Genomic DNA, 72,089 nt, shown 5'->3' with positions numbered 1-72,089 from the left:
AAAGTGGGAATAATTAATAAAATGGCTATAGCTATTTGAAAGGTTAAGTACACAGAATTAGTGGACATTGAAAAATTTTGGAGTGCCTTTAGTTTGGCCAGTAGATCCACAACAGTAATTCAGAATGTTCACTTTTGTTTGTGCCCTAATTTGAGCCAGTGAAGTGGGCTGTACATCTTCCATAAACGCCACCACAGCAGCCAGAAAGTCCTGGAGGCACAGCATCAGCTCACATTGCAGGTTGTTTCATGTGATGAATGCATAATCTCCATTTCCTCTCCTTTGTGAAGTCCTTAATCTTCTTCAGAGATGAGTTTTCATTAGCTACTGATCTTTTTCCACTTCAGTATTCCCGCAATTTTCACAGTGTGCTCTTTTTCCTTACAAGAATTTCTGATAGCCATGGCAGCCTACTTTTCTCCATACCAACCTGATCTCTTCTTTTTTCCCTGATACTAAATCCTATCATTGTTCTCTGATTCAGTCATTATTTCTGCTATCTCATTTGGAGCATCTACTAGGGAAAGATACTGAAGCATTATGTAGGCTTCACTGAACCAAGTCCTGCTCCTCCTTCACTACACATTGTTTCTAAGAAATTGTAAGAGAGAAGATCCACTATAGGAATTTCTCTTCTGGAATTTGATTCTGTTTTCAAGTCATACGTTTGCCTGACAGCATTAAATTATATTGTGAAATACCAGTTTTACTTCATTTGAAGGGGGATGGAATTCATCCTGCCCAGATATATGTCCCAGATGGCTTCCTCAGTGTGAGATCTTGCTTCCCTGTGACCCTTTTGAGTTGGTATGAATATGGTAATCATAGTTGTCCATTATTTAACTAGCTCTCTGATTATTTCTTTTTAGAAAATAACAGGACACAAATAGCAGAAATAATTATTTTTTTCTTGTTTGCATTAGGGAGCCTCTTACTAAAACCTACCTTTTTGTCAGCTGTTAATTGGAAAATGATAATTTTTCCAAACTAGAGACCACAGTTATATGGTCTGTGCAAGCAACTGTGATCAGCTCCTTCAGTGACCACCAGATTGGCAGAGAGCCCAGAGCTGCCTTGTGAAGGATCCCAAACAAGCTTTAACCTCCAGCAGAAATGCTCTGGTAACCATTTTGTCTCTTGAGTCCATGTCCCCTGACCACTGAGAGGAAGGGTGAGCTAGAGAGGACAAGATTCACTCCTAAACAGGCTTAATACTTCAGTCAAGGCATCACACATACAATTAGAACATGTAAGGGAATAAAAATGCAAATAAAAAATGGATGTACTGGGGCCTCGCTCATCTTTGTGCTACTCATGCCGAACTCATACCAAGGATCAGCCTTACATTTGGAGGAAGCAAAGTGTTCAGCCTTCAAAACTGAAAGCGAAAAGCCGGGACGGCTTTTGTTCCCGCGGCGTGAACGTGGAACTACAGCTAAAGATCCTTTCCCCTAGAGGGCAGTGCAACTTAAGAAATTGAAAACTCCCACTGGCAGCGTCCAAATAGAAATCGGCAATGTGGAAATTTGTTTTTTATCTCAACAATTTTAACAGAAAAATACTCTACAGAGGTGTATTTTCTGGAATGAATCTGTGTACACAATATGATTCTACATTTCACTCACTTTATGTTATTTTTAAGTGAAATCTACAAAAACCCACCTTGTTTTCCCCCTTGATCTTCTAAGTGAAAAATAATATTGAAATAGTATCTGCGACAACAGATTGTAATATCCAGGTTACAATGTCTATTGTGTGAGAGAAGTGGAACACAAATGAATAAAATTCTTATTTCTTATGGACTGTACAAGGACTTGTAATAGAGATATCAGAAATTCGATGGAATTCAGAGCCATATTATTCAAGGACTGACCTAGATGTAAATCTAATAGATTCAAATAGATAGGAGCATAGAATAAATGTTCCTCTTTATCTCCCTCTTACAATTTTGTGGGTTTTGTCATTTTTCTTCTAGCAATACCTGTTTATGTAGATGAAAATCAAACAATGCAATGGATTTAAATGGTATAGCATTATCATGTATGGTTCTAAAATGATGTTTTATCCTGAAAAATACATGACTGAGTAGAAATTGATTAACAACATTCTTTTTTTTTTTTTTTTTGTAAATGTGTATGGATTTAATCCTTCTTTAGAAAAGAGTGGATAATCTGAAACTGTTTTGTACAGCTACTGTCATGAAGCAAAGAACAAAATATCATCAGATTGTGCAAATTGCTGTCACTCCATTTATAGCAGCAGAAGATTAGATGCAGATTGGGTCAAGATTGTTGCTAACATTCCTATTAAGCCCCATCACAGTCATTGCAAGTAAGAGAGGAAAACTAATTTCTACTCTGTTACTGTTGTAACTGTATTGTGTGCCTGGAATAAATGCTCTCCAAGGGTAAATTAATGAGACAATTTCACATCACTACATATTGCTACATTCTTAATTGGAAAAGACAGAAATATTTGTTAAAAAATCAGCTCCCTTCAATTTGTATAGCATGGTATGTTTCAGTGTTTCTAAATAATTGGCATTTTGGAGACTGCTGCTAGCATTCTAACAGGGTGTGATAGATGCCTTTAAAACACGATACTGACAACTTTCAGTCTATTCCTATCTTCTCTACTGGTCCAGCCATGAGAAGCTTTGTGTTTGTATCACTTATCCTGGGCATAAGTCTAAAGAAACAAGTGGAATTCATCAAGGAATGATTTATTACCCTTATTTTTCATCAGTCAGGAAGAATTTAGAATCCATCTGTATTCTTCAAAATCACCCTGTCTTCTGTATTGGAAGGTTCACCCAGGTGAGATGCCTGAGAGTACCTGCGGACACATCACTGGCATTGCATTAGGCAGGTTCCAGTCTCCAGAGAGAACTCCTCACAGTGGCTTTGCTGAAGGCAGCTTTCAGCACAATTTTGGTTCATGAGCTGGGTCCTCCCAGCTCAGTACTGGGCCCAGTCCTGTTTACAGTAGTTTCACGAATACAAGCTGCATGGAGTATAAGCCGCACTTCCGGTGCCTCGACAATGTTGCTGTCTTTGTCAATAGATAAGCCGCACCCCGAATATTAGCCGCACTTTCGTTCTTAGCGAGAATCCATGCGCAGCTTTCACAAATTGGCCAATTAGTAAGAGGATCGCGGCATAGCGGGCTTTACTGGCTCGGGGCGGGGCCAGGAAGGCTCGGCCCGCTCATGGTTGCCGACGGGGCCGGCCGGGTGGTGCTGCAGCCGCCGCCGGGCTCACTGGCCCCCCTCTCCCGTCAGCACCGCCCCGCTGCCGCGTTTCCTCATCCTGCCGGCGGGCCAGCCGCCGCCGCCGCTGGCAGGCACACCGGTCGCCCCGCTGCTGCGTTTACTCGCCCTGCCGGCGGGCCAGCCGCCGCCGCCGCTGCCAGGCTCGCCGGCCGCCCCGCGCCATGTTTGCTCGCCTGGCTGGCAGGGCTGCCGCCACTGCCAGGCTCTGCCGGCAGGGCGGCCACCGCCGGGCTCGCCGGCCGCCCCCTCCCGTCTGCACCGCCGCCGCGTTTGCTCGCCCTGGCCGGCACTGCAGGCCCCCGCACCGCCGGGCTCCCCCACGCTGCTGGCCCCGATTCTGCTGGGCTTCCCCCGCTGCCAGGCAGCCCCACCCGCCGGGCTTCCTGCTTCTGCCATGCTCCCCTGCACTGCTAGCCCCAGTTCTCCCAGGTTCCCCGCCCTGCTGGCCCGGGCTCTGCCGCCCCCCCTGCCCCGCCCTGCTGGCCCAGGCTCTGCTGCCCGCCCCCCACACTGCTGGCCCCGCCTCTGCCAGGCTTTCCCACCTCTGCCGGGGCCGGCCGGGCTCCAGCTTGGCTTGGGGCTGCCGCGGGCTCTCACTTCCGTGTTGGCAGCTTTTAGAATATTGTTCATGTATTAGCCGCCCTCGAATATTAGCCGCACTTCCGGGTTTCCACCAAACTTTTGGTCAAATTGGTGCGGCTTGTATTCGTGAAATTACTGTAATATCTTTATCAACGATTTGGATGAGGGGATTGAGTTGTCCCTCACTCAGTTTGCAGATGACACAGCTGATTCACACCAGCTGTTAGTGGTCTGTTTTGTCAATGACCTTCCTTTCATTCTTAAAGGCAGTGAAGAAGTATTTCCCTCAATTAAGAGTTTCAGCTAAGAATAAAGTTTGCCAGTCAGGAGTGGCAATACAGTGGTTTTGATCTTCTTGAAAGGTAATCATGAAGAAGTAAAGATGTAGGATTTTAGTATTTGCTCCAGAAAAGCATTTCACTGGAACAAGAAAACAGGAACTTAGTGATAATTCTGCTGCTAGTACTGATGCTTTGAGCACTGTGGCTAATTTTGAAGACATTAATAACATTGGTGCAATCAGATGCAGCTTACCAGCTATTTTGAACAAATTGAAATGTGAACATGTTGAACCACTAGCTGTTACTTAACTGGCTGTAGGAATCGTCCTGGAAAATAGGGAGCAACAAATGTGGTGCCACAAAGGCTCTGGAGGCACCTGCACAGCTTCACCCCCTGGGAGCACACACTGCAGAAACCTAATAGTATTCTTTCAAAAAGTTAGGGAACGCATGAATAAGGGTGATTTGGCTTCTGCAGTTACCTAGATTTCTAAAAAAGCCTTACACAAGGTCCTCACTAAGAGCTTTCAAAGCAACTAATCAGTCACAAAATGACAAAAGAGGCTCCCTTTTCGATTAATAGCTACAAGCAAGATCCATCAAGGGCTATTAAGCATAATTGTCCAGCTCCAATCTCTATTCAGAAAATCCTTAAAATGGTAATTGCTGGAGCTGGAATGGCAAAGCTATCACCACCTGCTTGTCCTTCAGCTACACTCTTTCCTGAAGCATTTGCAATTGGTGTTGTTCAGGGACATAATGCTGGGCAAGAGGATACTTACCCTGACCTAGTGAAGCCTTCCTGATATTCTTAGCTAAGTGTCTTACTGTGCACTGAGTTGTAGCAACTATCTGTAGTTTTCTCTTTTTAATAATAAAAGTACTCTTCCTTTTGTAACTTAATAGTTTTAGGTAAAAATAGAGCAATAATTTTCACATACAGTCACAGAAAGGCTGGGGTTGGGAGGGACCTTAAAGATCTAGTTTCAAGCTCCCTGCCAAAGGCAGGGACACCTTTCACTAGACCAGATTGCTGAAAGCACCATCCAACCTGGCCTTGAACTTCCAGGGATGGGGCATCCACAGCTTCTCTGGACAGCCTGTTTAGGTGCTTCACCACCTTCTGAGTAAAAAATTTCTTCCTAACATCTAACCTAAAACAGCTGTCTTTCCATTTAAAACCATTACCCTTTGCCCTGTCACTATCTGCCAATATAAAAAGCCCCTTTCCCTTCTTTTTATAAGCTCCCTTTAAGTACTGAAAGACCTTGTTAGGTCTCCCTGGAGTCTTTTCTCCAGGCTAAATAACCTCAGCTCTCTCAGTCTTTATAGGAGAAGTGCTCCAGCCCTCTGAGCATATCTGTGGGAGGCAATGCTGAAATCTGTCATTGTTCTTTTGGAGAAAGGAACATGGTACCTGCAGTTTGCTAAGTTGTACCAAGATCCCTCCTCTGCAGAATCCTGAGAGACCATCAGAGGCACAAATTGACCATAATCCCTCAACCAAAGAGCTGCACTTGTGTGAGGAAGGCAAAGCTGGAATTTGTACATGTACAGCTCACTCAGCCACAAGCACTGGAAGACTGAATATTAAAAGTTTGGATTACCCTGAACTCTGCATCTGTGTAAACTCACTTAAGGGTGAGCAACACTATTCAAGTCAACATTTGTAAACCCAAGTGTGAATCCTCACTGCCACGTCTTTCCCAGAACAACCATACGTGTGTTGGTGGCAGGTTCAGGTGTAGGAGTGAGCAGTCCTGGCCCTTAAACAAAGCTGTTAGGTGTAAAGATTTATGTCTGTGTGTAGTAAATGGGCAAATTGCTCTCTCAATCTGTTAAACTGTTGGTGTGATCTCTTGGCAAGCTATAACAGTTTGCTGCTATTTTTTGGAGTGGAACAAATTGCCTGTGTGCAAATATAGCCTAATAGTAAAACACACCATGGATATACTGATCAAGGCATTCAAGGAAGTAAGTCAGAGTTTATTTGCAGAGTACTTTGACTTCATATGGAACCAGTTTTTAAACAGGGAGAAGAATCAATGTTTTCAGCAATGAATGCCTAAATTAATCTGTTAACAATTCATCTGCAGTCCTGTTAACTTCAGCTGAACTGCCTGGTACTCTGGACCTCCTGCTTAGCAGGCCACTCTGACCAATCATGCCTAATTTGAATTCCCTATTCCCACAAAAAAAAAAAAAAAAAAAAAACCCAAAAAAAAAAACCACCTTGATAGAATGTTTAGAGCCAAAATTCTCTTTCAACAGTTGCTTATTGGTGATGATGGACAACTTACTTATTTTGCAGAAACCAAAGTTAAACTGATTTGATACCATGAAAGAAAAAAATGCACACTGTTAAAAAAAAAAAATACTTCTGCCATTTTTCATCTCTGGCTTGACAGGTTGATTTCTGGAACAGTGTTTTTTAACTGCTAAATCTGAATTTCATAATTCATGGTGTTCTGCACTGCAATAATGGTATTGGAGCAGCTGCTTTGTAGCAATGATGGAAAAGCCATGGGCTAGAGGAACAATTCAGAAGCATTGGTATTTCAGTGACTGCTTTAGAATATGCTCAGCACTGATTTCCTCTCTGTGCTTCTGAGATTACTCAAGCACAGCAAGGTTTTGTTGCACACATCTGGTTCAGTACACTGCATGTGGAAGTTTGTTATGAGAAACACAGGACTACAGTAATTTTCTTTTTTTGTTTAATAGAGACTTTCTGCTAGTTTCTCTTTGCACTCTCTTTTGTCTTACCACAAGCAGCCATACTGTTTTCACACCTACCCTGAAATGAACCTTGCAAATGCTGAGCTACATTAACTCCTATTTTGACTCGGGCTTAAGCCAAGACAGAAATTGCCTGTCTCCTTGCAGCAAACCTATTTCAGATGGGAATGTAAGGTCTAGCAAAAAAGGCAATGAGGTTTTCTGCCAGCTCTGAGCCATGAACCAGAGCTCGAGGATAAAAATGTTCTTGTCTAACCACTTGAAATCGAGGTAAGAAGAGTCAGCTCCAAGCTACTCAACAACAGAGGCAGACTTCGATTTCAATACTCCAAGAAAAAGAATAAAATGGAATTTTTCTTCTTTCTGGAGTGGTAAAATCTGTGACAGCAGTGTGTCAAGTGAGGCAGATGATATAACAGGTCTGAAGAAGGTCAGGCACAGTTTTAGGACAGTGAGGATGGTGAAAGAGAACAGTGTACTGGTCCAGGTGGTGCTGGATTAAAGGTCACCATCCATTGTCCATCATTTTGGGTAAATGACAGGCCCAGGGATGCCCCCATCTATCTCTTGCAATGTACCAAATAGAAGGCAACTCTAAAGCTTTCCCAATGCTTTTTAAATGATGTGCCTGAGATAAATATCTGGTTCCCCAAGCTCCCCCACCCTACATGGTTAGTGAGCAGATGGTGGTTAACCCACTGATATTTTTCTTATTGATTTAAAGATGGAGACTTGGGGGAGACGGCTTGGGACTCTTGGTGACAGGACCCCAGGTTTCAGGAGGAATGTTTCAAGAGGCAGACAATCTCTTTCCTGCCTGTATATCCTAACACAGATGATGGAGAATAAAAATGGAGAGCTGCCTACAAGTGCACAATCAGTTGGAGTGAATCATGGAATGGTTTTGGTTGGAAGAGACCTTAACTATCGTCTAGTTCCAGCCTCCCTGCCATGGACAGGGATAGCTTTCAGTAGACCAGATTGCTCAGAGCTTCATCTAGCTTAGCCTTGAAAACTTCCAGGGATGGGGATGGGATGACTCTGGACTTGCACATCCAAGCACACACAGTCTGGTGTCCCAATATGTGTGTGATGTAGTTTGAGCCTATAAATATGCAGCATATATAGCATATAGCACCTTTGCATATAAAACACAGACGTTAGTGCAAAAGGAATACATTAAACCCATAATGAATATTTTCCATTATACCATGCCTGTAAATTGAATTTACAGTGTAATGTTTTTATCCTTGTCAGCTTTGCTAGCGACAGCTGCTGTCCTGAGCCCCAGGTAACCTTCCTAACATTCCATTTAGGTATAGCGGGTATTTTCATATGCAACAGTATAAATGCTGGAACTCATGTTTATACAAGTCTTTACGCATATTTCCTAAAGAGACCACAACAGATAGTTGAGCTGGGGAGGCTGGCACCATTTTGTGGATCAGTCTGTTATTCTCATGTCAAGACTCAAAATGCCACTAGCAGAAAAAGTGGGGCTTTTAAAGATGACTGCAGGAAAGGAAAAAGATCAGACCCAGAAACTTTCATGCTCCAGGGAATGAATAAAAGGGAGCAAATTATAGATCCATTGTACTCCTACACTGGCACATCTGTGACCATCTCATGGGGATTTTGTGGTAGGGAGTCTTAAGGCAGCAACACCTCCTCAATTTGCACTGTGTGATTTAGGAGAGAAAGAAAACCTAGATGAAATAGGAATATAATGAATTTGAACTGCCTACAACAAAAATGTACAACAAAAATGAACAACCAAGTCTAAGGTAGTTTCACCTTCAAACTGTTTATGTTTGGTACCATATATTTTACTTTTTGCTCCGATATCTGTCACATTACCTGGTTATTTGGTTAATGCATAAGACCAAAATTATTAGGCGATTAATTCACATTTAAGCATCCTTAGAAGCTCCTTAAAATGGAGAAAACCCCTATGGAAGTTATATCTTGACATCAGCATTTAGGTTTTTTGGAGTAAGATGCTGTCATACTTTTGCTTTGGATGTGGGGTTGTACTTTAATAGATGCTAATTAAGACTAAAGTTTGGGAAAATATTTTTTTCCACTGTGTTTCAGTGTTCCAATCAAAAGCATTTTTTTCCTTTTGTTCTTTTCACATCTGATTCCAGACATTATTCTCTCATGATCAAGTTGCATTGTTCTAAATTAACTAAACTAAAAAACCCCCCATGCACACACATAAAGTGGAAAAAAAAAAGTGTCAGGTTTTCTGATTGGGAAAAAGCTTTTTTATTGTATATTTCACATCTGTAGTGTGGCAGAGGAAATTCTATATTCTCTTGCATGAAACCAAAGCAGAAAACATATATAAGTCAATATTTAGCACTTTCCATGTAGCAAGAACCACATTGTCTGTCCTCTATGTGAAGACTTAATTATAGCAGCAGCTCTATTAAATTTAAAAGCACATTCAAGTGAGTAAACATTGCATAAACTCTAAACAATACAGCAAATGAATTTTTCAGTGACAGCCCCTCAAATAATATGGTTTCTTAGAATAGAAGACCAGCCATCTCTGCACATTGTAAACTGTCTCACAGTACGTCTACAAATCTGAACAGGAAATAATATTTTCTAGTGGACAATTAGAGGAAACGTGTCAGGGCTTATGAAAGTGGAAAAAACCAAAAAACCCTCAGGCTGTGTGTCACCTACATAGTGATGATTTGAAAATTTTGCATTCTACAGTAACCAAGCCCTTTATTGTTGCTAAATTATTGTGGCAGGAAGGAACTTCATTGTAAGTTTGCGTTACGGAAAGACCGCATGCACCATTTCTGTACTCATCAGACTTCTGTGTGAATCATTGCAACTGCTTTCACAGACATGGAGAGCTGTGAATGAAGGTGCTGCTCTGGCAGCCTAATTAATGTGTAAATAAATTGGACATAGGCCTGTTCAGTGGCTCTGGATAAGGACACCATTTGTTGTTGGCACCATCTCACCACATCCAACTTTTATTTTATTGATATTATTTCCTCTTTCAGCTATTTTGGTAGGTTTGGTTGGACAGTTCACATTTTAATTACCATCAGGGGACACATATTTCAGTTCTGCTTTCTAAAACTTCATCTCTCTCCCCAACCCTTCACTGATGGTTTTTCTGTTGGACAGATTTTTGCTCCATCTGCCTACCTTAGGACTGATCAAATCTCAGGTATTTCCATCCTTAATCTCTTCCCCTACAGTCTCATTACCTGGTATGATATTTTGGACCTCCAAATCCATCATTCTCTTGAAGATCTTAAAGATTTTCTGATTTATTAATTCCCTCATCTTACGAAAGCCTGGATAATCTTATACAAGGTTATTTAAGAGGGTCAGCCTGTATCTTCTAATCCATTGTCTATGACCTAGACATGTTCACTTCCTGAGATTAATAAACACAAAGTTAAGAACTTTGATATTCAAGGCTGCTTAAATTTGAGATTAATTTTGTGACTAGGCGATAATCTTTTTTTTAAGGGAAAATGTCTTTTTGAAACACAGACCATTTAATGAGGGAGCAAGAACTGGACTGTAGGTGATCAGTCAACAGCTTGACAACTGAATTATAAAGATTAATTCCCCAGTAATGCTGGTGAGGAACTTCTCAAGAAACTTCCTGAAAGAAAGTAATTCACTGAATGACTGAAGGCAAGGCTGGTGCCAAGCAGAAGGGAGCCATGTTGTGGTTGTCCTGTGTTTCCCTTGGCATGACTTTTGCAGTTTCAGTGTGCCTGGATATATTGGCTTTGTGGTTCTCTGAACCCTAAATCTAGGCATAACCCTGGCCCTAGGTGTAACGCTAACCCTGGGTGGAGCACTAAGAGTGGTGAATATACAGAAACAGTCTGTTTTATAAAGCTAACTTTATGCCTTCCAAAGAGCTGATTCATTCTGAGAGGTTCTTTCGTTAAACATCTTCTCTTGACCTTTTTTTTTATTCTCTTTTTTTTAAAGACAAAATGTCCTTTCACTATTTCCTTTTCCTATTTCTGCCTTGCACTATGCACATGCTCTCTCCCTGAAGACTTCTCTCAGCCAGCCATGAAATCAGTACCTCCCAGGAAGACACAATGCAAACTTATTACTTCTTACATCATTCTTGACATAATGATCCCTACATCTGAAGTGGGAACTCAGATTCAAGCCCATTCTATTATCTGATTTCTTTTAGTCCAAATTACTTTCATTTATTGTCTTCTATATCTGGAAATTTTAGTCCAGAATACTCAGATTCTAAATGTAAATGACAACGAACATCAAATTAACAGATAGTGATGTACTTGGATGCCTGTAATATCAGTTCTCCAATCACCTTGTGATGACAAGCATATTATTCTCCCCAATGCTGTTTCTTTTATCTTTTCTCTGTCTACTGGCTTGTGTTTCATTCATCACTGACACATCTCGGGGCTTGTTCGCTCTTTCAGCTGTTGCAGCCACTGAGACTCCTGCTTATGTCCTTTTGAAAGCTCCAGCTCCTTTACACGCTGCTTACTAAAACTGCTCCCTACTTAACAAAAGTCTGAGGAACAACGTGGCTTTTTCAAGATGATCAGGGTGAGCTGGGTACCTTAACATGCCACAAGTTTAGCAGGGACTGCCATCTGAAAAGAGCAGTTCTCCTAAGCCAATTCCCATAACTGAGAATTTATAGCTGAAAGAGAAGTTATTATTCGCTTTACTTAAAAATAAATAAAATAAGTAAAAATTGAGACAGTAATATTATAAAACATAGAAGTATCAAGTTCATTATAACTAACATAAGATAACATGTTGATGGTTGCAGTGGAGCAGAGCTTCACTGGAGATCATGCTTTCATGATAACCCTCTGGCAATATTCACTAGTGCCTGTGGCCTACCCTGTGCTCCATTTGCTGCTCCTGGATCCAGTATGAGCCCACAGCCATTGGCGGGAGATGATGCACCTTTTCATGGAGCTAAAGTGACCATCTGTGAAGTAGGCAGGAGAAATCCTTAACTCAGTGTTGTTGCCAGCACATTCATATAATGAAAGCACAGTCTCAGCTGCCTTTCTGTTATAACATCACAATAATATGTGTTAGGCCTGGAGGAACTTTTAAGCTCTGGAAAGGCTCATGAACATCTCCACTTTGGGTCTTCTGAGCCTCTGTGTGATGCTGCTTCTCTTCAGAAGCCCAGTCAGTCACATTTGACACCCTACCTTGCCTTTTTTGTCTTTTGGGGAATGCACTTACAGCTCTGTTGCTTTGGTTCATTACTTCAAACAAAATCTTTGTCTAATTATTGATCCAAAATGTTTCTTCCCCAGCTGGGTCAAAAAGAAATATAGACTGGGAATGACTGCAAGCACATTGCATTTCTCCTTATTTTTCCTTTTCTCATATTTTCACCCAAGTTAGCTGATGCTATGTAAATTAGGATTTCAGAGTCATTCCTTTACTTAGTGTGATGCTTTGTGAAATTGTCAGCTAAGCATTAATCATCATTTAGCCTGTCATTTTGTCTGTGTCTGACATATATTAAACTGTACCTCAGGATATACACATCTGGCTGTGATAGTCATTTGTTAATTGAATGTGACTTTTAATGAACTTTTCACCCAGCAGGCTCTTCCAGGGATTTATGAACAACTTTGTGAAGTGCTTCTGTAATTTTTGGAAGCGAACATCTAACAACAGTGTCGTGACTTCATGGTAGCTGCTGCAGCACACACAGAGCTGCATGTCTTGCCCATTAAACCCCACAGGCATCAGATTCACCAAAATTATGTCTGACTTTGTAAATGCAGATTCCTAGTGGCGATTTTATAGCCACTCTCAAATGTATCTCTTGAACACAGCCATGCATCTCACCAAGCCATCTCAGTGAGGAGCCAGGAGCTCAGTGGCAGTGTCACCAGCCAGACTGGGCTTCCTTCTTCTCCATCCTTTGAAGAGCAGACTGCTGTCAGTGGCACAGTGCCTGTGCTGTTGTGAGGCTGCCCACGTGCCTGTGTTCCCCATGGCAGTGACTTGGGAGCAGCTCACTTTCCCTTGGAAACCAGAAACAGCCTTCAAAGGGTAGCACAAGTTTTTCATACAAAAGAAGTGAGGATGACCAAAATGGTTGGACACCAATCCACTGTGTGTATATCTGGGATGCAAAAAAGCAACTTTACAGTGGGAAAAAAACCTTTCCTTATAATTTTGATTCTGTTTATAATAGGAATTTGTTTGTAACAACTAGTACAACAGATGCTTCTTTCTTTATCTCAATTTCTGATTGCCATTGTATATGTTTCTTTGGAAGAACTGGAGATCAAACAGAACAGAATGAGGGAAGCTTTGGAAATTAGATATGTATACAGAAACTTGGCAAAAACATTAACAGATGCAAAATAAAACTAAAAAAATAAAACATAAAGAAAATAATCTAAATGAAGTCAATACAGAATATGAATATGAAAAGAGAACAGTTTGGAAATGGAAATACAGCATACTTGGAATTAATGTAGACTCTTTCTAGGCCTGGCATGATTCATGCAGTGCCAACAGGCTGCAGAATTTGCATCAGTATCTATGTTTCAATACAGTTTTTTAACCAGGCTGTTTGAATCCTCTAAGGCTTTTATGAATTAATGTGCAAGCCTGGACATGAGGAGGGGCAGGAGGCAGGAACTGGATATCTGCAAGGCACATCTCACATGCAACCTATCAGAGCCAACTCTGGGCTGAAAATGCAGCATCTCTGTTCAAACCCTGGCTTTGTCATTCTGATACAAACACACATTTCAGCTGCAGATCCTCTGGGCAATGTAATCTCCTCCATTCTTCTTAGAGTGCATTAACTCATAGTGCATTTAGAGCTGTCAGTTCTGTTCGAGACCGCAGCAAGATGTGATGCTTGATGCTGTATCACAGCCCACAGGATGTCTGCACGTGGAAGATTCCATGTATTTGGATGCATGCATGTAATCAGTCTCATGAATCAGAAGTGTGATTTTTGCTTCATAGTTGCTTTCAACTTCTGTAGAGTTCACCCTTGTTTTGTGCTAATTGTTGCTGGAGGCCAGCATGTTGGAGGCCCTGTCCTGCTTCTGATCAATGTGAGGGTATGATGGTAACAAGAAAAAGATGCTGTCATTTAGAGTAATTGTGCTATGCAGACTAGGGAGGGCTCCATGCAGTGCTCATGCTGCAGGTATTTTAATGGAAATATTGCTAAAAAAGTAAATTAAAAAACTAGTATTCTGAGTGAACACCTTTCCCAACTAACATTCTCTCTTGAGAAGATTTCTGAATGTCTCCAGAGTCTGAGCTTTCCTCAAGAAGAGACCACAGGTATTAAAGCTTCAAGAAGCTGAGACACAGATGATGCACTTGCTTTTCTGTTTCTTTACCCTATTATAAACCTTGTTGTTTTGAGTCATCTATTAGAGGCCTTATATACAGTAATTTCACGATTATAAGCTGCACTGAGTATAAGCCGCACTTCCGGGTATCGGCAACTTTTCATTCCTTGTCCATATATAAGCCGCACCTGATTATAAACCGCACGTTACAATACATAGTGTGATAAAAGGTATCTATTCCATCACCATCTGTTGAGGGTTGGGGCAGTGATCCTTATCTCAACTGCAGATATTCTGCTAATGGGCCATCCATTGAAACCAGGCAGGGCATTGTTCTTTATCTTTTCACAACCCATCCTTCCTCCAGGGAGATATCTTCTGCTAATGGCCCATTGAGTCCCACTGTGTGACTGATAAAATTACTGCATCCCATTGGGAGTTGCTCCCAGGGGGAAGAGCCCAACATTTCTTACCAAGATAAAAACAGAGGTTTTGGGACACTAAGGGAGCCCCTTTCTCCACTGGACTCCAGAGGAAAACGGGATTTCTGCACATCACCACTGGACCTCCAGAGGGAAACTGCACCTTGTACAGGAGCACTGCTTCAACTGAATCACATCTGTCACTGCAGGAGGATGCAGCCACCATTTAATGGGACTGCTACCAACACCCTGCCTGACGGGGTGTCAGGTTGTACTCTGACTTTGTCAGGGTTTGGAGTTTGTTTCTTTGTAGTACTGTATTTCTATTTTAATTTCCCTAGTAAAGAACTGTTATTCCTAATTCCCATATTTTTGCCTGAAAGCCCCTTGATTTCAAAATTATAATAATTTGGAGAGAGGGGGTTTACATTCTCCATTTCAAAGAGAACTTCCTGCCTTTCTTAGCAGACACCTGTCCTCCAAACTAAAACAGCAACTTTTTGTTCTTTGTCCATATATAAGCCGCACCTGATTATAAGCTGCACTTTGGGTTCAGGCCAAAATTTTAGTCAAAACGGTGCGGCTTATAATCGTGAAATTACTGTATATATAAAGAACTGGGAATCTCAATTTTTGTGTTTAATTGCACCTGATAAACACTGGTTCCATAATTTGCACTCTTTTTACCCATTTATGATTTTTGTTTCTACTTATTCTCTAATCATGTAGGCAAAGTGTCATTTAATAATGTGTGGCATAGAACAAGTACTTCTTTCTATTTGTTTCAAACACACTGCTAAGGTTTTCATTGAGTGACTCTCTTCTTGTTATGTAAGACAGAAGTTGAATCTGAATTACTTTCTTTAATATTCTGTGATAGGCCTTTTAAGTAATTCTTAGACCTTTTAATCTCAAGGTAGCTGAGACTCCTTATAAAGGTCTTCACAGTTCTTTCCAGAAAGACCTAGACAGAAGTATTAATGAAATTTAAAAGTCTATATGAAGTGGATCATTTACATATGAAAGAGCTTGATGAAGCCTCCAGGAGATGGGAAGAGGCACAGCTTCCTCATAAGAATTATACAATGGAATCATACAATAGGATCACAGAATCATTTAGAATCATTGGAAAAGAGTTTTGAGATCATCGATTCACCCATTAACCCATCCCTACCAAGTCCACCACTAAACCATGTTCTTAAGTGCTACACCTCCACATCTTTGGAACACTTCCAAGGGATGAGGACACTTCCCTGGGCAGCTTCTTCCAATGTTGAATGACCCTTTTGGTGAAAGTTTTCCTGATAGCCAATCTAAATCTCCCTGGTGCAGCTTAAGACCATTTCCTCTCATCCTACTGCTTGTTACCTGCGAGGACAGATCAAACTCCACCTCCTTACAGCCTCCTTTCAGGCAGCTGTAGAGAGTGATGAGGCCCCCCTGAGCCTCCTTTTCTCCAGGCTAAACACCCCCAGCTCCCTCAGCCACTCCTCACAGAACTTGTGCTCCAGATCTTCACCAGCTCTATTGCCCTGCTCTGGACACACTCCAGCACCTCAGTGTCATTCTCGTAGTGAGGGTCCCAAAACTGAACACAGAATTTGAGGTATGGCCTCACCAGTGCTGAGTACAGGGAATAATCACTGCCTTGGTGCTGTCGGCCACACTATTGCTGGTACAAGATGGTATTAGTTCAGAGTTATTCGTATGCCAAGTAATTTCATTTTTAGGTTATTTTAAAGTGGATTGTCTCAAATACAAATACCCTCTGGAGCCCTTCTCAAGATTTTGTACCTGAATGTTTGACTGAGTTCAAAAGGAATTGGAATGGCAAATTTACCTCAAACTTAGTGGGACATTGTTCAATACCTCATCTCTCAAGATATTTCCAGGTGAATAGGACTCAGGCAAGCTGATTTTATTATCCATTTTCCTTATAAGAGTTTTTTTTTTCCTCCTTCCAACCATTCAATATAGGATAACTCTGCAGATCTGATTTTTGTAAAGAAAGTGGATGGATATTGATATCTCCAAGCTCTTTGGTAGAGAAACTGGAAATAAAAAATTGCCTTAGCACCCTTTCATGGCCTTTTTTGTGATCCTCTTACTCCTTGGTAATCCCTCAGCTCTGCAGAACTAGTTCTTGTGGTCTAAGGTTTTATGACTAGCTTTTATACTTGCCTTTAGCAAGTTGTTCTACAAACTCCATTTATATTTTTAAGCCAAATTTGTTTAGTTTTAGAATCTGTGTAAGCTCCCTTGTTTGCACATAACTTCTGCTTCTGGGAAAATGTATTCTACCTTCAGATAAAATCTCTTCTATTTAACTTTGTCATCTTATTTATCTAAGAATCATTTTTTTCCCCCAAGAAATATTCATTTATTTTGCACGTCTTAGGTTGATGCTTTTATAAGGAGTCCAAAATGTCAGCTTTCTAAAATCAGTGCTCTAGCAGAAGGGAGAGAGTTCAGAAGCCTTTACTGTGGTAAGATTCTGCCTCCAGCTTCAAAGGCAGCCTGAACCTCTGATACATTGCTACATCCAGTACCACAGCTGCTCAGATCCCATGAAAACCCAACTCAGCAAAGCTCAGTCCCCAGTGAAGGGCCACTGGCAGGATGTTTTCTACATGGCCCATGCAGTGAGGTGGCCTACAGAGAAGGATGGTGCTCCTGCAGCCCCCCACTGCTCCCCAAGCGTAATCCCCTTCCTCCCCTGGCTGTACTGCCAGTGCCCACTGCAGAGAGCAAAACAGTCATAAAATCTGAATTTTGTTTTTCTTTCATTTTTACTTTACTTATGTCCTGTTTACCTTTAAAATTTTAGATGCCAAGTGGAATATGGAACATGGTCACAGGACTAGCAAGGATCTGGGCCACTGACTTTGTTCCCTGTCTCCTAGGCACCACAGTAAACCACAATATTCTTCATAAATTTTGCAACTGGAATTCAAAAATAGGCATCTACAGTATTTTCCTCACTGGTTTGTTTCCTGTGAGAGCAACTGATTTCATTAGAAGCTTTTTTTCCCATTAGTCTTTGAGAATCTGAAACTCCCAACAGTATGTCCAGTATAATATAGAGAAAGACAGGTTTGGCATGAATACTATTAAACTACACTACGATTTTTTTCCTAATCCTCCAGATATTTAAGAATATAGAAACTGCACAGGGCTACAACATGAAAAGTTTCTCAGCAAGACTTAAAAATACAAAATCTCTTTCTCAAGTTACATTGATTTTGCTACAAGAAAGGAGAAAATAAAATAAAGAAATAGCAGTTTATCATAAAGAAATGAAAGAGAAACCTAGTTGTGGCTCTAAGTAGGGAAGCTCCCCATTTCTGTCAAGACATGCCCACAGCTGAAAATAAATTGATCCCAGCTGCTTCAAAGCAGCTTTCCACTACTGAACACCACTAAGGTAACTGATTCACTCCTTTGCAGGAAGGATTTTTCTCTCAGTGCCACACTAGGAACACACACATCCCTGAAGAACTCGTCATGGAGTAAATCATCTCACTCATAGCATCAGTGGCTCCTCCAGGCATTTGTGCTGGGTCTGATTCAGAGCAGGTGTCTGAAGTGCTCCCCTCCAAACCCCACACATGAAGTCCCACCTGCACACGGCATATGCCAGCTGCATCAGGAAAGGTGAGAAGCATCTCCTGCTGCCTCAGAACTCCTACCTGCCTCAGCCTGAAGGAATGCACAGGTTGGATTTTCCCCCAGAAGACATAGAGGTGGGCTAGAAGGATGTCAAGGCCTGCACATTGCCAAGCTAAGTGCAGGCCAGGACCTTGGCACTAATACCTGCGTATTCTCCTTAGCTCGTATGTTCTCACACAAACAAAGCCCTGAAGGTGACCAGCACACTGAATTTCACTTTCTGCTGGAAAGAGGAGCTTATGAATGTAAATGTAGTACAAATGCTAGCTTTGTGAGAGAATAACTACAGGATCATTCTTCTGAATAAACCTTCCTTGTAACCTGGAAAAGGGAAGACACCTAGCAGTTATTTTTGTCATTAAGCTAAAAATAGTAATCATAAGAGGATTTCTTGAGAAATCAAACCATCTGCCCAAATAATGAAATAAATGACAAAGCAACTAATCATTAAATGAGATGCAGCAAATTATATTCTAAGAAAAATATTTTAGAGGGAGTATTGGCAGGACTCCAAACTACAGCACTTGTACTTTAAGAGGACATTTGGAAAGATCTAATCAAAATGAAACCAATTCTAAGCCATCACCTGAGTTATTTGGTGTTTAAAGTTCCCATTGTAAATAGGATTACTTTAACAGCATGGCTTAAATACTGTTAAAAATAGATCCTAAGTATTCTAGGTCATGCCAGAAATATGTAAGAAGTAAAACCAAGGGATTTTAGGTTCATGAAAGGCAACCTCATTTTCAAAATGGAATACAATTCTAATCCTCTGTTTCTATTAATTTGTTATCATAAATAAATATGATTAAAAGCTTGACATGGTTTGTAGTGTAAACACTGAAAAAACACAGGTAAGATACCCACCTTTGTCTGCCTTTGTCCAGTTCTCAGAATATAAATGGAAAGTTTCTAGGTATAAATGGAAAACCTCTCTGCAGATTTTCATTTGGCTCTGACTGGATCTAGGGAAACGGCTGCATGAAGTCTCATATGTATATATATATATGTATATATATGTATACACATGTATATATATATATGTATATATATATCTATATGTATGTGTATATATATAGAGAGAGAGAATAGTGTGATTTTCAAAACAGTTTAATGTGATTGCAAAATAGGTAGTCTAGAGTCCTTTTGGTACAATTAAAGAAACAAAAAACTATCTGTAAATCCATGCTATGCTCAAAAGGTCTATATCTTTTAAAAAGCTTTCAAAGCCAGTTTGGTATAATGTGGTAGAATATGCCTGGAGATGTTAATTTTGTTTTCACTGAAACAGTCTTTAAGATAGAGAACTTGGAGATTTCTTCACAGGGTACCATTTTAAGTGGAAAACAGTGGAAAGACAGCTGATTTCAGGCCAAGGTTGGATTTTTCCAAACGCCTGCATGAAAGCGTGTCCCAGAGGCCAGCAGCCTTGACAGAGGCGTGCAGCTGCACCACGGCCTCTCCCTGTGCGACGTAACAAGGCTCGGAGCCAAAAAGGGTCACATATGGCTACATCCAGGTGCCAACTTTTTGTCACACGCCCGCTGCTTGCGTCGGGCAGGAGTGGGAGGATGTCCTGTGTCATTTTGCCGATGCAGTTTGAGGGACTGCGGCCAAAAAAAAGGGGAAGGACGAGGGAGCAAAGTCACCAAGGCTCCAGGTAAGAGCTGTTTTCCCTGTTGTTCTTAGGGCACCGGGACCTGCTCTTCCCCCCGGCATCAGTTTGCAGGGGGACAGCTCCGTGCGCGGTGAGGGACAGGGATCCTGGGCAGGTGCGTCCCTCCGCTCTGGCTGCAGGGGACGGGGGTGTCCCAGCCGGGTCCCCTCTCCCGGCGGCAGCGCCAGCCCGAGCTGTTTTGGGGAATGGTGCCCCACGCCCCCCGCGCTGCTCCCCGCCGGGACGGGCTGCGGGGACGGGCGGGCCGGCGGGGCGGGCACGGCATCCCGGGACGGCATCCCGGCACGGCACCCCGGGACGGCATCCCGGCAATGTGTCCCGGCACGATCCCCCGCCGCCTCCCGCAGCCCCCGGCACGGCCGCGGCTCCCGGCGCAGCGCGATCCGAGGGCAGGGAGCTCCAGCGCCGGGTGAGGGCGGCGGCGGCGGGCGGGGGAAGCCGGGGCCGGGCGGGGTTGGCTGCCGGGGCTGGATCGGCCAGGCTGCCGGCAGGGAACATCCCACAGGAGCGGTGGGGTGGCTCCTGCGCTCACAGAGCGTTCCCGGCGACGCGGAGTGCCCAGGTACCGTGCGCGTCCCTCCCGGCCCGGACACTCCGAGCACCCCGGTCCCCGCCTCGGGCACCGAAGGGAACGGGGAGAAGTTTGGAGCAGAGGGCGGGCGGCCCGGCAGCTCCGGGCGGGGAGCGGTGGAGCTGCTGGGGAGGGTGGTCCCACGAACGCGGTGTCCCGTGCGAGGCGTTCTTCGGGAAGGGTCACGGGTGATGTGCCGGTGCCTCCCTGTCCTGGACGCTTCCGGACTGACCAGGTTTAATGCTTCTTAGCGCCAGGTATTATTAACCTGTGGGGAAAGCGGCTAATCGGTGTCATACATAGGCTGCCTCTCATCGGGAAGGAAACTGAAATACTTTTTCTCCGGCAAAAAAAGCAATCAGAAGTGTGGCAGTTGCGATTTTTAAGGACGTCTCCTTCCTGAAATTATGTTTATGTGGTCAAATTAATCAGTGGTGACAACGCAAAGACTAGAGAGTAATTTACTGTTTAGGAATATTACAACACATGTTTGTAACATAGCCGTTGTGCATGAAGTCCATAATTTAAGCTGCACGGACAAGATGATGAGCAACTAACACGCAGTTTGTGGATACCAAAGATATTCCTAGAAAATCAGCTAAAATACATCATTGACTGTCAACTTTCTGTGTTTGTGAGGAATGTCCTTGTACTGAGATCACGCGCAAGGCAGGAGTTTTTTTTCCTTTCTGATTGCCACAGAATTTTGGCAGTAAGAGAATTGGTTCTTAATCCGGTTATAAATGATACTTCTCAGCATTTGTTGAAGTTATTTGTGGACTCTGCAGAGCAGGCAAGTGTTCTTAGCAGAGAGAAGTAAGAGTATTAAGAATTCCTGAAGCAATAGATAAAATTACTGTCCACCTTTGGGAGCATTGTGGTTAGGATTGGTTAATGTGGAAATACATAGGGCATATTGACTTACACAGTATAACTTCATCGTCTTCTATATCTAGGAACAAAGAATCTTTCTTGAAAAATTTGATCAAAACAGAGGCCTTAAAAACAGCTGAAGGAAAAACAATGACACTTTGTTTACCTTTTCTGACTGAAAAAGTCATGGGGATGAGAATGGTCTGAATTAGAGAGTTTTGTTGTTTTAACCTATAATATTCTCCTTGAAGTTTTGAACTTGAATGCTCATGACATGATGGTTTTGAAATACTACATTGTGGTTCATAGCCAATACTAACATATACAAGTAAGATAATTTGAAACTGTACTATAAATACCCACATAACTTCTAAAAGCACACACTTTAGTGTACTATTAGAGTGAAGGTTTAGTTCTGTACCTTGGTTTTGTAATACACCCTGTTGGAACAGAGACCAGTGTCTTTCTGTTTGTTTTTTTTTTTCTTAATTCGATGTGTCAGTTGAAAGTTGCAAATTAAGGCAAAATAGCATAACACATCAGTATGCTATGAAAATATACATGAACTTCAAAATCATGACAAATTTAAAAAATATTGATGCAAATCATGAAATGCAGAGAGATCGAAAGTCAGTCAGGTCATGTTGTTAATCTGTCTGAAAGCACAAAACTGTTCCTTTGTGTCCATTCACTGATAATCCTGTTAACAAATAATATTTTTCTGTTAGTGTACTGATTAGGGTTTTTAATTAGCCTTTCAGAATGTAACTGCTTCCTTCATTTTCTAAAACATTAAATGTAAAATATGTGAGGATTCATTTGTATAGTTATCTCCACCAGCTCAAGATCATGTGTTCCCCAAACTCCTGCTGGCCTTTTTGCTGTACTTCCTTGATTTCTCCTCCTGATGAAGATGCCTCAGGACCACACTGGATTCTTTGGGCATGGGTTCCTCTTCACTGTGTTTGGAGTGAAAGTGAGGGAAATTGGTGTGTTCTCTCCATTTCTTGATGTTCCAAGAGCCTCCAAGCACTGCAGCATCTCTGTAGAGTGCACCTCATTCTCTCAAAGAGTTTTGTGAGCAGTGGAAGAGTTCAGGATTTTGGATTATTTTTTGCACCTTGTGGCATCCAGACAGGCCACTCAGACCCATGGGATCACCCCCAGCACTGAAAGGGGAGAATTACAAAAGTAAATCCAAGTGATCTTGTCTGGTAGAAGTATTTAGACAGTCAAACATCTGTGTTAGAATAGATTAAGATTCTGGCATTTGCGTTTTTACAAGGGGATCATCCAGATTTTCATTGCAGCCTAAGAGTATGGCTTAGCAGAAATCCTAGAAAGTTAGAAATGGTGATCTGTTTGTGAAAAACTCCCAAATCTGTCTTTCCTCATGTGAAATAATGTCTTCTGTACTTGACTTAAAAATTCTGGTTTTAGAAGCTTTTCCCATTTAAGATTTATGCTTGTTATTTCTTCCCTTCTGCCCTGACTATATTAATTTCAGCCTGGTTTCCTAAGGAGATGAAGCTGAAACAATAATAATGCTGTCTGACTGATAGCTCCTCTCATTGCCTTGGTGTAATTTTTTTACCCTTGGGGATTAATTTCTGCCAATATAAACAGAAGAGCAGAGATTTCAAAGTGATGAAATCTTATAAACTTCAAGACTTCTGGTGACGGGGAGATGAGGGAGATGTGGTTGATGCCCTCACCGAAGGAAGAGCTGTAGCAGGTATTGAGCTTAACAGACATCAGAAAATTTGTGAGGGTGCTTCATAGGATGCTGAGCTTTATAGCTTCTGCTTCTCAAAGCTTGGTGATTGTATTTTTCAATTTCTTTGCTCCGTGGGAGTGCACAGTTGTGGACGCTTTGATCATGCCTTTTGTTCTCCATAGTCCTCTCAAAATAAGCTCAACAGGTCTGAGATGTTTCTGATAATGAGTCATGAATACAGACACACTCATTCCTCAACTTCATAAGCTGATGTGTTGCTTTCCTTGTCCATAATTTAATGCTTCTGATAGAGGGTTGATAGCCAGTGGTACAGTAATTTTCTTTGGTATCTTGACTCAGTGCAAACACTTGATTACTGTGGTCACAATAAAACCTAGCTTCTTCTACAATCAGTTTCTCTCAATTGCTTACAAGTTTTTGATTAGACTTAATTTGCTTCCTACTGCCACTGCTGTTTCTGAATGTCCTCTTCTGCTTTCTCTGCACAGCACGATGCTGTAACTCTCCCCATTTCATGAGAAGGATAATGGAGGAGAAATATGAAAGGTTTTGTGAGTTTATCTAGCAAGACCTTTATGAATATATGTGCTTTTATTGACTTTTAAGTGGTGGTTTTTATTCTGATTATTTGTTCTCTCACACAACTGAGGAGCTGTGTTTACGGGTAATTGCCCATTTTCTCCCTCCTTGTCTTGCCAACATTAATAGCCTCACAATACTTGTCTGTCTCTTCTCTTTCTTTATGTCTCTATAAAATTACTTTGGGTAGGTTTTTTTGAGGTGGTTTGGTTGTGGTTTTTTTGGGGTTTTTAAATTTTGTTTTTCTTTAGAAAGATTTAATAGTGTATTAAGTTGATTTACTAGCTTTTTTCCTATTGTAGAAATTGTATCAACTGGCCTTGCTCTCTGAGTGGACGAATATATGAATGTACATATATAAATGAAATTAAGGCACTCACTAGATAATGTTGATTTCTTTGAAAATATTTTTCTGCATCACTTTGCACAAAGCTCTCCTCTACACCTTTTACAATCATTTATATACATGAAAGCCTTCATTCCCCACTGAAGAAAGGGCACCACCATTCTTGCATAGCAATTACATTTGACTTTATTCTCTCATTTGATATTCACAAGTGGAAGGACGAGGTGCACAGTGATGTCTTTTTCTCTGGGAACAAGCACGAACACTTGTGTCTTGCCCTGCCTCATCCTCTTGCACTTGGACAGAGCCAAGCATCCTTCCCTGCTGCAAGGACCTGGCCTCCTGGCAGCCCCACACAGCTCTCCCTGTGCTCAGGTAGCTGCCACCCCACACCCTGGGCTAGGTGCCTCCCAGCTGGTGTCAGAGACAACTCCCACAGCAGTTTCTCACCACTGGTTGCATCGCTCCCAGAAACGTGGGATGCAGCATCATACGTAGGTGCTACCCAGTCTGCTTCAGTTCCAATCCATCCAAGGGATGGATCTTAAAACCCTGCCAGTGCAAGTGTTTAACTTGTGCTGTGGTGAAAGATTGGGTAGGATGTGCAAACTGGTGCCCTTACCTTGGCAGGGCAGAGAAGGGGAGTGACATCCTGCAGAGAGGGAGTGTGGCCTCTGCCCATAGACCAGGGTGTGGGCTGGGGTGGGCTGGGGGCAGGAGTCCTTCACATGGTTTAGCTGTGGCTGAGGCAGCTCGTGTGATGCAGCCAAAAAAGCCACTGTCAGCAAAGGGAGGTGATGATTTTACCAGGGACAGGTTTGCACTGCACATAGGGAGACAGACCCTGGGCAACCTTTGGCTGTGGAGCTCTGGCCAGATGCACCCAGGCTGAAGCATTTTGACAGGAGGATGTCAGCTGGCTTCCCAGAGCACGAAAAGCACTGAATATACACAGCAGAAGTTTTCTGCATGTCTTTTCTTTGTTATGTGGCACCCATCTTTCCGTGCTGAACCCAGAGGTAGGGACAGTTTCTGTGCTGGGTTGTGCTGCAAGAATGCAGCTCTGAATTAAAAATCTTCCATTTTCTGTGTCCCTAGGAAGACCTTTTTGCTTCTTCTTCTTTTAATCTACAGATTAAGCAGTATTAACTGCATGCATAATAATAGAAAAGCTATCTCTGTTGTCTTTCCCCATCCTGTCCACACATTCCATCCAGCAGAGGAATGGTGAACTGGATTTACAGCACACAGTGATGTTTATGCCTGCAGTTCTGAACACCTGCTGAGGCAGAACAGAAGGAATAATTTATACTGTTTTCCAGCCCCCATGGACAAATGAGTAGCCTTTTATTTTAGCCTTTTTCAATTACCTTTGCAGCCAATTCACAACGTTCTGTTGGAAATCCAGAAGTTTGTCCAAAACCTGGAACTGTGATTAGTAATGCAGTTTTGGAGTTGTTGAAATGCCCTTGGAAGATGTGCACCATTCAACACCACAGAGCTTGGTGTTCTGTCTGTATAAAGTACTGCCCTTTGCTCAGGCTCAATATCCCTTTTAAGTTTTGTTTTACCTACTTTGGAATCTTGTGTCATTTGTATCCTTTAGCTGAGCACCTGACCCACCGATATTTTATATCTTTGTCATTACAAGGTACCTTAGTCTTGCTCAGACAGATGCAGAAGCATTGGCAGCTCTTAAATATTTTATACTAACTGATGAAAGTGCTCTGTGGTATTTCACTGAGTGATGACAAAGAGATTGTCATTGGGGTGATTCTTTACCCTTCCCTGCCTCATCAAAAATAGCTTTAGTTCATGGGCAATACAAGGTATGCTTTGTTCATAAGCAATTTCTACCTACAAAGGTGGATTTTATAGTCCTCAATTAAGGGAGTTTCCATTAAATAGAGTTGCTAAGATTTGTCGTGGAAGTATACACATGGAGACCTTTGTATGTCTCTTCCATCTACTGTGGATGAGGTTCGGTTGGGTAAGAGGGCTAAAGGAAGCAGAAAATGGGAAGATGATGTCTAGAAATTCTGTCTCTAAGTGGACAAGCAGTTCTGAAAATAGTGTTTGAACTAGAATTTTCCCCATAGTATGAAGTAGAAGGATATGGTTTGCCTGAAGTGTGCATGTTTCTCAGGGCTTAGCCAGTTGTGAATAGCATTGTTTGCTTTGGCAGATAACACAAAAAGGTGTTAAGCACTTCATCTTGATTTAAGTCCACAATACAGTGGGAGTGCTGAAGTTTTTCTGCCATTTGTATGAATAGAAATTGTGAGGACTGGCTTTTTAAACTGCTCTGAAAAAAAGGGAAAGCCACTCTGGAATGGAGGAGCAGGGTAGAGGTGTGCAATTCTGATGCCACTTCTTCCTGAGAATGGATGGGATGCTCCTACAGAGACAACTTGTAGACACTGATTTAGCTGTAATCTTGCCTGTAGCAGAGCTGGGCTTGGACACAGGATTGTGGTTCCCTGGACACAGGGAATCAGATGAGGCTGTGGAGTGTGTCAGTGTAGTTCACCTTTCCTGTTTCCTTGCAAAACAGGATGCACTCTCCTCCAGGGACGGAACCATTTTCTAGAGTATCAAAAGCATGATGGTCATGGCTGTGCCAGTTGCTCCATGAGGAAAGGTTAAGGAATGGGCTGGCTCAGGCTGGAAGGAGATGGTTCTGGAGGTGTTGACAGCAGCCCCTGGTACCATGGTGGGGAGGTGGCCAAAAAGCAAGAGCCAAAGACACAGGGCATCAGCTGGACCAAGCCAGATGGTGCACAAGCAAAAGAACCCCAGGAGGCAGAGCTATGGGCAGCTCACAGTGGCTGTGGGCAGTTCCAGCCCCAGGGGAGCACAGCCATGATCAGCCTCTTCTGACCTTGGAGCTGGGCTGGAGCAGGGAATCCTGAGTCCTGTCCTGCCTGAGTCGTCCTGTGACCCTGTCATTCCAGCTCAAAGCTGAGCCTCTGAAAAGTTGCTGTGAAGCCTTTGTTAACCATCTATGCATGCAAAACATAACAGGGAAGAGGAACCTTATTTAAGAGACTGAAAGAAGGCCAGTTGACAGTACCTTTAGTAAGAAATAACAAACAGATGCTAACAACAGCATAGTGGTTTGCAGTCCCTGCCTAAAAATTTCTTGCTAATACAGTCTGCCTTAGATATGGTTAACTTCAGTGTTGTAAACCAATTTCTAAGTGTACTACATGTGATCTGTTTTAGGCTTCAAGTCTAATTCAGTCTGCTGCAGCTTTTGTTCACTTAAGAAGAGCTTTCTTCAAGGCACAATACAGTATAATAAAAATGCGAGGACTTCTGCAAACATCTTTTGCTAAAGCTTTAATGTGATAGTTATGTTCTGTGTTCAGAAATGAAACATTGAGCCTACTGCTTTCTTGGAAGTAGGCATCATCTGCAGTGGCGTGACTTTGATGTTTTAAAAAAAGGTCCCTAAGTGAGGATGGGGTTCTTCTAATGTGTCTCACTTGTTTTTCTTCTTGTAAAGGTCAGGTATTAGAAACACTGTTGTTACCACCTTTCTGATATTTTCTCTAAATTTCTTCTCAGATGAGCTGGATTGCAGTGAAACCTCTTGGTAACAAAGCCTCCAGAGAAGACAGCCACTGACTAGTCTATTATTAAGACTGTGAGTTGCTTCTGTTTAACAAAAAACAAAAAAAAAAAACCAAAGAAAAAAAACAACTAAAGAACCATGCCAAAAAGCAAACTACAAGCAATTGCTTCTGCAATAGATAGTTTCATTTAAGCAAACATTAAGCAAAAAGCTCCTCTCCATGTTGTCAAAGCTGTTTCATAAGCAGTGATTGAACATGTGTTCCCTGAGTAACATAAAAGAGTTGGCATTAAGAAGCCAGTGGTGCTTTCAACCACTTCCCTTCTCTTCCCCATCATTACTCAGAAACTGTCACTAAAAGTGCTTGCTGTTTACCTCGGAAAGCTTAAAAAAGATGAAAAAGATGAGTGTGTGAGGGTTGGAGGAATATTTGTTTTCTTTCCCCTTGAACTTGCATTTGTTTGCTGGAAGAGCTAGAATTGTGGAAGGAATTCAATTGAATAAAAATAACTCTCAGCCAATTTCTAATGGAAACAACCTATTATTGATGTGATTGGAAGGTCTCCACTTGAACATAGAAGGTGTTTATCATAAGGCATGATGCTTTTGGGAAAAAGCATCACTGAAAAGGCAATGCTGGCTTTTTCTGTTCTGAGTTGGTAGTTTTATTATTTACAGTTTGAAGAGAGAGTACATGCTGTCCACGCAGTTCCTTTTATCAAAGAGTAACTCACTTTTATGTTCCTTCTTTCCTTCTGGATTCTCATTAGTTTCAGGTAGCTGGAAGTAACACTCCAAAGTAAAACAGGATAAATTGGATGGTATGTTTCTCAAACAGATTTCCCAAGAGACTCAGTGTGTTCTGTTCCAGCAAGTTTTAAAGCTTAAAAAAAAAAAATTAAGATTATTGTGATACTAATATTATGATACTAATACATTTAGCTTTACTGAGTATTAAAATAATTCCAAATGGAAACTTACTTGCTGTAATCCCATGTAAGAAGTGACAATTTCTTGGTTTGAGTCAACTATAATAATTCACACATCTTAGCATGGAAATTGAATATTGTTACAGAAACTTAGCTGTCTTGAAGGGATGTAATGAGACATTCAGCTCTATATTCATTGTGTTAATTAAGTGACTGGTTAACAATCCAGCCTTTGAAGAGAGTTAAATTTTGGCGTGTTGGTAGTCTACAGAACACAGAAGAAAGCTGAACAAATTTATACAACTGATCAATTTTTGATCCTCATGGAGTGATATCTGCCTCATGATTCTGGCAACCAAAAAGTGAATTAAAACTTTGCACCTTAATGATTTTAAAAGTTGCATGTTCTTTAGATTTTTGTAAAACCTAGAACTTGAAGTTCTATTGCTTAAAGTTAAATAAATGCTCTGGAACAACAGGAAGATGAGATTTAGAGATGCACATTTTATTTTTTTAAATGAAGCTTTTTATGGCTTAATGGCTTTAGTCCTTACTATAAATATTTTAACAATGCGGTTTTTTCTAGGCATATATTTTGAGAGGGAATGGTTTTTGGTTTTTTTTGGTTTTTTTGGTTTTTTTTTTTAATCTGTATCTTGGCCTCATTTCTGTACCTTTTCAGAATCCAGGAAAAAGCATGTAAGATTAGAGGTGAATCAAAGCAAATTTTAAAAAGGACAATTTTAATTTGAATGGCTCAGTACCTCCCCACCCCCACTCTCACCTCCCCTCCCAGTGCTGTTCCATTTTATTAAAGCCACCAAAAAGCTGGGATGTCCAGCCAAGGCCTTTCTGAATGGGTGCCTTTCAGTGCAGGACTGAGTGCATTTGTTGCTGCTCTATTCCTGGATGAGAACTGGAGAGCAGAGATAAAAGCCGCAGTGCTGTCTCTGGGGCAAAGGATGTCTCCCGTAATCCCAGTTTCCTTGCTCAGACTTTCCAGCATCAGTATTTCATGGAGGAAGAGAAGCGAGGCTGACAGCCCAAGCTGCCATCTGACTGGAGTCACATTTGATGTAGGGATGGCAGCAGATCCCTTGGCTGTGTCTGTGACAGGGGAGGCGGTCCAGCCTTCAGGCTTGGAAAAGCAGGAGCCCCTCAAAGGTGAGACGTAATTACCGCTTGAAGTTAGGCTGCTCCCAAAGTGGGGGTATTTGTTCAGATGTCTTACCAGGAGCTGGCAGGGGGATCTGGCTCCACGCCTCCTGTGCCAGTCTGAACTGCTCCAGCAAGACAGCAGGCCCAGTCTATTTATACAGCTGAACAAAAGAGGTGCAGGATAAGACCTCGTTCTGATTTTGGGGTAAAGGCCTGGACAGCAGAACACATAGAGACATGTTCTTTTGTTAGAATGTGACTTTTTAAGGCTCCATCTCCTAAGAGAGAGTGTAGCATCCAAAGCATGAGGATAGATGGCTCATCACTAAATGGGATGTGATGAGGGGGAAGATGCTCAGCCTCAGGCAGCGTGGGAGCTAAAAACAGCTCGGTGGTGTTGTGAGCTGTGTCTGCACAGTGCCAGCACAGCCAGTGCTGAACCTGGGACAGGCTGGAGATGTTCTGGAAATGTTCAGAGGAGCGAAATCCTTGGGGGGAAAAGCCTTGAAACTGAGGAAGGAATATTATGGCATGTTCGTGTCTGGTATCAGTATGGGAGTTTCAAAGATTGCTAAGAAAATAAGCATATGGACTGTATAGAAGTCATGTAAGCTTATTTTGGGTGAGGAATAGACACGATGCTGTTCTCCTTTTCACATCTCTTCAGAAAGTATGTTGGCAAGTTTTCTGTAGATTTGTGTCTCTGAATTTGGAGGGGGAGGATGAAGAAAGCAGGGAAGCTGAGGTGAGGAGGAAGGGAAGCTGAGAAGAGAGCGCTGCTGGGATATGACAGTTTAGCACCAGTTTGTTTGCAAGTGGAAGATACAGAGGAGCTGCAGTGATGTGTTATATTGTTAATTATGTTTCAGTGTAGCTCTGGAGTTGTAGATCCTAGAGGTGCCAATCTGAACAAATATGGCGTTCAGAATTTGCTGGTGAGCTGTAACATCTGAAGTGATACTTCTCTAGATAAAAATAGAGCTTAACTGTGCTAAACATCAACAAACACTTATTACAACTCCAATTTGAATGCTTAAACTGTGAACAAAACACCAGGAAACATTCTCTAATAATTCTATGGCATCTGCTTTCTGGAGGAAATTGTGCCCTCACTTTCTAAATTAGAGGAACAAAAAAATCAGTTTGGTTTTTTTTTTCTCAGGTCATGTGGCACTTGGTAATAAGTCACTGTTAAAAAGCTTATGAACTGTCTGTTTCTCATCTTGGGTGTTGAGTTTATAGGATGTTTACTTGGAAGCCACCAGTGGGAGAGAAGGGCAGAGCTGAGGTGACAGAGCAAGGAGCGCTCATGGAACAAGGTCTGTGGCACATGCAAAGGGATTGAGAACCCCTGTCTGTACACAATGAGCATCAATATTACTGAGCAGAGGAGTGAGATAAAAGGTCAGGATGGTTTTGTTTTGTAACCAAAAGGGCAGGATGTCTATTGAGGAGAATGGTGACTGACTAAATTAATGTACTTTGGCAGCAGCAGTTGTGCCCAGGTATTGTCTCATCTTTTTGGGGCTGTGGCATGGTGTTCCAATGCAGGTTACTTTTCTTCTTCAAGGTAGAGGATACTTTAAATGCTATTTTAAATCTTGGGCAGCTCCATCCTCCATTAAAAAATAAATGGATTCTGTAAAAATAGCAAGGCTGGAATATCTCCTTTGGTCATAAATTTCCCATAGGAAAACTGATCTGTATTCAACAATTTAATGCTGAGGTTGGTACTGATGCTTGGGTTTAATAGGGTTTATTAAAGTATCTTCATTATTTGAAAGAATAAAATGGTTCTGGTTATTTTGCACCACATAAGCAACACTGTTGTGGTCTGGTAAAGACTGTCTTATCTTTATCTCCACAATTCAGGAAGAGCTGGGATGTTGCAGTGTACTGGTGGAACTGTACTGGTAATCGAACACAAATATCTGTAGGAAAGGTCATTTTAGTTATCAGATACTTATGCCTTTTTCCCATCCACCAGCTTGCTGTTTTAATGGCTCTGGGGTAGCACAGATTTGTGACTAATCCTTGCTTTGAATCAGCAGTGCCTACTGAGATAATGCAGGAATTGTTCAGAACTTTAGAGGGATGGATGGCTCAGAATTTAAAAACAAACAAGGATATAAACATCACTGGCTTTGGCCTCACATCTCCACTTGGCTTGGTGGATTTGTGGTCATTTGAGGCCACAATTTCTGCTCACTGTCAGCCTTTACTTCAGCCTGATGATGAGCCACATCTTGCCATCAGAGCTGTTTTGTGCCCCAGTCTGGGCTCTGGCACCTGAAAGATCCCCTCCACTGTTTGGTTTGGTGACATGGATGGTTGTGGGGCATTCTGCATTGGAAGTGTTCTTCTGTAGATGGAGGCCATCCTTCCTCTGGCCATCTTTGAGATAGGAGCAGGTTTTCTTATAAATCTCCAGCTTGTCCCTGCTAAAATGGGAAAACATTACCTTCTGAGCTGTAAGATGAAACCTTCAAAGCACAGAACTGACAGCAGTGTCACCGGGGAGGCTTCTTGAAAGACTGAGCAGCTCATGTCTTCTAGTGAGGCAAATGAGTGATGTGGCCTAGATTTAGCTCTGCCTACCATGTGATAATAGAAATTCATTGTGAAATGTTTATGATCACAGAAACATGTACTGACATGCTGCACAAAGCAAGGGTTCTGCCACTGCACAGACCGGGCAATGTTCTTTCACTCAATTTGTTTTTCCCTACAGCCCCTGACTCCAGGTCCATTCAACTATTTCAGGTCACTTTGTAAGCAATCTGAAACCACACTCTACTAAATATGGCTTTCCTGGGTATGTAGGTTCAGCACATTTGCTTGTAGCGTGAAATCTCAGAAAGGCTATTAGTAAATCCTGACTTTGATTTTTCTTTTTATAGTCGTTTGCAATTTCAGATAAAATTGCCACTTGCACTGGTAAAGGACTTAGTGTGAACTTGCAGCTCACTCTCTTTTGACTAGGTTATTTCATGTGTGCCAGTTCGTGGTATCTCATACCTGTTTTTCAGCTTCCAGCACTGTAGGTCAAAGATGAAAATTTCAGGAGAGTAGTTTATTTGTAGAAGTTGCTTCCTTTTTCTTCACGTAGATACAATTTTCATATAAATAGCAAATATTTTGACAGTCAGCTCCCAGATGTGATCCAAGCGCACATCTCTAAAGAGTCAAGTATTAGCTCATGAAACTCAGTGGCCATAAAACCTGAGATGATGGTGTAGGACTGGTTAACTGATAGATCCTAAGAGCATGTGGTAGGAAGAGGGTTAGGCACAAACCCCTGATTGATGGTGTTTGGGGCAGAGCAGCTTTTGTGCTACTAACAGACATGATAGTTCTGATAAATACCTGGTGTCTCCTCTCCTTTGTGCTACCCCGAGGGTTCTCTGGAGAAGCAAAACATTACTAAGGACAAAGAGAGAAAACTCAGAGCATTTTATGATAATTTGATTATAGAACCTAGACATCCTTCCGTGGGAATGGACATGCTTGAATTTCTATGCATTAATATTTTTATGATATTGAATAAAACTCTGAAAGGAACTTGGCTGAATTGCGGCCCCATGCCATGTGTGTCTTTCTTTCTGTGAGATGTATCCTGCCCTATTTCTCTTTCAAGTGGGTTCTATGCATTTGTTTGGAAGCAGTGTGTCCTTAGAAGAACTGTTTAACAGCTCTTGAAAGAACAATTTCCTGCCTCACAGGGTATTTTAGCCAGCTTAGACCCACAACCTGAGGAATGGACCACTCAGGACTTGAAGGATAGAGTTTTGTGTTGGTACCTCTCTGCCTTGTGGAAGTTGAAGGTAAATTAGGGTGAATTTGGCTTCCAGTATATATCAGAACATTTGTCACAAATCATGCCTGGCTACTGTAGCCTCTCAGATGGATCTCTGCAGCACAGTGGTACACTGGCCCTGCAATTTTTTTTTTTTTGATATGTACTCCACACATAACAAGGGCAAATAAAAAAATCTATAGATCTGCCTGCTTGTCACTGTGAAGCTGCATGGTTAATTGATATGTGGCCTGACCTTATGCTTATATAGAGCATTGACATGTGAACTGTTCAGAATAAGCCTAAGTGCATTCATTCTTTTCCTCAGTATAGGTGAAGGGAAGAATTCACTCCTGGAATGAACAGAGGGAGCATTGTTGCTGTGCATGCCTGACAGAGAGACAGACTAGGAAAAATACCTGGTGAATTAATATCAGAATTATGTTACTCCTTGGCTGCTAAAAGCTGCACAGGTCGTCTCACATCATTTCAGTGGTGTACATGTACAGAGAGAAGAGCAAGAACACCACCACATTGCCTGAGGTTTGGTGTCACAGCACACTTGAGTCTGGAGGTGCCCTTCAGTTCTCATCCACGTGATACCCCGTGTGCCAAGGCTTTTTTCCATTGTTTTATTTCAGGTTTGATCTCTGCGACACCAGACGTGGAATATCACATGGTCAGTCACAGCCTGTTAGGGCAAAAGAAGAATGGGCAAATGCAGTTACAGAGGCTGTCTGATGGATACCCTTGTGCTGACAGACACGGGTGCTCTTGTGCAGGACACTGCCTGGGGACAAGGCAGGAGAAGGTGCAGTGAAAATGTGACCTGAAATTAGAGAGGGCAGCAGTGTTTGAAGACATTTCTCTTGAGGCTTTTCATCCAAGCTTCAGGCTTATCATTCTGCCATTAATTTTTCAGTTATTCATCTTGCTGTTGTTATTTTCTACATGCAGATATAAATACCATGTTTTCGTGACGTATAAAATTGCATTCCCCTAGTGACAGCAGCAAGGAATCTTGCAGGGAGGATTGCAAAGCACTTGTAAAAATCCTGTTTATTGAATGAAGCTATAATGAAGTATGCAGAGGTTAGGGTTGGGGTTTAATGATTCCTGTTTTTCTTCTCCTGCTCTTTGCAGAGATGATGTTGTTCCAAGTGGGGCTGAAACGTGCAGTCCTAACCTTCATGGAACCCCTGGACTCCAGCTGTGTCTGGCCTGCACAGTGCAAGAATAAACACTGAAGAAAGCCCTTTTCCACTTCTGCTGCCCCTCTGCATCTCTTTAGGGATCAGATATGATTCATTGTCTTCCCTGGGACCACCGTCCCCTCACATCCAAATGACATTCAGCCCTTGGACAACCCTGCTGTGAGAGCAGATTGCTTTAGTTAAACATTGGCAAGTGACCACATCCTGCAGCTGGGGGTCTGTCTGGGCTTCTGACCCCTTTTCCTTCTTGTCAGAGGTTTTAAAGAGGGATTTAGTTTTGGAACTGCTGACTTCAGCTCTCACATCTATGCTGATGGCTTTATTAATGGCAGAGACATCACATAAACTGTCATCTCCTGCTCTTGACTGCCCAATGTCAGAGTTGTCTCTGGAGACATCTCTGTAGACAGGAAAACAGATGTTGATTCTTTGGGGCATTTGACTTTTAAATTTCCATATCATCACCTTACTTTTAAGGGCACTGTTACAGGGTTTGGTTACTTGTGTTGGTGCCCTTTCAGAAGGACACCCTGCAGCACTGCAGGGCTGCCTCTGCAGCCACCAGCCCAGAGTTGCTGGGCTTACAGGGTGGTCAGCATGGAAAAAACTGTGTGATCATCTCTTTGTGCACCATGAAACTTTCCATTTTACCATTCAAGCAGAGTTTAGCCCAAGTGCAAGGGTAACACAATCTTAGATTCTTTTCTGATTGAGCTCTTTCAGTCCTTAGAGTGCCTCTTCATTGTCTAATGCTTCTTTGAAATAAAGAAAAAAAAAAGCACCTAAACTGACTGAACAGTTAAGAAGATCCTTTCCCATTTCCATCAGAAAGCTGATGTTTTATTAGCACAGAATACCCTTGTAATTTTCCGATTTCAGATTCTGCTTTCTATCTCTCCAAAATCAGCAGACACAGTAGAGAGTAGAGTATTCTCTCCCTCTTGCCATAGGAGGGAATAGTCCTTCCCCTCTGCAGGAGATTGTTGTGGGGCTAGTTGGAGGTTATCTCACACACCAGCTTCTGGAAGTTGAAATCAAAACTGAAAATATTTTTTGTAGTTTTCTCTTTGTTAGAAACTAGATGTTCTGCCTTGTGACAGAAAGGAATGGGTTTTACTTAAACCAATATTTAAGAATGACTTGGACTTCTTTTTGGTATGGAAAGGAAGTTTTTCTTTTTCTTAGAACTGACATAATGGGGATTTCTTTTGGGGAGTTTGTTTTTCTTCCTATACTTTTGTCCAGAGCAGTTGGGAGCAGTTGAGGGGGTTGTTATCAAATCTAGTGTGTTGCTGAGAGAGGTCAAAAATAAGGGGAAAGACTATGAACACATGAAGGTGCTTCCCACTGTAAAGTCTCCTTGTGTCCTGTGCTTGGCAACTCATGGGTTACTTGAGTGAAACATAGTAGTTTTGTGTTTAATAGCTTTTGATAGATTTTGCTTCCATCAGTTTTTTTATGACATCCTCAACATTCTCTATTACCTCCTGAACCTCTCACTCAGGTCTTTATATTGAACAGTTTTCAAATCCAGGGTAGATTTGCCACAGACATCAAGAAATTGCTCCTTGAAACCACCTTCATGACATCAAGCAGATTCTGTCTTGGAAACAATTTATATTTGTTGCTTCTTAATTCTGTGAATATTTGAAATACTAAGCAAACCATAAATCTGTGGAGGTGTGTGAATTTGCAGAGTGTTGGTTTCTGACAGAGATCCTGGCCAAGTGACAGCACATCTGGAATGATAGCACAATCTTCCCAAAGCCAAGTCTCATTGCTGCCATATTTCACCTCTCTTTTGGATGTTACTGTTGTCTCACCGTCTGATGAGATTCTCTCCTTGTCCCTAGCACAGCTGCAGCCATTGCTTCCTTTCCCACTTCAGGTATGTAGAGATGTTGCCAGTGCATTGCAGGCTGAGCAGTTTTGAAGACAAAAACATTGCTCTTGTGCCTCTCAGCACACACAGAAATAGTGTGAGGTGAGAAGTGGTGTATGGGCAGTGAACACCCTTCAGATCATATATCTGTTGATTATACCAATGGTTTACATTGAGATGTCCCAGAAGGAAAGGATGAAACAGGAACTAGTTATAACTCTGGAAGAAACAGGAATTCTGCTCTGTTGAGGAGAGCAGAGCTACTTGCTGTTGTATTTGAAGATATGAAGAAAATGTATGTTAACAAAATATCTGAACTTGTAATACTTAAAGCCTAATTACAGCAGATGACTTTTACATTCTATCATTTAACTTAAATTCTTAGAGATTCCACATGAGAAGTGCAGATACTCATCAGTTCTGCAAATGAGTAAGTAATTCTGTTTGTACTTACAAGCCAGGACTGTTAAGGAAATGTTGCTTAATTAAGCCTCATTAATACCGACAGATTTGTTTATAAAAAAAACTTTTTCTGCTGCTCAAAACAATCTTCATTTATTGCTCATTCTTGAATGTTTAGAACAAACTTAGAGTTTTAAATGCTTATCAATAAATATTAATAACACTATGTATGGAAAGTTTTGGGGTTTTTTTGCTGCATCTGTGAAATTTCTTTTGAAAGTAGTAGGATGTCCTTATGCAAGTTGCTGGTAGAGGAAAGAACTGCAACTGTAAGCAGATTTGGCTTAAGCATAAGATAACCTAACAAGTAGCAATAGATTTTTTTTAACCTTGATAAGAGGACTCATGAAATGTCATTTTTTTACATATTTCACTGCAGAAGATGCTTATTCCATATGTTGTTTAGCTTAACAGTTACAACAATGGGTTTGGAAATTTAATTGACCTCCAGTATCTGTTCAGATGTAGATCCCACCTCTCTCTGTGTATGGGAATGGTAAAAATGTGCAAATTGTTAAGCTCCATCCATTTTCTAAAGATATACTCCTCAAATATGGGTTTACAATGTAGAAATCATGCCTGCCAATATCCTTCATGTTCAGCAGAGGCTGCATGAGGAGGATTAAGTTATTGTGCATCCTTTCAGGTTTCAAAGATGCTTCACAGAAGGCAGAATTACTTGCTGCTAATCCAAACCTGTACAAAATCCCCCTCTTTGACCCCTGTCCTGCATTTGAGATCCTGGAAATGTTCCCACTGACATAAGCAGGAGTTGGGTAAAGTATTCAATCCACCTTAACATCACATCCTTATTTCTTCAACATGCTGAAGTGGGGAAACAGTGCTCCAGATCAATACAATTACACAGTGCACAATCTAAATTGGTGCCATAGTTGAGTATTTCAGAAGAAAGAGCAAGTTTGCCTCTTCCAGCCTATTAGATGCTGCATTTGCAGTAATGGAAACAGGAAGCATAAAGGAGAAGGATTTGTGTGTCGGCTGAATTTTGGTCCCTTCCCTGCAATGGCTGAGTGCAGCCAGCAATCCTGTGCCTCTCAACAACTGGCATAAAATGTGTCTTAGCAGAGGTCAGCACTTAGGAGGCTGCTCCTAATACAGGTGGAAACTCAACTGAAGGCAGAACGAGGCAACGGTTACCATGATTTCTCTCTTAAGAGACTGTCACAGATGAGTGGTTTAGGTCACTTAAGGAATTGCTGCCAAAGGTAATAGCAGCAGCAGGTTTAATCTGAATTTGGGAAGGTGCATCTTGACAAAATTCAGTGGCAAGATGCATTCTATGACTGGCTACACAGACAAAGCTGCGCTTTGCTACAGAGCAAACTTGGATTAGAACCAAATTTTAAATTATTTACAGGAAGAACAAGGATGAAAAAGGATAGAGATCTAAAAGGTAAGGGAGATGACCCCAATGAGTCATGAGGCTCTAAGACGAACCCCTTGCTTTCTAAATTCCTATTGGAGTGTTGGTGCAGCTGAGTCCAGTCTTAGTCCCTGGCTTGGTCAGTGGTTTATTTCTAAAGGATTTCATAGGAAAATACAAGGAGTAAGGCAGAGCATCTGTCTCCAAAGGTTTTTGAGCCTTTTTAAGCAATTTCAGGCCATGCTGCCAGCAGCAAGGAAGTGAATTTGTGCCTTTCTTCCACACTGCTTCAGAGGGATGTTGGGTTGTGATGTTTTCGAGTGAAAATTCAGTAAAGCACATTAATCTCATTAATCACAGTGTGAAGAAAAACCCTGTCAGAGAACCCAGGCTTTATCTTTGCCTTTTGGTTTTTAAGACACTGAAAGGAGGAGAAAAAAAAAGACATCAGATGTGTCTGAGTGATAGCACTGAGACTCAGAAATTGTAACTGGACTAAGGGAAAAAGCCTTTACCATAAGTGCCAGGAATAGAAGTCTCAATCTGAAAGGGGAACTTGAAAGGCAGACTGTCTGGCTTGTTTTGCTGGAAAGGTCTGCTGTTCTGATCCTGTTTTCTCTTTATGGATCAAATTTTTATCAAGTTGTTTTTATTTCACTACTATCTTATACAAGTGCAAAAGGAAAATATATTATTAAATCTAGTGGGTTTGTGTTTGTACTTGTATACATAGTTTTTTAGAAAGCTATTTATTCGTTATTGCTACTGCACAGCATCAAGGGATAAAAAAGATTCCCAGTGTAAATGTGCCTACGCAGATTGTATTTGTAAGGGAGCAGTAAAAATGGACATCAGCCTAAGAGGCACATTCCATGTTCACTATATGGAATTTGGTATTTGAAGTTGTCTAGGTTTGAATTGCAACCTAAAACAGAAGTTCATACACATAAGGATATCAGCCTTATCAGAAAGCATCATTTTAGCGTATATTTCAAAACTTGCAGTAGCGACAGCTGCTACAGCACTGATGAATCTGCTGCATAGAGGTGAATTTTTCCTGTCAGCAGAAGCATATGTAGACCTGATAGAGAAGGTAATGAAAATATTCATGGCAGTTTTGACCCTCACTGCCATTTTTTGTGCTGACCCTTCATTTATAAATGGATATGGGAAACAAATTAATAATCATTTTGTGGTGACAGGTATAAAGTTCAGCTTCCAGGCTGCAGTGCATAGTTAATTAGTTATTTACAACAATGCTCTTTCAGAGTGAGGGTAGACTGCATTTGTGTATTTCACTGCATGGATTATGTTCTTGTCTTTAAACCAGGAATTTGAGAAGGGCAAGTTTGAGTACTGTTTTACAGGCTAATCAAGCACAGGAAGCCACAAGACCTTTCTCAAATCCTGCAGCAACTCTCTTGCAGTTGCCTGATATTCCCTTGCCACTTACAAAAGATATTGGACATAGCTGAAGTATGGTTTCTGATCCCAGTCAATCAACAGAATCAACTGATCTCTTCTGTCATTAAATATGTGCAGATTGAAAGCCATAATTGGGCCCTGCCACAGATTAAAACCACTGTTATGGACATCTTTATTTTGGAGGTTTATATTTAATCTGTTGCCCTGTTGAGCAATAATCCCATTTACTGCGAGACACACATCAGAACCACAGCTGAATAAATGCAACTTCCACACTATGAAAGCAGATTTAAAGCCGGACTTCCTCATAATAACAAGACTGCATGACAGCTAGTGCTGACTTGTAGCACATCACAGACAGTGTAAATACCCAGTACAGCTGCTGGGACTTATTTGCATAACATATTGAGGGCAGAGAACAGCTCCCATTAATTTTACATATCATCAATTCCCTTTATTTTTCTAGCTTCAAAACAACATGCCTTGCTTTTCTCCTGAAACACACCTGTAGGTAGAGGCCAATATTATACCAAAATGGGAGACAACTGGATTTTTTTTACCTGCCTGAGCTAAACAAGTGCAATTTGACATTTAAGTTGGATGCATGCACATGCAAAGTGACATATATATATTTATATATATATATATATCGTAACCACTCAGTTACTGCATTTTCTATCAGAAAAATCCTGATAGCACTCTTCTTGATCAGCAATAGTCTCATCTTTTTTCTAAGTAAGCGGCGATCTGATGAGTTAAGCAGTTGGTTCTGGATATAACCAGAACTCTGGAAATAAGTTTTGCAAGCATTTGCCTAATTAGTTTTTGTGTACAGTGTAGACATGAGCTGAAACAACCTGTGGCAGCAGTTCCCGTGCACATAATCTGTTGTGGTTGCTCAGCAGTGAGGAGGGCATGGCAGAGGAGGCCTGTTCTAGTGACTCCAGTGAGCCTATGAAAGAATGTCTCATTATCCCCATGGACTCATGCAGTGTCTACTGCTGCTGTTTTTCCACACATCTCTGGGATGCTGAAAGAATTTCTGTGCAGATTTGTTACCAGTTTTATGGCAGCTGGATATCCAACTTCTGTCAGTCAATGGTATTTGCAGATTCAGTGGCTCCCCTGTTCTGAAATCGCATTCTGTAAATGAGGGGCACAGTCAGAATAGATTATTATAGCTCTGAATTACTTGAAAAACTGAATGTAGAGGAAATGGAAGATGACAAAGATGGAAGCCATCTGAAAAGAAAGTATTTTTCAAAGGAAAATTAAGCAGCAGACTTTCAAATAATGAATTAGATAGAATTAAATAGGAAATAACAAGGCTATGTTGGAAATAATGCTGAGGCTGTTGAACTTTGAGCATGAGGTATTTTCTGGGATTACTTGCCCTTACTGGGATAAGGGAAGGCAGCAGACTGTTGAAAGAGGCAGAGGAGCAGCCATAGCACCGAGAACCCAAAGGCTGTTGAGGTGGAACAGAGCTGAAATAAAAACCAACCTGCCAAAAACCACAGATGTAGTTTAGCAGCTACATCTGCACTTTGGCTGCTGGATATGTCTGGAGGGCTGGTGGCAGAATGCACTTCAGAAACCCACAGTGCCAAGCTTGAGGGCAAACATCACTTCCTTACACGTATTTTTCTTCTTATACCTCCATGAAGGAATACAACTCTAATCAATGATATTGAATTGCAGATTTGGAAAGCAGAAAGGGAGAAAGAAGTTGATGACATTCCTGGGGTTTTTTTTAACATTTGAGGGAAATCTGTTGCACTGGGGAGGTGGGGGGCCACTACAGTAGGCATCTTTCCATTTTGTTTTAGCAACCAGATCATTACCATATTCTCAGAAGCCACAGTTCATGCTCTGGGGGAAAAATACAAGTATCATTTACATGCCAGCTGTACTACAATGTTTGTCACTCTTCTCAATACGGAACCATTACCCTTTTTTATTTGCTGTCACTTTTATAAACTGATACAGAATAGGATTTTATGGAGGGAGAGTCAGATGAAAATGTGGTAAGGTAAAACCTTAATTTTTGTTATAAGAGAGCATCTTCTTAGTTTCAGCAAGCAATCTCCATCTGCAATTTTCCTCCATTTGCAGGAGGCTGTTTCTTTAAAAAGATGTTTTCAAGATTGATTGGTATCAGGTGTTCACTGCCATGTGCTGCAGGTGTTACCATGGTGACCACTCCACTCCTTCAGGTAGGATGTCAGCAGCTATAATTGTGCTTTAAAAATCCTGAGCACAGTATGATAACCTGCACGGAAATAAGCTGCAGCCTTGCTCAGACACAGGTCTGTCTCTGAATTTGCTGATTTGTGACTGCAAGCCACAGAAGATTTTATGCTGATGTTTGGGGGAGATTTCTTTCCTCTCTCCTTTTCCATGTGACAAACAGGCACAATATGCTCTACAATATAATGGGAAAGATTAAGTTCTTTTAGCCACGCTTCCTCCCCAGCCCCATTTGAGTCTGTGGCTCTTTCTGGTCTCAGGCCAGGAGATAAAGCTGGTTGGATCTCTGCTGTGTCTGTGTGGCTCTGCTTGTGTCTGTCTTCTGCTAGAGCACGTGAAAAAAGGTGTTTTACTGACACACTGGCGTCTGTGTGGCTGTATTCCAGACAGTGGCAAGCCTGAAATGCTTTCTCTGCCTTTGGCAAATCTCTGACCAGAGATTAAAATTGCATTACCCTTCAAAACGTTGCTTGCTGACTCCTGTATTTCATGGGTTCTAATGCTGCAACCACACATTTGCCTTTTTACAGTGCAGCTGGCAGCAATGCTACACTTGTTCCTTAGCTTCTGCAGGGTTAGGGACACGGGTGCCCCTCTTTCTGCTGCGTCTGTGGAAAGGTAGTTTGCCATTTTGGCTGCCACAGTCTGTAGATGCCTGCATTTCTGCATCAAGTAGTAAGATTGCAATGCTTATTTATTACGTACTTTGAATTCTGCATCAGTAAGATGGAAGGTATAGAGAAAAGTTGGTCAAGAGTGAGGAAATGGTAAGGATGGATTGAAGGTCAAGAGGCAAAGGCTAAAAGAGCAGTAGAATCAGAGGCTACTGTGCATCCTGCCCCAAGTCCTCTATATCCCAGATACTGCTTTTCAGCAGCAACCAAAAGCCCCAGGCTCAGCTTCCTATGCCTTATGCAGGATGGTATCCTAGGAACCTTGTTTTTTATAACTGGCTGTATCTTTGCTTTGTTAATCTCCTCAGAGGGCCTGGGTTCAAGACTACAGCAGCAAAATAGCCCTACAAGAACGACCCAGTCTGTTGCAGGAGATCAGATGGCAGGGAAGTCTTACTGTTAGAAAAGTAAATTTCCCCAATTTAATAAACCTTTCTCATTAAGTCCTTCACATTTCTGTAATTTTAATAGGGCTCAATCCTTTAAGCTGCTAAATAGCTTTACCTCTCCCCAGCAGAGTTAGAGAATTGTGGACATCAGCAGTTGAGAACAGAAAGTTGACCATTTGGACCTTCTGTGTCCTGGTAGTATCTCTCAAGCCTCTAGCTGCTATTTCAAAAGATGAAATTAGAAAATAAGATGAAGTAAGTATTTATGGCCCCAGTTGTACAGAGTACTTAAGAATTTTTTTTTTTAAGGATGCAGCTATGAAAACTGGACATGCCATCAAGTGCTCATGTTTACTGGAGCTGTGTAGTACAATGGTGTGTAGTGCTACACTTGGATTTCAAATGACATTTGATTGTATAGTGTGCTTCATTTTATTGATTTTACATTATCCTTTATTGTATTTGAGTTGTCTTTTGCTAGATATTAAGTGGGCTCTAATACCATAAATAAATGGAACACCTACACATAGCTGAAGGTGAGTGTAGTAGCAGCTCTTAGGTCAACATTGTCATGTCCCCACTGTATTAAGTATGTGCCCTGCAGCTGTGCTGGGCATCTTTTAGAAGCCACAACTACTCTAGGGTTTAAATTATTGAACTGAAATTTCCCATTGGCTTTTAATTAGATTAATAAATGAATGTGCAATCAGTGAGCTGTAAGGAAAATTTCTGAATATGGAAAAAACTAAGCCAGATCCTAATGCAGTCATCGAGCAGTTTGAATAATTAAATATCAAAAGCAGATAAAGAACAAAAGAAGTCAGACTTTGTATAGTGCATAAACACTGGTACAAAGACTGACTGAAATCTGAAGGGATGGTAAACAAGAGCATCTGTCCTTTCAAACACCACATTTATTAATAAATAACAAGCATTTTAATGGGTTGCTTTGCATCTAACTGTATAAATAAGACTGGAAAATGCCAGCCAAAGCTACTGCAGAAAGCAGAATCAAACACTGAATTGTTTGGCATAAAAGTGAGAGCTTTCATGGGTGGCTCCTTAGTGGAGAAAAGTTATACAGAAAGTGATGTAACTTACTAATTATTGACTCATTCTTCATGTTTTTACTTCTATTTCCCTGATTCCTTCCTTCTTTGTGGGGAAGGGCTTCCCCTTCTGCTTTTACTGTGTTCCTCTAAGCAACAGAAACACACAACAGAAAACCATCTGGAAATTGGACTTGGTGCCAGCCCTATTGAGAATTAAAAAGCTGATTTTTGATGCCTGATTTGGAGTACCACATGCTCTGTTCTATATGTCTCACAGCCAAACTGGAAATCTGTCACCGTGCCCAGTTTCCAAAACATGGAAACTCTTAGAATATGGATTCCTGCTGTATCAGTGGATAGTTCCCCATTTTTCTCACACCTGTTGGGGTGAGCAGCTCAACCTGAAAACTCTCGGTAGCTGTAACCATCTTACACTGCTCTGTGCATTGCCCACAGAAAACTAAACTTTACTCATTAAGGAAGGCATAACAACATCCTGCGCAGCACTCATTAGACCAGGTGTGGAAGATTGTCCAGTTTTGCTTCTGCCTCACCAAAAGGATGTTGATAAACTGCAGCAGGAGTTGGTCAGGAAGGAACACTTGAGGAGATAATGAGGGTGTGGGACTTGTTCAGCTTGGAGAACACTTGGGGGAACCTATGACCAGCCTTCTTATGCTGCTGAGAAGGTGGAGCCAGGCTCTTTACAGAGTTGCACAGCAGGAGAGAAAGAGACTATGGTGATGAGAGACTGTGGTTATGAACTAGAAGAGGACAGATTCAGACCTGAGGTAAGGAAGAGCCTTTTCTTCATGATGACAGTGAAACCATGGCACAGAGAGGTTGTGGAATTTCTATCCTTGAAAATATTCAATAGCTGAAAGGACAAAATCCCTGAGAAGTGTGATCTGAATTAGTTATTGACTCTGCTTTGAGTAGGAGGTTGGAGTAGATGACCTCCTGAGGTAATTTCCAATCTGAATTATTCTATGATTTTACAACACTGAGTTTTCATCCTTGATTTGTCCTCTCCTTCTGGCTCTGTCCCAGTCACCTCCTCCTGTCGTGCTCTCAGAGACCTACAAGCAATGCAGGGTAACACTGCTGTACTCCACCAAGGGAACCTTGGTGACATGATGAAAAGTGTGCTGGTATTGAGATGTGAACAAACTCCCATTTTGACAAAACTCTACCTTGTCTTCATAAGAGAGTTGCTTAGCCACGTTTAGGCAGCTGTCCCAGCAAGAAAAGGTTTGCTTTCCTTTCATACTGCCATATATTTTATTTAGAATGATTCTTTGTTGTCTTTTACATTGCTGCTCATCTGAAAGCTGGTATTTGACTTTTCAAAATGGTGGTTGGCAAGAAGCCACAGCAGTAATTAGCAGGAAGGCAGAACAGAATTCCAACAAGCATTTAACTGAGGTATTTTAGTATCACAAAAATGAAGGGTATTTTCTGCTTCAGCAAGTGAAGAAATAGTGCTGTCTAGTGTTCCAGCCTCAAGCAAGTTCAAATAACTTGTATTCAGGGTCCAAAATAAAGTGGAGCAATTTCTGGGAGCAGAAGCAGGAAATGAGCCAATGACAGTGGATACATGTTCATTTAGGCAAAAAGACAGATGGAAAAAAAAATTTAAACCACATACAGCAAACCCAGGTGTCATTGGCAAGAGACTGAGTGACTTCTTGCATGAGAAAAGTGTAAAACATATTTCACACCCAGTCAACACCTTGACTGATTCTGTGCCAGAGTTCAAACCTGTGCCAGCCTCTCCCTGTGGCCTTGTGAATCTGCTTGGGGAAGACGATGGTTATGACCAATGCTGAAGTTTAAACTACTGATGTTTACCTGACTACCTCATCCATGTCCTCCCATCTGAACAGAAGAACTTTGTTTTGTTAACTTGTTTTCACCATGAAAGAGTTGATTATTTCAGTTTGGTTTTTTTGGTTTTTTTTGGTTTTTTTTCCCCCAGGATACAGACATTTTAGTGTATTCCTAATTATCACTGTTGAAATTCTGAAGCAAGCATCAGTGGATTGTGGCCTCTGAGAAGCCACCAGAGTCTGCTTCCTTCCAGACCTTTCTTCATGTCTCATGCACCCCATCTGTTCAGGAAGTACTCAGCAAAGTCAAGCAGGATTCCTTGCTTTGATTTAAATAGTGGGTTTTTTTAGCTGTCCCAGAAGCAGTGACCCTAATTCATTTCTTTATGCAGAACTCTTTTTTAGAAGACTAAACAGAATAAAGTTGAACTACTTTGTGCTCTTCCTAATTATATTACATGTTCCCTTCTCCTCCTCAGCTGATTTTGAGAAATGCTCAGAAAGCTCATGTTTTTCTTCAGCAGCAGAGTCAGAATTCATACAGAGTGGGCAGATACAAAGACATCATCCAAAGTGTGCCTATGAGTAGTCTGAAATAATGACTTAATAATTAATCTGAAATAATGTTAGGACAATTCCAGAATTTATTTTCTTTCCTAAAACTGAAGGAGCTGTAAAGTCAAATTTCTAATGTGGATTAATGAGTATAAAGTTTCTAAAATTGTGTTAAAGTATATAACAAGAGCACTTCTTTTTTTGGCCATTGTTGAATGCTTGGTATTACATTTTTTCCCCTAAAAATGTTGCTTTGATGAGGAAACTTGCTAGATTGGCTTGCAATAAGGAGAGCAAAAAGTCTCTCCCAGAAACACAGGGCCTTGGATTGACAGAGAGGTGGAATAATAAATTTGCTTATCAAAAGTCACTTCATCCAGTTATGCCACCTTGAGAACTGGTCTTCACTGTTTTGTAGCAGTTGCAAAATTCACTAACTTTAGATTAACTTGGGATGTGCCTGAGAACTCTCCAAAAAAAACATGTGAGCAAGGCTTTTCAGAACTTGGGCAAATCAGCTTTCTATTTCATGAGGGGAACAAAACAAGGGGCATTTTGTGATGTGTGATGAAAGTCATGTTGGTATCAGTTCAGGCTTCACTATGTGATGATCCAGCTCTTGAACGTGGTGCAGCTTGTCATTTTTTGGGGATTGAGGTGACAGTAGGAGACACACAACAAACACAAAAATTGATGCCCAGTGAGTGCAAAATAATTGCATAAATAATTTCTGTTTCTTTTGTTTGTGGTCTCTTTATCTCTAGAACTGTGTGTGTCTAACAGCTTACACTCACCTCCTTTAGTATTTTCAGAATTCTAGCTCCAGTATTCCTCAAACTAATGTATGCCATGCACTTAAACTTCACCAAAGACTGGCGAGAGGCATAAGATTTTTTTCCTGAGTAAACTTGTGTTAAAACTCTTTCAGTAACTCTTTCCAGTGTAAGTGATCACTGTTTGAGTTTGGTACATGCAAATAATGTAAACAATTGAAAACTGACCCTTCAGCTTTCTTTTAATGCTGTTGCTTTCTTTATAGGTGTGGTAACTCCTCATTGGCAGGGAGTAACCATTCCCCCAGGGAGATCAGAAAATCAAACTATTAGGTGTGGTAAGTCAACATAGCATGTAAAAGGAGAGACAATTGCAACTGTCCTGTCATCAGCTCAGCAGATCTGTGTTGTGATTGACCTCATTCACTTCCACTTGCAAGAATCATATAAATTTCATAAGATGCTTTGCCACTCTTGTCCCAAAGAGAACAGTGTCTCCTTGGGGTCCTTTTTAGTGCTTTGTTAGCATTTTGGTAATGTAATGTTGGCAATACAAGGAAAATAATTTCAGAGAAACATTCAGCAGTTCCTTGCAGCACAGTCAATGTTAGTAGTGCCAAGTCTTACTTTAATAAACATACATTTGTTTTGGGTTTGCTCATGCTTGGTTTAACCCTTTCTAAAAGCTTTGTGCTTCTGACAGGTTTTAGCTTCCAGTTTTTAGCTGGGAGCTAATTGGAGAAAAGGACAGGTAGGAATTTATGGCTTGTAGGGAAAAAACAAGCACAGTCATTACAGTACTCAGCTGGAAATGTGGAAGTTATGAATGTTGGTCTGATTCCAATGCCTCTTCTTGTATAAGAAATAGTCACCGCATAAATTGCAGAAACAGGTTTCTTTAGGTTACAAGAATAATATTTTTCCTTTGTATTTCAAGTGGTGGCCTGACAAATGCCAGTCCTGACCCCCAAATTTTGTGAAATGTTGGGTATTTTTTTTCACTCAGTGAAAGCGTTGCCTTAGATGTTAAAGTGTAAAGACTAGGGCAAAACTTGAGTAGACATCCAAAAACCAGAATTTCAGTTACAATGGTTCTGCACAGTGGAAAGTGCTATTATTCAACTGAATTTCTTCCCTGGGGATCAAAGCATTCACCTAGGAGACAGCAGCCCTAGGCAGTTTTTCTTCAAATCCAAAGGTATTCCTCTCTGCACATTTTCAAAAGGAAGAATGAAGTGTGCCTGGTGGTTTGAAGGAGTCATTGCAGAGGCGACGATTTCTTTATCTGCTGAAGTGAGCAGTAAATAGATGCAGGTGCTGTCTGGCAACCCAGAGCTGGGCAAAGTCTGTGGTGGGTGGGACCCTAGGCAGGGCCTTCTCCCAGGTGTTACCTGTTGGTTAGTTCCAGGTGGCTCTTCCTTCATATATGAAATCTGTAGGTTGAAGTAATTTTCTGAAGCATCCAGCTTGTGAGAAGAAACTTTGGCATCTAGTTCTGCAGTTTGGCTTCTTTGTACTTTGCAGATCTGCTACCTCAAGCAAAGGTGGCGCAGCACCTGTCATACATTGGCATGTTCTTGGCTGAAGAATGAAAAAAATCCACTCCCAGATGTTGTGAAGAATTGTGGTGTGTGAAACAAGAAAAAAAGGCACAATCATTTCCAGGGGCAGTCCATGAAAGGTTTTACTTTGCAAATGGCTGCTTGCACTGGGCTTAACTCCACTTTTATTCACTTTAGACAAAGGTGTGGGTTTAATAGTTTTAGGATAATCTCAAACAGTTTCATATCCAAAGAAATTCAGATAACTTATTTTCATCCCCAGTTATCTCACCTTAATGGCTGTGGCAAGAGCATTCAGAGATAAAAGAAATTGGATGACTTAACTCCTCAGATATCAGTGTAGGGAAATCCACACCTACTAATACAAAATATATGCATGTTACAAATAAGCTGAAATGCCTTTATATGTGTCTCATAAACCTAATAACATTCTGGACATCAATCCAATAATATATTCCATGGTCTAATTTTGATTTATTTAAAAATTTCATACACGATAGCTTGACTGGTCTTGAAGAAGACTTAGGTTGAGTTTCTTAAATGCACTAAATTCAAGTTCAGAATACTTTGTTCATATTTTAACAAATCAGTAAATAGAATTTCTTATTGTAGAAAAAGTCAGCAAGTAAGAGTCTCAAAAGTATTATCTGAAAAATAAATTTATTGAAATGCAGAAGTGATTTCATAAATGATGATGTGCCAGGGTGGACTTTACACAAGCCAGGTATATTGTTTGGGAGACTCTGAATGCACTCGTTGCTGAAACACCAACGAAGTTTGTCTGAGCTGACACCAAATAACCTGTCCTTGCATATGTTATGGGCAAGCTTTCATTAAAGCCTCCTGCTGTGTATTAGGAAGCTCTTAGATCATTATTTTATCTGGCACCAAGCCACTTACAAAACTTCTAAGTATGAAAGTTTGCTCTCTAAGTCACAGTTTTGGAAGCTGCAGTAACTGCTCAGAAAAATCTATCCTTTAGCTGGTAGAATCCCTGAAGAGCTGCAAAGATGTGTAATATATATGCTTTTGTTCTTCAAAATAGAATAGAGAGTAGCCATCAACAGACCTTTCATATGTGCATAGTGTTTTCTTCCTCTCCTCAGCACTTAGGTACCTAAAGCAGCTAAAATCAATACACAAAATGTCAGGTTTGAAAGGTCATGTGTGCAAAGAAAGCATTTTGGGCTAAGGATGTGGTTTAAAGCACTGACTGTACTAACAATTTATCCGGTAATGTAGTAAAAGCATGGGTTTTAGTCTTCAGGTGAGCAACAGGTTTGGAACAAGACAGCATTTTAACTTGAGATAACATTCACAATTTGATGCTTCCCTGCTGATATCAGACATGATTTAATGAAGGAGGGAATAATGGAAGGGAAGACAACAGCTTGGGAAAAGGGCTAATGGTGCTGTTGCCATTGTATTATCCCAGCTGGGCTGTGTGTGAGCATCAGCATGGCATCAACCACGTACCTCCTTTCTGAGACTGTAGAACAGGCAGTGTGACTCTGATAACATTTTCTGTCTCCCTGTATTCACATTACCCTCTTCACATCCTGGTTCTTAATTAGAAATCCATTCTTGCTTTGCCTTGCCAGCTGTACTAAAATAAATGAGGCATATTTTGTAACTAGTGGCCAAGGACAGGTACATCACTGAATTTTCTTCTGGATGGTGTTAATTGAGCAAAGCCAATAAAATAGGCATGGCTGATATGCACAAGAAGAAAACTAATTTTACAGAGTGCTAAAAGCTTCAGGCAAGATTGTGGTTTTCCTGTAAATTTATGCTCTCTTTTTTGTATTAGCTACTGTGGCAGAAATGTTGAGGTGGAAGCAGGAAAGTAGCACAACTTATTTTGAAGTTTTTTGAAATCCAGCAATCTCTCTGTAATGAACCTGTATCCACTTCAAAATGCTGGCCTTTGTTAATATTCTAATAAGTTTCTGGAGCAGCGTTTTTACAACTAGTAGCTGTGAAGCAGGCAGTTCTCTGAGACCTTCACAAAGTTTGTACCATGTTTCATTATGTCATTTCGTTATTTCTCAACATGAAAGTGCAGTGAAAAGAATATTCATCCAAGAGAGAATCTGGGGAAGAAAAGGTTATACTTGCCAAGAGCTGAATACATTGGTGTAGACTTTAGTGTAGTTTCATATTGCACCCAAATTATTACATAAGTTGCTTGAAGGCTAAATTAATGTTACCATTTAAGTAAATGTATTCCTTTTTTAACCTTCTTTTCCAGTCTACATTAAATATTTGAAATTGTGATGACACTGCACATAAAAGGAATATGTATGTTGGCAAATTATTTTCTGTTTCTGCTACCTAATTTATGTGCCCACTGACATCCACTGACCTGTCCTTTTTCACTCTGGTAAATAAGTAACCAGCTGATGTGAGCAGTTCGTGTTAAGACCCCAATCTCAGTTGCCACAGTGCATATCTAGAGAAACATAACTCCTTCATCTTGGATATTCTGTGTTGGAAGAAACCTATTCAGTGGTAAATAAACTCCCACCTCTCCTGCAGCCCCCCATTTGTAGGTGACTGACCCTTGAAAAATGTCAGATAGGGGCAACTTTCACTTGGTACAGAACACCGAATCATTTCCTCAATCAAGAAGTTAATTTTTCCTGATTGTTTCTTTCCCTTTTTTGCCCTGCTGCTGACATACGTGGCACACAAGATATGTGTGGCTTCAGATTGCTGCAGCCTTTCTGATTTTTACAAGCAGGGAGGCTTTTACAGTGGCAATTTGCTTCTTTGGTAGTTATGTGGAGACAGGGGAATCTGAAGCTACTGGCACAGCTTGAGCAGTGGCTTTCTTCTGTAGGTCATGCCAGCCCCTCTTGAAGCCAACTGTGGGGCTGAAGGCATATCTCAACCATGAACAATAGGGTACTTAGCATTTTGGGGGACAGAACTGTGCAGATTGCCAAGAAGCCATACTAAATGACCCTCCTCTTGTAGGCTGCTTGATTCTTCATGCGAATCAACTGATGGCTAATACAAAATTAGGCAGTGTGGTTGTTTCCAACCAGTTTTCTTGTCTGCTGTGAATCTGTGTTTAGATGCTGGAATATGAACTCTGTTTTAGATATTTGCTGAAAACATGTTGGCAAAGCAGCATTTAGCTTAGAGCAGTGTGAAAGCCGTTTTTATGCCACAGTTACGTGTTCTCTGTTTGGATAGCAGAGTGGAACAGCCACGGCTTGTTGCTTACACGGTGTCCAGGCAGCAGTTGCCACCTTTGGGGTGAATGTAACAGCACTGCTGGTGCACAGAGCTTTGCCTTCCGTTATGGGAGGATGTAGAATGCCTTTAATGGCACTGTTAAGGGTTTGTTTTTGTACCACAAGTGCCCTGAATTAAAAGTCCAGAAGTCTACCTGCATTTCATGCTTTCCTGTATGTGAATTTGTAATCTGTTCATTTATTTTAAATGCATGCAAGTTTATCTTCCTTCTTGGCAACAGTTCAGCTTTCCCTGGTGTTTTGCTGTAGTCAGCTGAGAAGACAGACATTGAGATCACTTTCCAGTTGTTTCTGGTTGTCTCTGGTATTCATCAGCCTCCTTTTGCTGTAAGTAGCTTTTTTCTTATGATCTTCTTTGCTGTATTGTGTTCTGTACCTCTTTGGAGCTGTTTTTAAAACATTTTAACAGAGTTTCATTAACATTTGCCATTCCTAAAGAACTTAAGTTAATGATCTGTGCTTGTTTTCTTACTGCCTTGAACAGACTAAGCAAACAGAGAAGTTCCCCTTTATTTAAATGTTCATAGCCTTGCCAGTGTTCTCTGCTGCTGGGTTTTAAACACCGTGGGGATCATCCTTGGCTTTCTAGGCTCTCCTTTGAAACACTAGAGATAGTTTGTTGTTCAGTATAATAAATGTGGTTAGATTAAAAGCCAATAACCCCTCCATATTATATGTTAAAATTATATTCTTTGGCTGCGACTATCAGTGTGTTAGGGAGTTCCCTGCTGAGAACTGTAGAAATGAGCTCAGTTTCTCTGTGGGTGCATCTTTTCCTCCTTCAGAGGGGAAGAGGCATTCATTGGGTGAAATAATTTATTTGACCCTTAAAATGCAGACTGTCAGGTCAGCCCCTGCAGAGATATCTGTATCAGAGCAAGGTTTTTGGAGCTGTTTGTGACCATGAGGAGTCTGAGATGGAGTACTGGACACAAACAGCTCAGAACTGAGCAGTAATAGCTGGTTTTGCTTGTCCGTGGCCTTCAGACAGTCATGACAAATGTGAGGGTAAGGGACTCTACAGCTGAGGGAGGAGTGCTGAAACTTCACTGGCAGGAACAAATTTTGCTCTTATTTTTTCTCCTCTATCAGCATACTTGAGCAACGATTTTGTGGAGGGGTATCTGCAGGGATTTATTTTCTCACAGTGCACTCCTAAACATCCATTTCCCTGAACAAAGCTGTAGTAGTTTGGTTGATGTCGTAAGGAACAGAATGTGGCCCATGGTTTTAAAATGAGACTAGCATACAGGTGAAAAGGTCATGCCTGTTCATCTGCAATCAAGAAAATGCAGAATTATTTCTGAACTTTTTTTAAAGAAAAGCACAAATTAGAAATAAAACAAACCTTTTAGCTGCTCGTTTTAAATTGAGCCATAAAGATGTAGCAGAGAAGACCAGAGAAAAATGTTATGCCTGTAATCTTTGGTAGCTCTTCAAGGACAAGAGATCATCTCTGCAGTTTTCCATCCAGATTGAAACAAGCCTCTAGAGAGGAGATGTAGGCTCTATTCACCTCCTGTGCTGAGTGAAGTTTAGAAAAAGAGAATCCACCATCTCTAAGGATATGCACTCATTGGGAGACCATGACAAGCACCCTCTTATTTTTGACCTTTTGAATATATAGGTCTTAATGCAGAACTAAATCCCAGTATGTAAACCAAGGAGTAAATATTTTGAGTACTAGAACATCAGCATAATCCCTCAATTATCTGCACTTGTCAGTATCCCTTCCAGGCTTTCTTTTGAAATGTTTAACTCATACTTCCAAAAAAACACAAAAACCCAAGAAACCCTCCTATGGAATTTCCATTAAGCAATGCTCTTAGGTCTATGCATTGTGGAAAAGACACATCTTCGCAGAACATGTCCTCTAAAATGGTCTTGGTGTTGGTTTCAATCTATCTAGAAACAGAAGTATCAGCTTGCAGAAAGATTCACTCAGTGATAATGCCTATCTGTTTTTTGCCTTTTCGCTCTTTCTGTGCTTAATAAGACAAAATGGGAAAAAAATAAAACCAAAAAAAACCAAAAACTTGTGAATAATTTGCACGTAAAATAAAAAAATTAAAGAAGACATTAATTTACACTGTCGGGTATCAGGCTGTAATATGATTATGCTGACAAAACTAAAAAAGGAAATGTTCAGAGCTCATAGGCATTTTAGGAGAGGTCATTAACTTAGCAGATGTGAAAAATGTCTCTGAGCATTCTGCAGTTCCTGAATTCACACGTTACACAGGTAGGTACACACTGGCCAAATGCCATCCAGGCTGCAAAACCTTAAGAGGAGCTTGCCAGAGAGCTGTTATTTCCAGTTAAACATAAAATCTGAAAGCTACAAAATGTCAGTGCTGAGCAGTAATCTTTATACAAAGGGAAATGGGCCCTTTTGGGTTCCTCATCCCCGTGCAGCAGAGTGCCTTCAGTGAGGGATAGAAATGGCAGGTGCGAGTAACTCCAAATGCCACGTGTGACTCCCCTTCTGCAGGTTGTGTTGCTCATTCTGTCTTTCTGTGGGGAGATTCACCTATTGTGTTTCCTGGGGAAGAGCCTCTGCAGGGGTGGTGCAGACTGTTGCTGTGGTCCTTCTGTGGGCAGCATGGGAGAGGCTAGCCCCTTCTGCATGGAGAGAGCATGTCTGTGACTGTGTGAATTTGCTGCTGTAGGACAAGCAAGAGGAGAAGGCATTTGCTGCCACGGAGGGTAGGAAGAGGGAAGGCAGGGCTGGTTCTGTCTCTTTCAGGGTAAGTTTCGTTATTCTGATCCTTTGAGCCTGTGGATTTAAACACCCTGCAGTCTCTGACCACGGTGCAGTCACAGATTTTCTGGTGCACAGGTAACCAGAGACTGTATCATCAGGTGTCCTATTCCCTGGAGATAACTCTTATCCTCAGATCTGAGTGGGACAAGTCTGGCTCAGTGATCTGCTCTTGAATGTCAAAGAGCTCATTCCTAGTACTGTGTCCTGGCTGTATTATCAAATTTCAGCGGAAGCAACACAAGCCTTACAATTAGATGAAGTATGTGGTGAACTGCAGGGTCAAATTGTAAACCTGTCCTATCAGGATGTGTCTCAGTGAATTGTAATTGATTGAATTTATTTTTTTACTTGCAGTTTAAAGTTGTAAATATAATTGAGAAAGTCTTGTGAATCAGGGTCATTATTTAACTTAAATTATAAGCCTAAAAGAAGACAGATTTCTCAAATCTCAGTCTATTTTCTTGGTGAGTCACCATGGAGGGGGGAAAATTTTCCTAGCTATAATTTTATTAAAATCAGTAAATAGGACTACTGCCAAGATTGAACAGGTAAACTGTGACCTGAGTGAAATTTTATTAGAGTAAGCACAATGTATGCTGGAGAATGAAATGAAAATGAAAAATTATTCATTGAATATTGAAGAAATACTGTTTCTGAGGCAAAAAAATATGCTAAAACATAAATATAGTATAAATGGAACACACCAAGCAAGGAACTAAGGGTCCTCATTTAAAATGCGATTGTTTTAGACAGGGCAGCAAAGTCATATAACTTCTCAAAATGTATCCATATGTCCTATTGATTTTTAATCTTTGTGAATGTTAAAGTCACTGACATGTCAAGGAAAGCAGTAGGAAACTTAAGTAACTCATTAAAGGCTGTTTTGGGGCACCAGGTTGACTTGCATTTGGAGGTTAGCTCCATTTTCCTTGTGTTAGACTTCACTTGCCCAATGGCTGTTTCCTGCCTGGGCTCACTTTAACAGTCACCAGATTAGTCTGAAAAACACACAGTTCTCTGTTGGTTCATCTTCCCTTGAGGGCAAACTGAACCAGAATGATTTTGCAGAATTTTCCAGCACCTGTGGTGGTCTAAGGACATGGTCAAGACAAAGTTTTTAGGGAAAGAAATTATATTTTATTAGTGAGAAAAATGTAATTGGAAGAACCTTTGGGCAGACCAGCAGAGAGAGCTTTATAGAATTATTCTGCAATAGTTACTTATACAAGCAAAATCAAAGACTTTTTACTGCCCTTGAACTGAGTTAATAAAATAACATTTTATTAACTATTTAAACATTTATTGAATCGAGCAAATATTATTTTCTTTCCACTATACTATTCTGTGAAGAATGCCAAATGAGGTATTTTTAATTGGATTTCCAGGAATATTCTTGGATGAGCCAGAAGAATAGTTCAACAAGCCCAGATCATTTGTGGAGTATGAGACACAACTGAGGTGAAAAATAGATTAATAATTATGGGGGAACTAGTTATGCAGAGCTTCATGAAAAAAAGCAAAGAGCTCTGAGACCCCAAGGACCGTGTTTGAGAGCAGTGTTGGGGTGATGTCTGCAACATATCTTAGGGGCTTAGACTGATGTTTGCTGAAGAGGGTGGTAGAGATGCTCCCATCAACAATAAGCACTCCCGAAATAGCTGAAGTATTCAACTGCTTTACCTGTCAGGCTGGTGCCTAAGCAAGCAAGCAGAATAATAAACTTGGAGTGTTAGATTTACAACAAAGAGAAAGACAAGCTGGCTTTCTTGCAGCTTTGCGTGGTAAAGAAAATAAAATTAGCCTTTATTAGTATGCTAGTACTTTTACTACTCAATAAAGAATAGATTTAAGCTTACATTGTTTTAAATGCTGTTTCCATTCCTCTGTGAGTAAGGAGTAATTTAATACTAAGTTTCACTTCATTTGTTCTTGTTTGGTTTGTGATGGGATTTTTTTTTTTTTTTTCAAATTAGAACAGACAGGTATGAGTAATTCTTGTTCTGGAAATTGTGACTCCTCCTTGTGTGTGTTTGCACTGTGAAACCAGAATGCAGAAATTAAAAGCTTAAATAGGAAAGTTTTAGTCAGGGAGAAGAATGGTGCTTGGATTTGGTTGGACTTTAGGTTTTCCAAAGTGTTCGTCAGACATATCTACATAATTAAAAGACAGAGAGTATCCCTTCCTGTGCTCAGGTGGAGAAATGCTGGAGGATGTGACTGAAAAACTGGCTAAACCCAAGTATTTCCACATCAGTCAGGTGAAACTGATATGAGCAGGGAAGAAGTCCTTGATGAGGATCGGGTGGTCTCCTGGTCTGATCCAGGCTACAGAAATACAGTTTGTATGTTTGAAGAAAGAAGAATCATACAACTAAATTAAAATTAATCTGGGTGTATATATATGATTATAGGATGTTACCTGGCTGTGACAAAGATAAAATAAAATGCCAGCTTTTATTTCCGTAGCTAAGTCAATAAAGTACTTCTAAGAGCTTATCTTTGCTTTTTAATGGAAATGGTTTCAGTCCCGTGCTTTGAAGGCTTAGGAACCTAGCAAGGTGCCTGCAGCTATTCACACTGCAATTCCTGCTTGCTACCAGACTGTTATGACCTACCTGCTGAATGGAAAGAAGCATAAGCTTCTGTCCCTCACCAGTTTCATAATGGAAAAGTAACCCCTTCACCAAATCCACTTTTACCTCCAAGGGACACTCTGGAGGTCTTAATATGAAATAAACAGGAACTTTTCTCCCTGGAAGGGTGCTGCCTGCAGGGCAAAGAAAATGCACTTCTGTGCAGAAGCTCTTATTGGACCTGCTTGTTCTTTTGAGGGCTCCAAACAATCTCAGTCTGTAAAGGTTGTCACAAATACTACATATTTGATGGCCAAGGTGTTGTAGCACATCATACTAACACAATAATTTATCCCCCTCAAAAAAACCCTGAGAAGAAAGATCCTTGGTGTAGTAAATATATTTTTAAGTTAAAAAAACAAACAAATCTGTATTACTGTTACCTAGCTAGTTTGCTGCTAAGCATAGGGTCTCCACTGTGCCCATCTCTCTGCTCATCCTACACCAGAGTTGGTCTCCTGCAGTGTTTCTCAGAAGGGAACAAGCCTCTTCCTCCCCTCTTACTTGCCTTCCAAAGAAACTCCTCACTACTGATTTTGTTCCTCTTCCTCAGTAAGGTTCCAGAGCTCTGCTTTCTTCCTGTGTCCCTTTAGCTTCCCATGCAATTTCTTTGTCTCACACAGACCCTCAGGTAATCTCTCTTCTCTGCATAGAAGCACAGTTACAGCTACCCGTGGTTTTACTTCTCTATCAGCCTTGTACTCCCAGCTTTCAGTCCTTTGTGCCCACATGTTGCTACCAGGAAATTCCTCTTGCTCTGCAACTCCTCTTCTGTAAGCACTTCTACAAGGACTTCCCTTCCTGGGAACATACTATACATACAGGTACACTCAGATTCACTCTGAGCCAGATGGAAACATTCCTCATTCACGTCAGTAAGCTCTCAAGGAGCTTTGGGTCTTCCCTAGTAAGAGACTTTGGGTACACAGCCATGTTGGTTACATGCATGGGATTGTTCCATTCTCATATATCTGCAAAATTGTAAATTCATCTTCTCACAAAAGCATTTTACATTTCACAGGGCCTGATTATATTTCACTGATTCCTTTACTGGAGTGCATTATATAAGTGGGCTCCAGGATGCTTCAAGCCCTTTTCTTACCTCAGCTTTCCCAGTGGTTTTGCCAGAATAGTTTTCTTCCACAGAGCTGGCAAGTAAAGAACCAAATCTCTCATTGCTTCTAACGAAGAATACAGATTGATGTACATATGCTGGCTTATGTAGATGACTTGTCTTTGCTACAGGAAGTGTTTGTGGGGTGTGGGGGCAGCAGATATCAAAGCAGAGGGAAAAAAGTCTTTGATGCTTTCCTAAGGAATGCCCAGTTGAACGGCTTAGGAGGAGATGGGAGAGGTTGGGGGATACTCATTTCCTTGTGTGCCTTTGACAGTGCAAAAGATCATAAATAAAATTGAACTGCAATTTGTAGTTGCAGGGACTCTGCAAGGCAAGATTAGCCATGAAAATTATTTCTAACTCTGAAATTACTCCTCATATATATTCCTAAAAGTGAGCAAAATTCTCTTGAATTTCAGGCCAGATGCAGATTCTAAGAAAGGGTTTAGCAGGTTGAAACTGTGTGGTTGAACTCAGAAAGTAACATGTGCATTTGCAATTTGCAACAGGAAATGAAAACTCTGTGGGGATGAATGGACAAAATATAAGAGGAAGAATTAGGTTTGTAACCACTGAGCTTCATTTCTTTTTCCGTAGTAGGAGATGTGTTTGATTTCTTTCCAGCATGGCCGATGAGTTAGAGTTGAGCTGTGCTTCCCATGATGTCGACTAACATTTATGGCTGTGATTGCTCTTGGTCACTCACAGACATTTGGAAAGTGACATGCTTGGTTGCCTGGTATTGACTGCCTTCAGCTAATGTCACTTCATTTATTACTTGCTGCAGATAGCTTCTGATTCAGTTGTCAGTATCATGACCCCTTCTCCTCTCTCACTTAATTTCTTTCACAAAGAGAAAATTGTGCCATTATTTAGAGCTGCTATTAGTTGTGCAATGTGTTCTCCTGTGCATCAGACCACTGTGCATACTCAGGGGTCAGACATAGCTCACAGTCAAGCTTTCTACTCTGTATGGGTTTGTAGAGGGTGAGCTGCACCACTGTTATCTGCACATTCTCCAGAAGCTGAAAGGCGGCAGGATCAATCTTATGTTGTTTTTTTCCCCTCTTGTCTTTCACATGAGTACAATATTGGCTTTATGGAATTGATCAAAAAATTCAACTGAAAGTTTCAAATTACCATTCTGAGGAAAAAAAAAAGTCCTACAGCTTTGTCAAAGTTTTTCAGATTCTGTGCCCTAAAATGATGGACTTCTGAACAACAGGATCAAGATCTTGAGTATTCATTGAGTGCTTCTGAGAGCAGGAAATGGAGGAAATGGAGCAATTATGATATTCCAATCTGACCATTTTGGTATTAAGAAAATTGTGTATGAAAGCAATTTTTGCACTCTGTTGATAAGGATGTTGGTTCTGATGCAAGAGTGCACATACCCAAATCAGAAGTAACATACAAGACCTTTGTGTGAAATGTCTGTACAGCTGTGTACACGGCAAAGAACCAAAAGGGAAAACCTGTTATACAATATACCAGACGTTCAAATATCATCCCAAAAATATCAGGTTATATGAACTGTAACAGACAGAGTGAAACAGATGTAGAAAGACATGCTTCTACACTGTAGATTTAATGAAATGGGATATGATTAGCTTCCCTGCATAGGAAGACATTAATTTTTCTGAGAACATTTTTCTGAGAAAGGCCAACTCTGTTGGTACGAGAAACCTGAATCATCTTTCCAGGGTGAAATAATAAAAAGTACTCTTGTTTCTAGTTTAGTGATACATTAAAAAACCTGAAAGGTAAAAAAATTTACTTCTTTTTCCTTGGTGGATCACTTCTAACATTGATATAGTCAGCTGTATTGTTTCTGCATACTAAGAAATGTGTGATTTCTTGTCCAAAACCCCAAACAGAGACCCCTGTGTTTGGTTATACATATGGTAAAGATGTATTGGTAAAGAACACTTGCTTATCTTTCTGTATGCACCCAGCAGTAGGGTTGCCAGTGTGCAACAAATGTTCCCAATGTAAAAAAACACATAAAAGAAATAAAAAACACATAAGAGAAATTTTTCTCACAAAATTTGTGTGAGTGTCTAGGTTGCTGTTAGTCATCATCATTATCTCTAGGCTGTCGTCCTTAAAAGCATGGATGTTCCTAGGTCTTTTTTTTACATTTTCTATGGTCCGGAAATGCCTCAGGATAAAGCATAAGGATTACGTGAGCATGTATAATGAGAATGTTCCTATTCTGAGACCTTTGGTGAGAGGAGACAAAGACATGAGGATGCAGCTGCAGCAGAAGTGGATGTGAAAGTGTGGCAACTGCATAGCAAGAAGACGTGGTTTCATCTCAGTTTCACAGTGGGAAGCACATCATTCAATAAATTTTCTGTTCTCCTTATTTAGACAATTCTGAACCTACAGGCTTTTGGGGTAGAGGTGCATGGAGAACACTCACTACAAGTAAATAAAGACAAATTAGACACCACTTGAAGGACCAAAGTTTTTTCTGAATATATTAAGATGTTGAAATGCATCTTACAGTAAGAAACCCTCAAGACACAGTAGCAGTCAGTCTGGCTCTGAAAGTGCTACTTGACTATTGAATTTTTCATCTGTTTTTTGAGAGGATTTCATGCTCTCCAGTTCATTTCTACTAAAGGGCATTCAGAACAAACAGTGTTTGGGAAATGTAGCTTTCTCTGATAGCACAGGCAGGGACTATTCACAAGTTTTTGACAAAAGTGCCTTAATAGCAAGGAGTGTTATGTTTTTGGTGTTTTTAGGCTCCTGCATGGAGTGGAATTGACACAGTGCCAATGTTGGGAACCTTTTGATATTTATCGAGGAATAGATTGACCTTCCAAGCAGAATAAATCTGGTGTTCTGTCTGTGTTAGACAGTAGAAAGATCAGAAGCAAAAATAGCTTTCACAAATACTTAAGGTGGTGATTTATCTATTTTCTAACAGATAAGAGTGAAGAAGAGACAATACTGACATTAAATGTGGACTGTGGCACCTGCTGCAACTGAGCACCTTGAAGCATTATTTCTCCTGATTCTATCAATAAAGTTTTTTTCAAGAGAATGATTTGTTCTTTCCCTGAAGTTTATTTAAAAAAAATTCTCACCAGATTCTGTGACTCATTTTCCCCCAAAGGGATGGCTATGCTGCCAGCAAAAGAAGATTCAAAGATTAACAAACTAGCTGTCGTGTAGAGAAAAATGTCACTGGTAGTTTACCTGCCATTGTTTTGTCTGAAGACACCTTAATATCTGATAGATCATTAATTGAGTTTTGCTTTTGGCTGCAGTCAGTTTTCACAAGCAGAGTGTTTCGTTCCCCCATGCACACCTGAGTGGTCTGTTGTGCATTCTGGGTGATCCTGCAGGCATTTCAGAGGCATATATGAGAGGATTAATCTAATACTCCCAAAATCTCCTTTACTCTGTCTTCGCCCAGTAATGACCTGCAAAGTTAGTCCTGGTGATGGAGTGCTAGCTGAGATGCCAGCCATAGCCTCCAGTGTCTTAACTGGTAGGTGAGCCCTTCTGGTACATGCACCTGCCTTTCTACTCTTCACCTTCTGTAGACAGTCTCCATCCCTGCCCAACTCTTCTTTTCCACCCAATCACATTATAGTTTTGGATGAACCGGGCTTTCATGGCAGAAAGGGAGCCGGGGAAGTACAGAACTTTGTGATTTGGAAATCTGGCACTGTTTTTTTGGAACTGCTCCATTAGTCTGGTAAGCAGTGACACAGGAGAAAAATTACAACAATAATTTGGAAACTCAGAGAAGCAACTGCACACATGCATTGGCAACATGTGAGTATCTTTATCTCAGATAAGGCTAGAGCAAAATGGGTTCAGTGAAGCTGAAGGAGATGTTGGCAGCAGGAGGAGGAGTGGGTTTGAGAAAAATAGATGCTGTGCACATTGTAATTATTGTTTACTCCATGAGGAGGCATGAATATTACTGGGCTTAACAGATGCAAGGAGATGCCAAAAAGGTAGATGTTTTTTCCAATGAGTGTGTTAAGAAATGTAAAGGTAGAAACAGATGAAGAGCAGAGAAAATCTGTATCCTTACTTGGATTCAGGCCTTAGAAAATACTGATAAGAGAGCCTCAGAATTAAATTGAAGAAATCCCTTAGAACATTAATGGACAAAATGGCATTTCTCTCAAGTGCAGCAGCAAGGTGCTTTGAATAATGTCTGTCATATGTTCAAATTTGAGCTTAAGTTTTGGGTTATATGGACCTATAGATGAACTTAAGTTTTGTAATGTAAATTCTAAGCCTCTTGGGATAATCCTTCACCTTTGAAATATGCTTAGAGAACATGCTGTGCTAAGTGCAGTGTAGATAGAAAAAACAAAGGTGAAAACCCTTAATGGTAAATGTTATGGTATATAAAGGATGGTGTATTTTTAGATAGCTAAATTTGAATTATAGCCACCAGACAGATGGATAATGATCAGCTGATTTTCTGTCTGACAGATGTTCTAGATTTGCCTAGATTTGCATACTTTTTTAATCAAGTGCATAAATTAAATTCACTTACAAGAAGGCACGTTAGACTGTGTCCTTCATCATCTTCCTGGGTTGTATAGCATCATGCAGTGAAGGGAGATTACATCAGAGAAGAAGGAGATGTGCTGGAGAGGAAAGGGAGGGCTTTGACACAAGTGGAAAAGTGCAAACTGTACTGCAACCTGTACTACAGAAGAGAGTAGCTTTGTACGGCATGAGTTGTATAACAGATTTCTCCATTTAAAAAGTAACCATTTAAGTTAGAACATCCATGCAAGAGAGAAAATGAGGGGGGAACTCCACAAGGCAGGCTTGAGAAAGTGTGTTTTGATGTTAATGTCATTCTGTAGATCTTACAGCAGTCTACTCACAATAGTACTTTTGTCCCTACAGTATTAATGGCTGAAATGAAATGGGCAGGAAATGCAAGCATTCTGGTATTTTGGGATTGAGAGTAATTTTAACAATTTTACTAAGCAAAAGAAGACCCCAAGCATTTTCTGTTCTGAAGTGTAATTTATAATCTCTTTACTTGCTGTGGTGAGTATATAGGGAAAAACATTTAGGACATCTAAAGTTTAATAAACATGAACACCCCTAAAAAACCATGAGACCGTGTATATAAACAAGGATTCATTCTCCTTATTTTCATATTTCATACCAAGTGCTGATCTCACCCTCTGATAGTATAATACTAAATCTGAGATTGTCAAAGCATGTTTGATCATTAGACCGGATCATCCTAAGGGTCTCTTCCAACCTTTTTTATGTGTTTTCTGACAAGTGTAATTCTTGAATGCCCATATATAGTTTCTACATTTTGCCATTGATGGAAAAGTTTCATTTGGATTTCACCTGTTTTCCTGCATAACAGGAGTCTTCTGCTAAATCAAGGGCACTTACTGCCCTTGGTTAAAGCAAGCTGTTTATTTGCATGTTCAGGTCACCTTCCAGACTTGGCGGTCTTACTTGTGCCTTTGTTTCTTGCCAAGAAGGATTATTTTCTTCTATTACAAGGTACTTAGAAATACAAAGAAGAATAAGAATATTTCTTCTTGGTTTTGGATAGACACAGCTGAAAGGCATTTTGATGGACAAAAGAAAACGTTTGTGGTATAAATGGCAGGTCAACATCAATAATCAAAGTTTTGCCTCTTTGCTTCTGCACATTGGGAGCAAGTCATGTTTGATATGTATTTGTCTAATTTTTTCTATCCATGAAATGAAATCAATAATATTTCCCAAGCTTAGCAGAATTTTAAAAGGGAGACTGTAGTGCTCTGCTTCTTATATGAACAATACTAACATGATCGACACTTTCCATATCCAGTTCTTAGTCTAAATACAGCCAGTTGTCAACCAAAAGCTGACAGCCTTCCATCAGATTGGTCTCGAGTACCTTCGGTATCCCTTCCCACACAAAGCACAACAGGATTTACACAGGGACAACATTCCTGATCCGACATTGCAAACAGAACTTCATTCATATAAAGCAAGTAACTATTGTCTTTAATTGAGTGATGGATACCTAATTATAATAAATTGCTCTGTTAATTATCACATTATTGTGTAAATGATTGTTTTGTGACTGCCAAGGGCAGTTTTCACATTCTGTGTGCCACTTGCAGCGAAGTTTGCTTCTGCTCTAGGTGTTCACACTTCATCTGTTGACTCGGGGTGTGATCAAGCAAACTTTTCTGTGCCTGATCGAAAGCCCCTTGTGGTCCGTAGTTTTCCCATTCAGTTCAATGGGCTTTGAGACAGGGATCACAGAACCAGAATATGGTTGGTTCCCTTATTTCCAGGATTCAGTTATTTATTAGCTAAAAGTCACATGCTGCAGTGAAGGTTAAACCAGGCTAACAAGCAGCAGAGGAAAACAAATGGTTTGGTATGTGAAGGATGAAGAAATTCTACGAAGTGTAGAGGGAATAGGTCGTAAAAGGACATACAGTTGGCTGGCAGAAAGAGCTGTTGCTGACCCTATTCACAGATTTCTTGTCGGTGCAGAGTTGTTCATTGTGCTAGTCTGATATGCAAATAGCTCGGTAGGGACCTGCACAGTCTTCTGTCTTCTTCAGGGGCAGAAATAAAGCTTAAACACTCAATATTGAAATGTATGGCTTTTACCAACAAAAGAACCATCGGGCAAAGCCTCTGGCTATTGTACTATTGAGCAGGTGATTAGCAACCATCAGCTGTTTTCTTCTTTTGTTTGTTCCATATGCAGATGTTGCTATGAGGAAAGGAGTCAGCAATGACTGATGTGGAACCTGTGGTCACAGATTTTGCAGCATCAGGAAGGGCAGGCCGCCGAAACGCCTTACCAGATATCCTGGGCTCTCCTGCTGGTGCTGGGACTTCAGACCTGCCACATAAACTGGCTGAGCTCTCTGTTTCAGAAGGTAATGGCTGTGCATTCAGAAAAGGACATTTTTATGCAGTCGTCCTTTGCCTTTTTTTTTAAGACTTCCACCACCGTGCACTTTTGATATCAATACTAATATTACTTCCATAATTTAGAATTAAATTCAACTTTCCAAAGCAGTTATTACCTGTGCCTCCTGATGAGACAAGACAATATCCATATCCATCCACAGATCCAGTGTTAGCAGCTTAGGGAAACAGTTCAGTGCTGGGAAGTGAATTCCAGTGCCCTTGAGGGTGAGAAAATGCAGTTTTTTTCCGGGAAACTTGGAAAACACATCACTCCAGCTATAAATTCCAGTGTACTACTACACGAGATAACTTTGCATAAGACAGCAGAGCTGTGGTGTTAACTCAGGCATATACATTAAGTGTAGCATTTATAGTATTTTGCTTCTGCTTAGTGGGCTTTCAGCTTTGCTACCAGTGCCCTATTTTGCCATGTCCTTTGGTTTGATAAGGTGGTCTGTTGATACAGCACAGGTCTAATCAATTCCAGCTTTGTGAGTTCTTTTTACTTTCATAGTGACTTCAGGGAAATTTTCAGATTCATAAAAATCTGATTTCTAATACCTAAGAAACAAAAAATATAGATTGGCCCCGAGCATGGTCTGTCCCTACTTTTTTTTAATCTGAATCAGAATTTTTTTTCAGAAAACTTTTTCTTCTCATGCCCATCAGTGTTGTTGTGGTACCACCACAACAGATGGTGCCACATCCAGGAGCAGTGATGGTGTGAGTGCAGCAAAGGGGAAGGCAAGCCTATGCTAAGGTGTGAACGGTCCACGAATCTGAAGTAAATCATTAAAGGGTTTCCTAGTCTCCAGGGTTGCATATCCTCCTTTTACATTGCCCAGAGAAATTACAGGATGTTAGGTGTACAGCCTCCTAAAGCACCATAAAGGCTTGGGGGAAGGATTTATTTGGTCTCAAACTGTTGTTATTTTGGTGATTTAATTTATAATCAGGTGCATGGGGTTCTGCAATCTAAACCCCACACGAGCCCATGAAAGGACTGCTGAGCAGATAGAAAGAACATTTCCTGGAGGAGTGACAAGGGCTGAATGACCATATCCTGACTTGAGCCAGGAGAAGTGAAGAAATAAGAATCTAAATGGGTTCTGGAAGAAGGCACTATTTTGTCTTGAGAAGACACTTTTCCCTATAAATATGAAAATTATGTCCCTACAAAACAAATAGTAAAAGCTTTCTATAAGAAAAGTTACAGTGTGGCATAAAGTAAATATCTAGCCCTCCAGATGACACAATAGTCCTCCTCTCCTGGTGTCCATCCAATTCATTAGGAATAAGAAGAAATTAAACACTGCTATGTTAGTTTTAGCAAAATGTACTGATGCTTTCTTAGAAATACAAGACGAGCACTGCCAGGATTTGAAGAACAATTAAGGCAGAATTGTCCTTTGCTTTTGTCGTTGACATATCGCTGTGCCAGAGCATGTTGGAAGGCAGCAGATTCTGTTATCAGCAGTTTACAGTAGTGATAATAGGAAGTGAATACAGGATGCAGTCAGGTGCACTCTGACAGTTTGGGTGCTTTTTGGGGATGAGAATTCCATAAGTATCAGATGGGAATTTCAGCCGCGTTGTGTTGTAACTTTAAGTTTTGATGAGACAGCAAGCAAACAGAGGAAAATTCATCAAAATGGAAAGACAGTTTTGAAGTTCAAATGCTGTGACAGGGAAACAGTTTGTTTGTGAAACATTTGGGGCTCTCACAGGCAGTTCTTTTGCCTATTTCTGACTTTAACAATAAGTCATTAAAAAAGGAAAGTCATTTGCAGCTCAGAACAAAAAAAATTAGATAAATGAGAGAAGTGGAGAAGATGGAACATATGGCTATATAAAGTATGCCCTATTTTGTTGCTACTCTTGAAATTCAGATTCAGTGAAGATTATGGGAAATGGTGAGGACAATGAACTCTGTCTTGTTTCAAATTTAGCTAATGCTCATTGGATCATACATTTCCTCCTTCTAAAATACTGTCAGCTACTGTCATAGTGAAAAGTCAGGAACAGGATGTACTAATGCCTTCTGGTTTAGAAAAGAGACTTTGCTCTTTTTTTTTATGAATACACGAAGACCATACCTGTATGATACAAATGTCCATGTACTCTGCAAGCCACACAAAGTTGATGTTCTCGTGAGATGAACAGGAGAGATTCTGGCACCAGCTATTTATCTTGCTGCCTAACTCTGAAATACAGACCATCTGTATCATGCCTGATCATCCTCTGGTGGTGTGTAAGTTTTGGAGTACTGAGACTTTCCACAGGTGGTCTGGAACAATGTTGAATAGTTGATTGGTGTAACTGGTGATCCAAAGGTTGAAAAGGAGGCTGCAAGAAGTTTGAGAGCAAGAAGCTGTACTGGTCTTCCACATTTGGTAACTTGTGTTAGGGCACCATTCTGCCAATAACACTCAGCAGCTTAACTAGCACCTCTTGCACACCTAAATGCCAGCAAGTATGAAATTAGACTTCCTCTAACAAACTGTTTTCCTCTACCCTGTCTGAAAGACTCCACTGATACTAGATGTCAAACCTGCACAGAAAGAGCCAATAGAGGAGATTGCTCTGTCTCCCTTTCCACAGGGTGTTGTGCTGTGCTACATAAAGCTGGAGTGTGTTAAATAACTTGCTTCTTTATCACTATAGAACTCCAAAGCCTCTGAATCTCTGAGCAGACTTAAAACATCAAGCAGCTTCTGCCCAGGGCTTTAGATGATGAATTGTGTGCAGCATTATATACTTGCTGTGTGATATGTAGAGACTAAGATGTATAACTCTATTGGGTGGTTTTGATATTTTATAGCAAGTCAGAAAATGTACCCCTTGGATTATGACTGTGGAGGAGATGGCAGAGTGGAGGACAGTACAGCCAGATGTGCTAAGCAGATCTCTCCTTGTCCCCAAAAGCTATGGACTACCATAGATTTGGGTATACTGTTACCACTGGTACTACCATGTGTGGCTTGAAGGTAATGTGAAAACTATTATTATGGTTTGCAAGGAAATCAAGGCAAGAGGAACTTCTGCTTCTCAGTGAGTAAACTCGATCAAATGAAACAGCATGTAACAATACATATAATGACCAGAGACACTGGGGAGCTTTTATTTATGTCAGTCATGTAAGCATTCAACTCTGATCTGTAGAAAAGTGAACTTCCAACCCAGAGTAACAAAAAAACCCCCATCTTGTGATAAATTCATGTAGGTATTTCTTGTCAAAAAACGTCAGATAACTGGCATGTCCATAAACTGTAATGTTATCTACCTGAAACCACACAGTGCTCAAAGGAATGCAGTATTCTAATTTGGTTTAAAAAATGGCCCAAAAACCGCCCCCCAAAAACAGTAATACAAAGTTATTTCCAATCTATTTTTTGCAGCCAAATGCACATTGATCAGCCTGTGCAAGAACTGGGCAAATCAACGCCAACAGGCAGCAGCTTTTAGAAGATGCCTCTCCAAGTTCTTTATCTCTTGAGTTAATCTCTCTTTCTAAAGCACCCATGACTGTGGTAGTAAAGAGCCAGTCCAAACAGAGATGATTACTGAACCTAAATACTTGGTGGCATTAAAAAAGCTGGGAGAATGTGTGTTGTATAAATGTTTAATTCTGTCTAATCTGTTTAGATGCAGGAGCAGAGGGTGGAGAAGTGTCATCATCCAAAGCCTTGCTGGAAAATCAAGAGGCAGAAGGAAAACGCAATGATTCCTAACACCTAAGGACTTCTGGGTTAATGAATCCTATCGACAGACTTCCCAGTTTCCCTGTGTCACCCCGTCTGAAGTGTGGTAGCAACTTTAGCAGCACAGACATGACTTTGCAACACACTTGTACCTAGATATTATGTGGATGGCATACAGTTCTTCCTACTGTCATCCTTAAAAAGCAATGTTCTACATATCCAAACAGGAAGAGAACTAAAGAATGTATCTCTTGTTTTCAGTTTTCTCTCTTGTTTTGGTTGTAGTATTTGTCCTAACTAATCTTCTTTGACAGTTCCAATTAATATACCTACCAGGAACTAATCATTGTTTCAAAACAAAAATCTTGTTTCTTAATTTCCCAAACCAGCTTCTTTCTGACACAGCGGTGTGTTCACTCCCCACAACATGATATTAAGTGTATATTAGATTACAGACACTAACTGTAATTTATCTCCTGAGATTTTTGTTCTCATTAGACATATGTAGATGGGTGTGAGAAAAAAAATAGTTACATAAAATAAAATTTTCTCCTACTCCTGTCGCCAGAAGGTTTTATAAACTACTTAAACATGAGTGTTTGTTTTCAGACTCTCCTTACCTCTATTTGATTATGGCAGATCATCTCAGTTCTCCCATTCTTTGTCACTTCGGCCATTAGTTTTCATGCAGAGTGTTGTAGCTGTTCATGTGTATCTAAAGTAAAGTAGGTATGTTTGTATATGATGAAAATTGTTTAATCTCACTGTGGAAATTAAATATCTGTCATCTTTTCTGTCTTCAGTTGATTTCTTAATGTTTCTCCTGTAGGACAATATTTAAAGCTCAATAATACATATTTCTCTTATTTCATCTGGGTTTTGCTTTGTTGTTTGCTGACAGTGAAGATGTTTCAACCATTGTGATTTTTACAAAGATTTTAGGCAAAGTTATTTCTCTACTGAAAGGAGCTGTTTTGTTTTGGAGATCATGCTCCTGAAAATACTTGGCACTCATTCTTTTATTGTAAGAGACTAAGAGTCAGGTACAGCCATGAACCTCCACAATTCCTTGGGCAGCAGCCACTTATGTACAGCATGAAAACAGAGGAAGCATCTCTCATGATACACCCCATATGTGACCGGTATTCCATCTATGACATATTTGTGTAATCTAAATGTGGCAGAGAGTTTGTAAGAGCTCAAGAGAGCTTGTAAGGCACAACTTTCATTCCTATTGTGCATTTACTCATACCCTGGCTTTTGGGGACCATTCAATAAAGGATACAGTTTAATTCAACTGAACCAGCAATCAATTCCCTCCTCTTGTTTTCATTTAGCAAATGCAACATCACAATTTTTTTCAGATTCGAAAGGTAGAATAACTTAACTCTGCTGGACCAAAACAGGTGACTTAAGAAAGTCTGAGAGACTGAACTAGCTGACTCTGGAGGACCAGAGCTGAAAAACACAGTGGAGAGAGACTAGGAGGTAATTGTATTTGTGATACACACAAATGGGTGTACAGCTACTGGATTGTAGTCCCATTCTCCTACACCAGCCTCCTTTATAGCATCACAGTACAGAAAATTGGTAAATTAGAAGAAACTGTTGAGATCCCATCAAAATCAAGTAAATGGGTATTACTGAAACATAAGTCCTTATATGGTTTGCTCTTCTGGGTCATGGCCTATATGGAATTCTTCACTTCTTTCACAGTTGCAGCACTGGATATATTTGGTTTCTTCTCTGATACAATACAGACCCTGAAATTTGGGTTACAGTAATAGATACTTTAGGTACTTTGTTAGTCTAAGCTAGTTTGAAATCATTTGCTATTAAAACACCAATTATGAACCAGCTGAATTTAGCAAATTATTCATGTGCTAAATTCTATGTGAAAGAACCCAGTCTAAGACTATATACATAAATGGCGTTAAGTGCTCACAAATGTATAGTTTACAACTAGTCATGAATATTGTCAAGAATTCCCTGGGGAATTTATTGTAAGCACTCAGATGTTTACTTTGTACTTAAGCTCTATGAACCTGTTGTTGAAAATATGTTGTATAGAAAGAAGAATTTTAACAGCAAATTTGAAAAAATGCAGTAGCAAAAAATTAAGATTTAAAATGCAATTTAATTAAAAGCAGGATGAACATTTTTAAAATATCTGTAATACATCATATGTGCATTATCTAATTGCAAATTAACCAACTTACAAACACGGAAATGCTTCTTTGCCCTGTGCATGTACAGTTTGTATCTAAACAAGTACTAGTCTAGACTGCATGAGAGATCTCTTTTTTAGTTAGTTGTAGCCTTAGGAATATTTATTTATGCCTGGAATTTACCAGATTTCTCCAGGTGTGAGCCAAATGCATTTTTCTGACCAGTATAAACTGACTCACAAACTGAATGATGTGGGAGACATTGTACCATATAAACTTTGGTCTTTGAGCAGAGTTCATTAATTGTGCATGATTCTTGACTCAGGCAGAAGGGAACTCATCCCTTTAGGCCTGTCTGGGGGGCTTTATGCCATGCTGTCCAGTACGCTGGGGCTTGGGCAGAAATACTGTCTTAAGCGCAGCTGAAGTTGGGAAAGCTTTGGTTAATTTTGTTGTTAGTGTGCTGAAGACAGATAATAGTCCTACTGAACTTTGGCTGAG

General features: G+C 40.7%; 1 protein-coding gene across 6 annotated transcripts; it reads left to right on the top strand.

Moving 5' to 3' along the window:
* The first annotated feature begins 19,749 nt into the window (after positions 1–19,749).
* On the top strand, positions 19,750–70,222 carry PKIB (cAMP-dependent protein kinase inhibitor beta). Of its 6 annotated transcripts, none has more exons than XM_033055926.2 (3): positions 19,750–19,964; positions 65,511–65,685; positions 69,365–70,222. In XM_033055926.2, the coding sequence occupies exons 2-3, from the start codon at positions 65,538–65,540 to the stop codon at positions 69,448–69,450; spliced, it is 234 nt and encodes a 77-aa protein (XP_032911817.1). In that variant the 5' UTR covers positions 19,750–19,964; positions 65,511–65,537; the 3' UTR covers positions 69,451–70,222. The 6 variants fall into 6 exon arrangements, with proteins under 6 accessions (XP_032911817.1, XP_032911821.1, XP_032911816.1 ...); XM_033055930.2 differs by lacking the exon at positions 19,750–19,964 and adding an exon at positions 20,327–20,391; XM_033055925.2 differs by lacking the exon at positions 19,750–19,964 and adding an exon at positions 20,442–20,544.
* Positions 70,223–72,089: the final 1,867 nt, after the last annotated feature.

The sequence above is a fragment of the Catharus ustulatus genome, chromosome 3, assembly GCF_009819885.2.
Source record: "Catharus ustulatus isolate bCatUst1 chromosome 3, bCatUst1.pri.v2, whole genome shotgun sequence".
Classification (NCBI taxonomy): domain Eukaryota; kingdom Metazoa; phylum Chordata; class Aves; order Passeriformes; family Turdidae; genus Catharus; species Catharus ustulatus.
This window is presented reverse-complemented; position numbering and strand designations above follow the sequence as displayed.

Excerpts from the sequence above, each read along its gene's own strand:
- PKIB (XM_033055926.2), top strand. The coding sequence starts at position 65,538 with ATGACTGATGTGGAACCTGTGGTCACAGATTTTGCAGCATCAGGAAGG. Across the intron at positions 65,686-69,364 it reads TGAGCTCTCTGTTTCAGAAG|ATGCAGGAGCAGAGGGTGGA; the intron begins GTAATGGCTGTG and ends TAATCTGTTTAG.